This window comes from Pongo abelii, chromosome 11 (assembly GCF_028885655.2).
Source record: "Pongo abelii isolate AG06213 chromosome 11, NHGRI_mPonAbe1-v2.0_pri, whole genome shotgun sequence".
Classification (NCBI taxonomy): Eukaryota; Metazoa; Chordata; class Mammalia; order Primates; family Hominidae; genus Pongo; species Pongo abelii.
In genome coordinates, this window is record NC_071996.2 from 3,509,619 (window position 1) to 3,581,707 (window position 72,089).

Sequence of the window (72,089 nt, forward strand, 5' to 3'; positions counted from 1 at the left end):
TGGAATGGAATGGAATGGAATGGAATTTTGAATGGAATGGAATGGAACGTGGAATTGATCGTGCAATTTAACGTGGAATGGAACGTGAAATGGAACGTGCAATGGAATGCGGTATGGAAAGGAATGGAATGTGGAATGAAATGTGGAATGGAATGGAATGGAATGGAATGTGGAATGGAATGTGGAATGGAATGGAATGGAATAGAATGGAATGGAATGGAATGAAATTTTAAATGGAAGGGAATGGAATTTGGAATGGAATAGAATGGAATGTGCAATGGAAAGCGTATTGGAATCGAAAGTGGAATGGAATGGAATACGAAATGGTATGGAACGTGGAATGGAATGGAATGGAATGGAATGGAATGTGAACTGCAATGGAATGAAATGTGGAAAGGAATGTAATGGAATTTGGAATGGAATGTGCAATGGAATGTAAAGGATTTTGGAATGGAATGGAATGTGGAATGGAATGTGAATGGAATTGAATGGAATGTGGAAAGGAATGGAAAGTAATGTGAAATGGAATGGAATGGAATGTGGAATGGAACGTGGAATGAAATGGAACGGAATGTGGAATGGAATGTGGAATGGATAGAAATGGAACGTGGAATTGAATGTGGAATGGAAAGTAATGGAATGTGGAATGCAATGAAATGGAATGTGGAATGGAATGCAATGGAATGTGTAATGGAATGTTGAACGGAATGGAATGGTATCTGGAATGGTATGTGGAATGCTTGGAATGGAAAGTGGAATGGAATGGAATGGAATCAGAATGGAATGTGGAATGCAATGTAATGGAAAGTGGAATGGAATGTGGAATGAGATGGAATTGAATGTGGAATGGGATGGAATGGAATTTTTAATGGAACGTGAATGGAATGGAATGGAATGCAGAATGGAATGTGGAATGAAATGGAATGGAATGTGCAATGGAATGTGGAATGGAATGGAATGGAATGTGCAATGGTATGTGGAATGGAAAGTGGAATTGTATGGAATGGGATGTGTAACGGAATGTAATGGAAAGTTGAATGGAATGTGGAATGGAATGGAATGGAATGCAATGTGGTATGGAATGGAATGGAATGTGTAATGGAATGGAATGGAATGTGAAATGGAATTTGGAATGGAATGGAATGGAATGTGGAATTCAATAGAATAGAATGTGGAATGGAATGGCATGGAATGTGAAATGAAATGAAGTGGAATGCGGAATGGAATGTGGAATGAAATGGAATGGAATATTGATGCAATGCAATGGAATGTGGAATGGATTGGAATGGAATGTGTAATGGAATGTGGAATTGAATGAAATGGAATGTGGAATGGAATGTGGAATGGAATGGCATGTAATGTGGAATGGAATGGAATGTGGAATGGAATCGAATGGAATGGAATGGTATGCAATGTGGAATGGAATGGAATGTGGAATGCAATCGAATGGAATGGAATGTGAAATGGAATGGAATGGAATGGAATGCAATGTGGAGGGCAATAAAATGGAATAGAATGGAATGTGGAATGGAATGGTATGCAATGTGGAATGGAATGGAAAGAAATGCTGAAAGGGATGTGGAATGGAATGGAATGGAATGTGGAAAGGAATGGAATGGAGTTTGGAAAGGAATGTGGAATGGAATGGAATGGAATGTGGAATGGGATGGAATGGAATGTGGAATGGAATGGAATGTGCAATGGAAGGTAATGGAATGTGGAAAGGAATGGATTGCAACGTGGAATCGAATGGAATGTCGAAGGCAATCTAATGTAATGGAATATCAAAAGAAATGGAATGGAATGCGGAATGGAATGTGTAATGTAATGGAATGGAATTTGGAATGGAATGTGATGGAATGTGGAATGGAATGGAATGGAATATGGAATTGAATGGAATAAAATGGAATGTGGCATGCAATGGAAAGAATTGGAATGGAATGTGGAATGGAATGGAATGGAATAGAATGTTGCCTAGAATAGAATGGAAGAGAATGTGCAATGGAATGTGGAATGGAATGGAATGGAATGTGGGATGGAATTGATCTTGGAATGGAATGGAATGGAATGTGGATTGGAATTGAATTGAATGGAATTTGGAATGGAATGGAATTGAATGGAATGTGGAATGGAATGGAATGGAATGTGGAATGCCATGTAATGGAATGGAACTTGGAAGTGAATGGAATGGAATGGAACATTGAATGCAATGGAATGGAATGGAATGTGGAATTGAAAGGAATTGAATGGGGAAAGGAACTTGGAATGGAAAGTGGACTTGAATGTGGAATGGAATGGAATGGAACGTGGAATGTAATGGAATGGAATGTGGAATAGAATGGAATGGAATGGAATATGTAAGGGAATGTGCAATGGAATGTGGAATGGAATGTGGAATGGTATGGAATGGAATGTGGAATGGAATTGAACTTGGAATGGAATGCAATGGAATGTGGATTGGAATGGAAAGGAATGGAATGTGGTATGGAATAGATTGGAATGTGGAATGGAATGAGGAATGAAATGTGAAATGGAACGGAATGGAATGTGGAATGGAACGTGGAATGGATCAAGGAATGGAACGTGGAATGGGATGTTCAATGGAATATGGAATGGAAAGTTGAATGGAATGGAATGGAACGTGGAATTGAATGTGGAAAGGAATGGAATGGAATGTGCAATGGAACGTAGAATGAAATGTGTAAAGGAATGTGGAATGGAACGTGGAATGGAATGTGGAAGGGAATGTGGAGAGGAATGCAATAGATTGGAAAAGAATGTGGAATGGAACGTGGAATGTATCATGGAATTGAGTGTGGAATGGATCGTGGAATGGAACGTGAAATGGAATGTGGAATGGAATGCGGAATGGAATATGGAATGGAACGTGAAATTGAATGCAATGGAATGTTGAATGGAATGCAGAATGGAATGGAATAGAATGTGGAATGGAATGTGGTATGTAATGGATTGGAATGTGGAATGGATTCTGGAAAGGAAAGTGGAATGGAATGGAATGGAATGTGGAATGGAACGTGGAATGTAATGGAATGGAATGTGCAATGGAACGTGGAATTGAAACTGGAATGGAACGAGGAATAGAATGGAATGGAAAGTGGAATGGAACTTGGAAAGAATGGAATGGAACTTGGATTGGAATGTGAAATGGAATGTGGAATGGAACGTGGAATGGAACGTGGAATGGAATCAATTGAAAAGTAGAATGGAATGGGATGGAACTTGGAATGCAATGTGGAATGGAATGTGAAATGGAACGTGGAATGGAAAGTGGAGTTAGATGGAATGGAATGTGGAATAGAATGGAAGGTGGAATGGAATGGAATGGAATGTGGAATGGCATGGAATGGAATGTGGAATGGAATGGAATGGAATGTGGAATGGAATGGAATGGAATTTTGAATGGAAAGGAATGGAACGTGAAATGGGAGGTGGAATGGAACAAGGAATGCATCGTGGAATGGAACGTGGAATGGAATGTGGAATGCAATGGAATGGAATGTGGAATCGAATGGAATGGAATATGGAATGGAATTGAATGGAGTGGAATTTGGAATCGGAACGAATAGAATGCAGTGGAAGGCAGAATGCTATAGAATGGAATGTGGAATGGAATGGAATGCAATGGAATGTGGAATGGAATGGTAGAGAATGTGAAATTGAATGGAATAGAATGAGGAATGGAATGCATTAGAATGTGGAATGCAATGGAATGGAACTTGGAATGGAATGTGGAATGGAATTTGGAATGGATTGTGCAATGGAATGGAATAGAATGTGGAATAGAATGGAGTGTAATGGAATGTTGAATGGAATTTGGAAAGGAATGCAGAATGGAATGGAATGGAATGTGGAATGAAATGGAATGGAATGTGTAATGGAATGGAATGGAAAGTGAAATGGAATGTGGAACGGAATGAGAAATGTAAAGTGGAATGGAATGTGGAATGGAATGAAAAGGAACGTCGAATGGAATGGTATGGAACGTGGAATGGAATGGAATGGAACGTGGAATGGAAGGTGGAATGGAACATGGAATGGAAAGTGGAATGGAATGGGGAATGGAATGTGGAATGCAATTGAATGGAAGGTGGTATGAAATGTGAAATGGAATGGAATGGAAAGTGGAAAGGAATGTGAAATGTAATGCAATGGAATGAGAAAGGAATGTGGAATGGAATGGAATGGAATGTTTGACGGAATGTGGAATGGAATGGATTGGAATGTGGAATGGAATGTGGAATGGAATGCGGAATGGTAGGGAACGGAATGTGAAATGGAATGTGGAACGGAATGTGGAATGAAATGGAATGGAACGTGGATTTGAATGGAATGGAAATTGGAAAAGAATGTGGAAGGGAATGGAAGGGAATGTGGAATGAAATGTGGAGTGTAATAGAAAGGAACGTGGAATGGAATGGAATGGAACATTGAATGGAATGTGGGATTGAACAGAATGGAATGTGGAATGGAATGTGCAATGGAATGTGGAATGGAAAGTTTAATGGAATCGAATGGAATGTGGAATTGAACATGGAATGAAATCAAATGGAACGTGGAATGAAAAGTGGAATGGAATGTGGAATGGAAAGTGAAATGGAATGGAATGGAATGTGGAATGGAATGTGGAATGGAATGAGGAACGGAGGGTGGAAAGGAATGGAATGGAATGTGGAATGGAATGTGGCAGGAAATTTAATGGAATATGGAATGGAAAGTGGATTGCAACGTAGAATGGGTTGTGGAATGGAACGTGGAATGGAATAGAATGGAAAGTGGAATGGAACATGGAATGGAATTGAATGGAAAGTGGAATGGTATGTGGAATGGAACTTGTAATGGAATGGAATGGAATGGAATGTGGAATGGAAAGTGAAATGCAATGGAATTGATCGTGGAATATAACATCTAATGGAACGTGGAAGGGAATGTGGAATTGAACATAGGATAGAATGTGGAATCAAGTGTGGAATGGAACAGAATGGAAAGGAATGGAATGCAGAATGGAATGTGGAATGGAATGTGCAATGGAATGGAATGAAATGTGGAATGAAATGTTTATTGGAATGGAATGGAATGTGGAATGGAATGGAATGTGGAATGGAATTTAACGGACATTGGAATCGAACGTGGAATGGAATGTGGAAAGGAATGTCAAATGGAATGGAATGGAATTTAAAGGAATGTGGAATGGCAGGTGAATTGGAATGCAACGGATTGTGGAATGGAATGTGAAATGAAACACAATGGAATGAGAATGGAACGTGGAATGGAATGTGGAAAGGAATGTGGAAAGAACTGCGGAATGGAATATGGAATGGAATGTGGAATTCAATGGAATGTGGAATAGAATGTGGAATGGAATGTGGAATTAAAGGGAATGGAATGTGGAATGGAATGAAATGGAATGTGGAAAGGAATCTGCAATAGAATGCAGTGGAATGTGGAATGGAATGGAATGGAATGTGGAATGGAATGTGGAATGGAATATGGAACGGAACGGAATGGTATGTGGAATGGAATGTGGAATGGAGTGCAGAATGGAATGTGGAATGGAACAGAATGGAATTTGCAATGGAATGCGGAATCAAAAGTGGAATGGAATGGAATGGACGGTGGAATGGAATGTTATGGAATAGTATGGAATGTGGAATGGAAGGGAATGGAATGTGGAATGGAACGTGGAATGGAATGTGGAATGCAACGCGGAATAGAATGGAATGGAAAGTGGAATGGAATGTGGGATGGAATGGAATGGACCGTGGAATGGAAAGTGGAATGGAATGTGGAATGGAATGGAACGGAATGTGGAACGAAACGGGGAATGGAATGTGGAATGGAATGTTGAATGGAATCGAATGAAATGGATTGGAATGTCGAATGGAATGATGAGGAATGTTTACTGGAATGGAGTGGAATGGAATATAATGTGGAATGGAATGGATGTGGAATGGAGTGGAATGCAATGTGGAAAGGAATGGAATGGAATGCATGGCGGAAATGAATGGAATGGAATGTGGAATTGAATGAAATGTAATGCGGAAATGAATGTTTAATGGAACGTGTAATGGAATGGAATGTAACGTTAAATGGAACGTGGAATGGAACGTGGAATGTGGAATGGAATGGAATGGAATGTGGAATGGAATGGAATGGAATGGAGAGGAATGCAATGTAGAATGGAATGGAATGTGCAACGGAATGGAATGGAATGTGGGATGGAATGGAATGGAATGGAATGTAGAATGGAAAGGATTGGAATGGAATGTGGAATATGAAATGGATTGGAATGGAATGTGGAATGGAATGGAATGGAATGGAATGCAATGGAAAGTGGCATGGAATGGAATGGAAAGGAATGGAAGTTGGAATGGAATGGAAAGCAATTGCTTGAAATGTAATATAATGTGGAATGTAATGTATTGGAATGTGGAATGGAATGGAATGGAATGTGAAATGGAAAGGAAATGAATGTGGAATGGAATGGAATGTCTAATGGAATGGATTGGAATATGGAACAGAAAAGAATGGAATTTGTAATGGAATGGAATAGAATGTGGAATGGAATGGAATGGAATGGAATGTGGAATGGAATGGAATGGAATGGAATGTGGAATGGAATGGAATGGAATGGAATGCGGAATGGAATGCAAGGGAATGGGATGTGGAATCGAATGTAATTGAATGGAATGGAATGGAATGTGGATTGGAATGGAAAGGAATGTGGAATGGAATGTGGAAGGGAATGGAATGGAATGGAATGGAATGGAATGTCGAATGGAATAGAATGGAATGGAATGGAGTGGGGACTGGATTGGAATGGAATGGAATGTGGAATGGAATGTTTTATGGAATGGAATGAAATGTGGAATGAAATGTGGAATGGAATGTGTAATGGAATGTGGAATGGAATGGAATGGAATGTGGAGTGGAATGGAATGGAATGTGGAATAGAATGGAATGGAATGTGGAATGTGAAATGGATTGGAATGGAACGTGGAGTGGAATGGATTGGAATGGAATGCAACGGAAAATGGAATGGAATGGAATAGAATGGAATGGACTAGAATGGAATGTGGAATGGAATGTAAAGGAATTGTTTGGAAGGTAAAGTAATGTTGAATGTAATGGAATCGTATGTGGAATGGAATGGAATGGAATGTGGAACAGAAAGTGGCATGGGATTTAATGGAATGTGGAATGGAATGTGGAATGGAATGGAATGGAACGTGGAATGGAATGTGGAATGGAATCAAATGGAATGTGGAATGGAATGGAACGTGGAATGGAACGTGGAATGCCAAGTAAAAAGGAAGGTGGAATGGAATGGAATGGAATGTGGAATGTAATGTGGAAAGGAATTGAATGGAATGTGGAATGGAATGTTTTATGGAATGGAATGAAATGTGGAATGAAATGTGGAATGGAATGTGTAATGGAATGTGGAATGGAATGGAATGGAATGTGGAATGGAATGGAATGGAATGTTGAATAGAATGGAATGGAAGGTGGAATGGATTGGAATGGAATGGAATGTGGAATGGAATAGAATGGAATGTGGAATGAAATGTGGAATGGAATGTGGAATGGAATGGAATGGAATGGAATGTGGAATGGTATGCAATGGTAAGGATTGTTATGTGGAATGGAAGGGAATGAAATGTGGAATGTTATGGAAGGGAACGTGGAATGGAATGGAATGGAATGTGGAATGGAATGGAATGGAATGTGTAATGAAATGTGGAATGGAATAGAATGGAATGGAATGTAGTTTGGAATGGAATGGATTGGAATGTGGAATAGAAATGAATGCAATATGGATTGGAATGGAATGGAATATGGAATGGAATGGAATGGAATGGAATGGAATATAGAATGGAATGGAATTGAATGTGTGATGGAATGGAATGGATGGAATGTGGAATGGAGTGATATGGAATGGAATGGAATGTAAAATTGAATGGAAAGGGGAAAGGAATGTGTAATGGAATGGAACGGAATGGAATGTGGAGTAGAAGGAAATGAAGTAGAGGGGAATGGGTTGAAGTGGAGTGGAATGGGGTGGAGTAGAGTGGAATGCATTGGAGTGGAGTGGATTGGATGCAGTGGAGTGTAATGGAAAGTGACGGAATGGAGTGGAGTTGAATGGACTGGAAAGGAGTGGAATGGAACAGAATGGAATGGCACGGAGTGGAATGGAATGGGGTGGAGTAGAATGGAGTGGAGTAGAGTGGAGTGGATTGTAGAGAAGTGGAGTGGAGTGGACTGGAATGAAGTGGAGTGGAAAAGAATGGTGTGGATTGGAAAGAACTGGAATGGAGTGTAGTAGAATGGAGTGGAATGGAATGGATTGGAGTGGAATGGAATTGAATGGAGTGGAGTAGATTGGAGTGGAGTGGAACGGAGTGGAGTTTTATGGAATGTAGTGTAGTGTAGTCGATTGCAAAGGAGTTTAGTGGAGTGGAATGGAGTGGAGTATAGTGAAACGGAGTGCAATGTAATGGAATAGAATGGAGTGGAATGAGGTTTTGTGAAGTGGAGTAGAGAAGTGTAGTGGAGTGGAGAGGAATGGAATGGAAGGGAGTGGAATGGAGTGGAATGGAAGGGAGTGGAATGGAGTGGAGTGGGATGGAATGGAATGGAAAGGAAAGGAATGGAACATAGTGGGATGGAACATATTAGAATGGAATGGAACGGAATGGAGTGGAATGGAGTAGAGTGGAGTGGGGTGGAGGGGAGTGGAATGGAGTGCAATGGAATGGAATGTAATGGTGTGGAATGGAATGGAATGGATTGGAATAGAACGGAATGGAATAATGAAATGTGAGCTGAGATAATGCCACTGCACTCCAGGCTTGGAGACATAGTGAGATACTATCAAAAGAAAGGAATGGAATGTAATGGAGTGGAATGGAATGGAATGCAATGGAATGGAATGGAATGCAATGGAATGGAGTGTACTGGAGTGGAGCGGAGTGAAGTGGAGGGGAGTGGAATGGATAAGAAGGGAATGGAATTGAATGAAATGGAATGAAGGGGAGTGGATTGGGGTGGAGTGGAGTGCAGTGGAATGGAGCAAAATGGAATGTGATGGAGTCGAATGGAGTGGAGTGGAGTCCAGTGGAGTGGAGAGGAGAGGAATGAAATGGAATGGAATCGGATGTAATGGAATGTAGTGGAGTTGAGTGCAGTGGAACAGAGTGGAATGGAATGGAAATGAATGCAATGGACTGAAATGGAATGAAATGGAATGGAATGGAATGGAATTTAATGAAATTGAATGCAATGGAATAGAATGAAATGCAATGGAAAGTTGACATGTAATGAGAGTTGAGATCGTGCCACTGCACTCAAGCCAGGGTGACACAGTGACATACTGTTGAAAGAAATGAATGGAATGCAATGGAGTGAAATGCAATGGAATGTTATATAATGGAGTGGACTGGAGTGGAGTGTTGTGGAGTGGAGTGGAGTCGAACGGAGTGGAATGGAATGGATTTGAATGGAATGGAATGGAATGTAATGCAATAGAATGTAATGGAATAGAATGCAATGTAACGGAAAGTTGTCTTGTAATGTGAGCTGCGATTGTGCCACTGCACTACAGCCTGGCTGACACAGTGATATCCTTTGAAAAGAAATGAATGGAATGCAAAGGAGTGAAGTGGAATTGAACGGAATGGAGTAGAATGGAGTGGACTGGAGTGGAGTAGAGTGGAGTAGAGTGGAGTGGAATGGACTCAAATGGAATGAGATGGAGTGGAATGGAATTGTGATGAGTTCAGTGGATTGGATTGAAATAGAATAGAATGGAATGGGATGGAATGGAATGCAATGGTATGATGAAAAGAAAGGTCAGCTGAGATTGTGCCAATGCACTCCAGCCTTTGTGACAGTGTGAGATCTTGTTGAAAGAAAGGAATGGAATGGAACTGAGTGCAATTGAATGGAATGGAATGGAGTGGAATGTAATGGAATGGAGTGGAGTAGAATGTAATGGAATGGAGTGGAGTGGAATATAATGGAGTGAAGTGGAATGGAATGGAATAGATTTGAATGGAATGGAATGGAATAGAGTTTAATGGAATGGAATGGAATGCAGTGGAATGGAATGCAATCGAATGCAGTGGAATGGAATGGAATGGAATGCAGTGGAATGGAATGGAGTGGAGTGGAATTGAATGTAGTTGAGTGGAATGGAATGGAATGGAGTGGAATCGAGTGGAGTGCAGCGGAGTGGAGTGGAGTGGAGTGGAACAGCGTGGAATGGAATGGAATTGAATGGAATGGAAAGAAATAGAATGTAGTGGAAAGCAATGAAATGTTATTAAAGAGAATGCAGTGCAAATGGAAAGATGTCCTGTAATGTGAGCTGTCATTTTGCCACTGCACTCTAGCCTGGCTGACCTAGTGTTATCCTGTGAAAAGAAATGATTGAAATGCCATGGAATGAAATGGAATGGAATGGAAAGGAGTGGAGTGGAGTGGAGTGGAGTGGAATGGACTCGAATGGAGTGGGATGCAGTGGAATGGAATGGTATGGAGTAGTGTGAAATAGAATGGAATGGAAAGGAATGGGATGGGTTGGAATGCAATGGAATGATGAAAAGAAATCTGAGCTGAGATTGTGCCACTGCACTCCAGCCTTTGTGACAGTGTGAGATCCTGTGGAAAGAAGGGAATGGAATGGAATGGAGTGGAGTGGAGTGGAGTGGAGTGGAGTGAAGTGGAATGGAATGGAGTGGAGAGAAGTATAGTGGAATGTAGTGGAGTGGAAAGAAGTGGAATGGAGTGGAGTGGATTGGAATGGAATAAAGTGGAGTGGAATGGAATGGATAGGAGTGGAATGCTATGGAATAGGATGGAGTGGAGAGCAATGGAATGAAGAGGAGTGGAATGGAATGGAATGGAATTAAATGGAGAGGAATGGAATGCAGTGGAGTAGAGTGGAATGGAATGGAGTGGAGTAGAGTGGAATACAATGGTGCAGAGTGGAGTGGAATGGAATGGAGTGGAGTGGAATGGAATGGAATGGAGTGGAATGGAGTCGAATGCAATGCAGTGGAGTGGAATGGAATGAAATGGAGTGGAATGGAATGGAGTGGAATCGAGTGGAATACAGTGGGGTGGAGTGGAAAGGAGTGGAGTGGAGTGCAGTGGAGTGGAGTGGAGTGAAGTGGAGTGGAGTGCAGTCGAGTGGAGTGGAGTGGAATTGAGTGGAATGGAGCAGAGTGGATTGAAATGGAATGTGGTGGAATGGAGTGGAGTGGAGTTGAATGGAATGGAGTGGAGTGGACTGGAGTGGAATGGAGTGCACTGGAGTGGAGTGGAGTGGAGTGGTATTCAATGGAGTGGAGTGGACTGGAATGGAATGGAATGGAAAGGAATGAAAAAAAGAAATGTGAGCTGAGATTGTGCCACTGCGCTCCAGGCTGGGTGACAGAGAGAGATACTCTAGAAAGAAAGGAATCGAATGGCATGCAGTGGCATGGAATAGAATGGAATCAAATGGAGTGGACTGGAATGGAATGGAGTGAAGTGGAGTAGAGTGGAATGGAGAGGAATGGAATGGGTTGGAATGGAATGGAATGAAGTGGAGTGGAGTGTGGTGGTGTGGTGTCCAGTGGAATGGAGCGGATTGGAATGGGATGGAGTGGAATGGATAATAGTGGAGTGCGTTGGAGAGGAGAGGAGTGGAATTGAGTGGAATGGAATCGGAAGTAATGGAATGTAGTGGACTGGAGTGATGTGGATTTGTACGGAGTGGAATGGAATGGAATTAAGTGGAATGGAATGGAATGGAATGAAAGGCAATGCAATGCAACGGAGTAGCATGAAATATAATGGAAAGTTGACGTGTAATGTGCGCTGAGATTGTGCCACCCCACTTCACCCTGGGTGACACAGTGATATCGTGTAGAAAGGAAGGAATGAAATGGAGTGGAGTAGATTGGAATATAGAGGAGTGGAAGAGAATGGAGTGGAGTAGAATAGAATGGAGTGTATTGGAAAGGAATGGAATGGAGTGGAGTGAAATGGAATGGAATGGAGTAGAGTGTATTGGAATGGAGAGGAGTGGAAAGGAATGGAGTGGCATGGCGTGGAGTGGATTGGAATGGAGTCTAATGGAGTGGAGCATAGTGGAATAGAGAGGAATGGAATTTAATGGAGTGGAATGGAGTGGAATGTAATGGAGTGTAGTGGAATGGAATGGAGTGGAGTGGAGTTTATTGGAGTGGAATAGAGTGGAATGAAATAGAGTGGAGTGGAACGCAGTGGAGTGGAGTGGAGTGGAGTGGATTGGAATGGAATGGAGTGTAATAGAATGGAGTGGAATGAAGTGGAGTGGAGTGGATTGGAGTGGAGAGGAATGAAATGGAATGGAGTGGAATGCAGTGGAATGGAATGGATTGGAGTGGAATGGAATGGAATGAAATGGAGTGGAGTGGAATGGAATGGAGTGGAATGGACAGGAATGGAATGGAGTGGAGTGGAATGGAGTATAGTGGAATGGACAGGGATGGAATGGAGTGGAATGGAATGGAATAGAGTGGAATGCAATGGAATGGAATAGAGTGGAATGCAATGGAATGGAATGGAGTCGAATGGAAAGGGATGGAGTTAAGTGGAGTGTAGTGGAGTGGAATGACGTGGAGTGGAATGGAGTCGAATGGAATGGAGTGGAGTGAAATGGAATGGAGTGGAGTGTAATGGAGTGATATAGAATGGAACGGAAATGGATGGAATGGAATGCAATGGAATGATGAAAAGCAAGGTGAGCCGAGACTGTGTCACTGCATTCCAGCATTTGTGACAGAGTGAGATCCTTTGGAAAGAAAGGAAAGGAATGGAATGGAGTGGAATGCAATGGAATGGAGTAGACTGGAATGGAGTGGAGTTGTGTGCAATGGAATGGAGGGGAGCAGAATGTCGTGGAGTGGAATGGATTGGTGTGGAGTGGAATGGAGTTGACAGAAGTGTAATGAAATGGAGTGGCGTGGAATGGAATGAAGTGGAGTGGACTGGAGTGGAATTGAGTAGAATGGAATGGAATGGAGTGGAATGCAAAGGTTTGGAGTGGAATGGAATGGAGAGGAGTGGAAAGGGATGGTATGGAATGGAGTGGAGTGCAACGGAATGGAGTGGAGTGGAATGGAATGGAGTGAAATGATATGGAATGGAATCGAGTGGAGTGGAATGGCGTGGAGTTGAGTGGAATGGAATTGAGTGGAGCAGAATGGAATGGAGTGGAGTGGAATGGAATGGAGAGGCGTGGAATGGGATGGAATGGATTGGAGTGGAGTGGCATGAAATCTAGAGGAGTGGAATGGAATGGAATGGAATGGACTGGAATGGAATAGAGTGTAGTGGAATGGAGTATAGTGATGTGGAGGGGAGTGGAATGGAGTGGAACGGAATCGGATGAAATAGAAGTAGTGTGTTGGAGTAGAGTGGAGTGGAATGGATTGGAATGGAATGGAATGGAATGGAACAGAACGGAGTGGAACAGAACGGAGAAATGTGTGCTGAGATTGTGCCACTGCGCTACAGCCTTGTGACAGATGGAGATCGTGTTGAAAGAAAGGAGTGAAATGGAATGGAATGGATTGGAGTGTAGTGTAGTGGAATTGAGTGGAATGGAATCGATTGAAATGACATGGAGTGGAATGGAATGGAATGGAACGGAGTGGAATGAAATGCAAGGTTGTGGAGTTGAATGTCATGGAATGGAGTGGAAAGAAATGGAGTGGAATGCAACGTAATTGAGTGGAGTGGAGTGGAAAGGATTGGATTGGAGTGGATTGGAGTGGAGTGGAGGGGAGTGGAATGGAGTGGAGTGTAATGGAATTGAATGGAGTGGATTGCAATACAATGGAGTGGAATAGAGTGCAACGGATTGGAATGGAGTGTAATGGAATGGAGTGGAATGGAACGGAATGGAGTGGATTGGAGTGAAGTGGAATGGAATGGAGTGGAGTGTAATGGAGTGGAGTGGGGTGGAATAGAGTGGAGTGCAGTAGAGTGGAATGGAGTCGAGTGCAATGGATTGGAGTGGAATGGAATGGACTGGAGTGAAGTGGTGTGGAGTGTAGTGGAATGGAGTGGAGTGGAATGGAATTGAATTGAGTGGAATGGAATGGACAGGAGTGGAATGCTATGGAATGAGATGGAGTGGAATGAAATGGAATGTAGAGGAGTGGAATGTAATGGAATGCAGTGGAATGGAATGGAATGAAGTGGAATGGAATGGAACGGAGTGGAGTGAAGAGGAGTGTAGTGGAATGGAGTGGAGTGGAATGGAGTGAAGTGGAGTGGAGTGGAATGGAACGGAATGGGGTGGAATGGAGTGGAATGGAATGGACTGGAGTGGAATCTAATGGAATGGAGTGGAGTGGAATGGAATGGATTGGAGTGGAACGGAATGGAATGGAGTAGAATTGAATGGAATGAAGTGGAATGGAATGGAGTGGAGTGGAATTGAATGGAGTGGAGTGGAATAGAATGGACTGGAGTGGAATCGAGTGGAGTGGTGTGGAATGGAGTGGAGTGGAGTGGAGTAGCGTGGAATAGAATGGAATTCATTGGAATTAAAAGGAAAGGAAAGGAATGGAAAGCTTTGGAATGTAATGGAATAAAATGCAGTGCAATGGAAAGTTGTCTTGCAATGTGAGCTGAGATTGTGCCACTGCACTAAAGCCTGGCTGACACAGTGACATCCTGTCGAAAGAAAGGAATGGAATGGAATGGAATGGAGGGGAATGAAGTGGAGTGCAGTGGAGTGGAATGGACTCGAATGGAAATGGAAGGAGTGGAATGGACTGGTGTGGAGTGGTGTGTAGTGGAGTGAAATTGAATGGAATGGAATGGAATGGGATGGAATGGAATGCAATGGAATGATGAAAAGAAATGTGAGCTGAGATTGTGCTACTGCACTCCAGCCTTTGTGACAGTGTGAGATCCTGTGGAAAGAAAGGAATGGAATGGAATGGAGTTTAATTGAATGAAATAGAGTGGAGTGGAGTGGAGTGGAGTGGAGTGGATTGGAATGGAATGGAGTGGAGTGGAACGGAATGGATAGCAGTGGAATCCTATGGAAAGGGATGGAGTGGAGTGCAATGGTATGAAGAGGAGTGGAATGAAATGGAGAGGAATGGAATGTAGTGGAGTAGAATGGAACGGAATGGAGTAGAGTGGAGTGCAATGGAGTGGAATGGAGTGGAATGGAATGGACTGGAGAGGAGTGGAGTGAAATGGAATACAATGAGGTGGAATGGAGTGGAATGGAATGGAGTGGAGTGGAATGGAATGGAGAGGAGTGGAATGTAATGGAATAGAGTGAAGTGGAATGGAAAGGAGTGGAGTGGAATGGAATGAAATGGAGTGGAATAGAATGGAATGGAATGCAGTGGAATGGAATGTAGTGAAGTGGAAATGAATGGACGGGAGTGGAATGGAATTGAATGGAGTGGAATCGAGTGGAGAGGAGTGGAGTGGAATGGAGTGGAGTTGACTAGAATGGAGTGGAATGGAGTGGAGTTGACTAGAATGGAGTGGAGTGGAGTGCTGTGGAGTGGAGTGGAGTGAAGTGGAGTGGAGTGCTGTCGAGTGGAGTGGAGTGGAATGGAGAGGAGTGGAGTGGGATGGAGTGGGGTGGAATGGAGTAGAGTGGAGTTCAATAGAATAGAGTGGAGTGGTGTGGAGTGGAATGGAGTCCAGTGGAGTGTAGTGGAGTGGAGACTACTGAAGTGGAATGGAGTGGAGTGGACTGGAATGGAATGGAATGGAATGGAATGAATTGGAGTGGATTGGAATGGAATGGAATGGAAGGGAATGGAATAATGAAATATGAGCTGAGATTGTGCTACTGCGCTCCAGGCTGGGTGACAGAGTGAGATAATCTAGAAACAAAGGAATGTAATGGAATGCAGTGGCATGTATTGGAATGGAGTGGACTGGAGTGGAGTGAAGTAGAGAGAAGTGGAATGGAGTGGAATGGAATGGAGTGGAGTGGAATGTAATGGAATGGAGTGGCGTGTAATGGAAAGGAGTGGAGTGAAGTGGAGTGGAATGGAATGGAATGGGGTGGAGTGGAATGGAATGGAATGGAGTGGAGTGGAATGGAAAGGAGTGGTGTGGAATGGAATGAAATGGAGTGGAATGGAATGGAATGGAATGCAGTGGAATGGAATGGAGTGGAGTGGAAATGAATGGACGGGAGTGGAATGGAATCGAATGGAGTGGAATCGAGTGGAGAGGAGTGAAGTGGAGTGGAGTGGAATGGAGTGGAGTTGACTGGAATGGAGTGGAGTGCAGTGGAGTGGAGTGGAGTGAAGTGGAGTGGAGTGCTCTCGAGTGGAATGGAGTGGAATGGAGTGGGATGGAATGGAGTGGAGTGGAATGGAGTGGGGTGGAATGGAGTGGGGTGGAGTGAAGTTGAATTGAATGGATTGGAGTGGTGTGGAGTGGAATGGAGTGCAGTGGAGTGAAGTGTACTGGAGTGGAATGTACTGAAGTGCAGTGGAGTGGACTGTAATGGAATGGAATGGAATGGAATGGAATGAACTGGGGTGGAATGTGATGGAATGGTGTGGAATGGAAGGGAATGGAGTAATGAAATATGAGCTGAGATTGTGAGACTGTGCTCCAGGCTGGATGACAGAGTGAGATAATCCAGAAAGAAAGGAATGCAATGGAATGCAGTGGCATGTATTGGAATGGAGTGGACTTGAGTGGAGTGGAATGAAGTGGAGTGGAGTGTAATGGAGAGGAATGGAATGGGATGGAATGGAATGGAATGAAGTGGAGTGGAGTGTGGTGGTGTGGTGTGAAGTGGAATGGATCGGATTGGAATGGAATGGAGTGGAATGGATAGAAGTGGAGTGTATTGGAGGGGTCAGGAGTGGAAAGGAGTGGAATGGAATCGGATGTAATGGAATGTAATGGAGTGGAGTGGTGTGGAGTGGTACGAGGTGGAATGGAATGGTATTAAATGGAATGAAATGAAATGCAATGGAATTCAACGGAATGCAACGGAATAGCATGCAATGCAATGGAAAGTTGACGTGTCATGTGAGCTGAGATTGTGCCATTCCACTCCAGACTGGGTGACACAGTGATGTCGTGTGGAAACAAAGGAACGAAATGGAGTGGAGTGGGTTGGAATGGAGAGGAGTGGAAGGGAATGGAGTGGAGTTGAATAGAATGGAGTGGATTGGAAAGGAATGGAATGGAATGGAGTGGAACGGAATGGAGTGCATTGGTATGGAAAGGAATGGAATAGAATGGAGTGGCTTGGCATGGAGTGGATTGGAATGGAGTCAAATGGAGTGGAGCATAGTGGAGTGGAGTGGAATGGAATTTAATGGAGTGGAATGTAACGGAGTGGAGTGCAATGGAATGGAGTGGAGTGGAGTGTATTGGAGTGGAATAGAGTGGAATGGAATGGAGTGGAGTAGAATGGAGTGGAGGGGAGTGGATTGGAATGGAACGGAGTGGAATAGAATGGAGTGGAATGGAGTGGAGTGGAGTGGATTGCAGTGGAGAGGAATGAAATGGAATGGAGTGGAATGCAGTGGAATGGAATGGAATGGAGTGGAATGGAATGGATAGGAATGAAATGGAGTGGAATGGAATGGAGGTGAGTGGAATGGAATGGAGTGGAATGTATAGGAATTGAATGGAATGGAGGGGAGTAGAGTGGAGTTGAGTGGATTGAAGTGGAGTGGAATGGAGTCGAATAGAGTGGGATGGAGGGGAATGGAATGGATTGGAGTGTAGTGGAGTGAAATAGAATGGAATGGAATTGGATGGAACGGATTGCAATGGAATGGTGAAAAGAAAGGTGAGCTGAGACTGTGTCACTGAACTCCAGCATTTGTGAGAGAGTGAGATCCTTTGTATAGAAAGGAATGGAATGTAATGGAGTTTAATGCAATGGAATGGAGGGGAATGGAATATAGTGGAGTGGAATGGAGTGGAGTTGAGTGCAATGGAATGGAGTGGAGCAGAATGTCGTGGAGTGGAAGGGATTGGTGTGGAGTGGAATGGAGTTGACTGGAGTGGAATGGAATGCAGTGGCATGGAATGGAATGTAGTGGAGTGGACTGGCGTGGAGTTGAGTAGAATGGAATGGAGTGTAGTGGAATGCAATGGAGTGGAGTGGAATGGAATGGAGAGGTGTGGAAAGGGATGGAATGGAATGGAGTGGAGTGGAATGCAATGGAGTGGAGTTGAATGGAATGGGGTGGAGTGGAGTGGAGTGGAATGGAGAGGAGTGGAGTGGAACGGAATGGAGTGGAAGGAGATGGAGAAGAATGGAATGGAGTGGAGTGGAATGGAGTGGAGTTGAGTGGAATGGAATTGAGTGGAGCAGAATGGAATGGAGTGGAGTAGAATGGAATGGAAAGGCGTGGAATGGGAGGGAATGGAATGGAGTGGAGTGGAATGGAATCTAGAGGAGTGGAATGGAGTGGAATGGAATAGAATGGAATGGAGTGGAATGGAATAGAGTGGAGTGGAATGGAGTGGAGTGGAGTGCAGTGGAGTTGAGGGGATTGGAATGGAGTGGAACAGAGTCGGATATAATGGAATGTAGTGGAGAGGAGCAGACTTGAGGGGAAAGGACAGGAATGGAATGTAACGGAATGGAACAGAACGGAGCGGAATGGAACGGAGAAATGTGTGCTGAGATTGTGCCACTGAGCTACAGCCATGTGTCAGACTCAGATCCTGTCGAAAGAAAGTAGTGAAATGGAATGGAATGGATTGGAGTGGAGTGGAGTGGAATTGAGTGGAATGGAACAGAATGGAAATGCATGGAATGGAATGAAATGGAGTGGAATTGAATGTAAGGGTGTGGAGTGGAATGCAATGGAATGGAGTGGAATGCAATGGAGTGGAATGCAGTGGAATCGAATGGAGTGGAGTGGAGTGGAATGGATTGTATTGGAGTAGATTGGAGGGGAGTGGAGTGGAGTAGAATGGAGTAGATGGGAAAGGAATGGAGTGTAAAAGAGTGCAATGGAGTGGAATGGAGTGGAATGGAATGGATTGGAATGGAAAGGAGTGGAGTGGAATGGAATGGAATGGAATAGATCGGAGTGGAGTGGAATAGAGTGGAATGGATTGGAATGGAGTGGAATGGAATTGAATTGAGTGGATTGGAATGAAATGGAATGGAATAGAGTGCAATGGAGTGGAATGGAGAGTAACTGAATGGAGTGGAATGGAATGGAGTGGAGTGGAGTGAAGTGGAATGGAAAGGAGTGGAGAGTAATGGAGTGGAGTGGAGTGGAATAGAGTGGAGTGGAGTGGAGTGGAATGGAGTGGAGTGGAATGGAATGGAGTGGAGTGGAATGGAATGGAGTGGAGTGGAATGGAATGGAGCAGAGTGGAAAGCAGTGGAGCTGAGTGGAATGGAATGGAATGGAATGGAGTGCAGTGGGATGGAGTAGAATGGAGTGGAATGGAATGTAGAGGAGTGGAATGCTATGGAATGGGATGGAGTGGAATGCAATGGAATGAAGAGGAGTTTAATGGAATGGAATGGAGTAGAGTGGAAAGGAATGGTATGGAGTGGAATGTAATGGAGTGGAGTGGAGTTGATTGGAGTGGAGTGTAGTGGAATGGAATGGAGTGGAATAGAATGGAGTGGAATGGATTGGAATGAAGTGGAGTGGACTGAAATGGAATAGAGTGGACTACAGTGGCATGGTATGGAGTGGATTGGAATGGAATGGAGTGGAACGGAATGGAGTGGAATGGACTGGAATGGAATGGAGTGGAGTGGAGTGCAGTGGAATGAAGTAAAGTGGAACAGAATGGAGTGGATTGTAAAGTAATGGATTGGAGTGGAGTGGAATGGAATGGAATGGTGTGGAATGGATTGGAATGGAGACGATTGGAATGGAAGGGAGTGGAGTGGAATGGAATGGAGTGGTTTGGAAAGGAATGTAACGGAGTGGAGTGGAATGGATTGGAATGGAGTGGAGTGTATTGGACTGGAGAGGAGTGGAATGGAATGGAGTGGCATGGCGTGGAGTGGATTGGAATGTAGTGAAATGGAGTGGAGTGGAGTGAAGTGAAATGGAGTTTAATGTGAGTGGAATGGAGTGGAAGAGAATGAAGTGGAGTGGAATGCAATGGAGTGGAGTGGAATGTATTGGAGTGGGGTAGAATGGAATGGAATGGAGTGGAGTGGAATGGAGTGGAGTGGAGTGGAATGGAATGGAGTGGAATAGAATGGAGTGGAATGGAGTGGAATGGAGTGGAGTGGACTGAAATGGAATAGAGTGGACTACAGTGGCATGGTATGGAGTGGATTGAAATGGAATGGAATGGAATGAAATTGACAAGAATGGAATGGAGTGGAGTGGAGTGGAATGGAGTGGAGGGGAATGGAGTGGAATAGACTGGTGTGGAATGGAATGGATTGGAGTGTAATGGAGTGGAATGGAATGGAAATGATAGGAGTGGCATGGAGTGGAGTGGATGGTAGTGGAGTGCAGTGGAGTGGAGATGAGTGGAGTGGAGTGGAATGGAATGGAATGGAATGGAATACAGTGCAATGCAATGGAATGGAATGGTATGAAGTGCAGTGGAATAATGAAATGTGAGCTTACACTGTGCCACTGCACTGCAGGCTTGGTGACAGAGTGGGATACTCTTGTAGGAAAGGAATGGAATGGAATGCAGTGCAATAGAATGGAATGGAATGCAATGGAATTGACTGGACTGGAGTGCAGTGGAGTGAAGTGGAGTGTAGTAGAATGGAGAGGAATGGAAAGGAACGAGATGGAGTGGAATGAAGTGGAGTATATTGCGGTAGAGTGGAGTACGGTGGAATGGAGAAGAATGGAATGTGATGGAATGTAATGTATAGGAGTGGAGTGCAGTGGAGTGGAGAGGAGTGGAAAGGAGTGGAATGGATTCAGATCTAATGGAATGTACTGTAGTGGACTGCAGTGGAGTGTAACGGAACGGAAAGGAATGGAACAGAATGGAACAGAACGGAACGGAAAGGAGAAATGTGTGCTGAGATTGTGCCACTGCGCTACAACCTGTGTGACACAGGGAGAGCCTGTTGAAAGAAAGGAGTGCAATGGAATGGAGTGAAATGGAATGGAATGCAGTGGAGAGGAGTGGAATGGAGTGGAATGGAAAGGAATGGAACGGAATGGAATGTAATGGAATGCAAGGGAATAGAACGCAATGCAATGGAAAGTTTACATGTATTGTGAGCTGAGATTGTGTCACTGAACTCCAGCTTGGGTGACAGTGATATCCTGTCGAAAGAAAGGAATGGAATGCAATGGAGTGAAATGGAATGGAATGTTATGCAATGGAGTGGAGGGGAGTGACGTAAAATGGAGTGGAAAGGAATGGAGTTCAGGGGAATGGAGTGGAGTGGAATGCAATGGAATGGAGGGGAGTGAAGTGGAGCGGAGTGGAATGGAGTGGAGAGGAGTGGAATGGCATGTAATGTAATGGAATGGAGTTGAGTGCAGTGGAATGCAATGGAGTGGAGTACAACTGAAAGTAAGGAGTGGAGTACAACTGAAAGTAAGGAGTGGAGTGAAGTGGAGTGGAATGGAATGGAGAGCAATGGGATGGAATGGAATCAGTGGAGTGAAGTGGAGTGGAATGAAATGGAGTGGAGTGGAGTGCAGTAGAGTGTAGTGGAGTGGAGTGGATTGGAATGGAGTCTAATGGAACGGAGTGGAATGGAATGGAGTGGAATGGAGTTGAGTGGATTGGGGTGGAGAGGAATGGAATGGAATGGCATGGAGTGGATTGGAGTGGAATGGAAAGGCTAGGAGTTGAATGGAAGAGAATGGAATGGAATGGAGAGGAATGGTATGGAATTGAAAGGAATGGAGTGGAATGGATTGGAGTGGATTGGAATGGAATGGAGTTTAGTGGAGTGGAGTGTAATCGAGGTGAGTGGAAGGGAGTGGAGTGGAGTGGATTGGACTGGAGTGGAAAGGAGGCGAGTGAAATGGAGTGGAGTGGAGTGGATTTTAGTGAAATGGAATGGAATGGAATGCAATAGAGTGGAATGGAGTGGAGTGGAATAGAGTGGAGTCCAGAGGAATGGAATGCAATGAAGTGGAATGGAGTAGAATGGAATAGAGTGGAGTGGAATGGAATGGATTGGAATGGAATGGAATGGAGTAGAGTGGAGCGCAGTGGAATGGAATGGAGTTTAGTGGAATGGATACGAATGGAGTGGAATGGGATGGAATGGAGAATAATGTATTGGGGAGGAGTGGAACGGAATGGAATGGAGTGGAATGTAATGGAGTGGAGTGGAATGGTGTGGAGCGGAGTAGAGTGGAGTGGAATGGAGTGGAATGGAATGGAGTAGAATGGAGTGGAGTGGAATAGCGTGGAGTGAAGTCGAAAGGAATAGAATGGAGAGGAAAGGAGTGGAGTGGAATGAAGTGGAGTGGGATGGAATAGAATGGAATGAAATGGAGAGGACTGGAATGGAATGGAATGAAATGGAGTGGAATGATGTGGAGTGGAAAGGAATGGAATGGAATGGAATGGAGTGGAGTGGATTGGAGTGGAGTGGATTCGAGTGGAGTGGAAGGGAGTGTAGTGGTGTGGAGTGGAATGGAGTGGAGTTGAATGGAATGGAATGGAGTTGAAACGGGTGGAGTGGAATGGATTGGAATGTAAAGGAGTCGACTGGAGTGGAGTGGAATGAAGTAGAGTGGAATGGAATGGAATGATGTGGAGTGGAATGGAATGGATGGGAGTGGAATGGAATGGAAGGGAAGGGAGTGCAGTGGAATGGAATGGAGAAGAGTGGAATGAAATGGAGTGAAATGGAACGTAGTGGAATGGAATGTAGTGGACTGGAATGGAGTGGAGTACAATGGAGTTGAGTGGAATGGAATGAAGTGGAATGGAATGGAGTGGAATGGAGTGGAGTGGAGTGGAATGGACTGGGTTGGAATGGAGTGGAGTGGAATACACTGGAGTGGAGTGGAATGGAAAGGAATGGAATGGGGTAGAATGGAGTGGAATGTAATGGACTGCATGAGAATGGAATGGAATGCAATGGAATGGGGTGGAATAGAGTGGAGTGGAGAGGAGTGGAGTGGAGAGGAGAGGAGTGGAGAGGATTGGAAAGGAATGGGGTTGGATAGAATGGAGTGGAATGCAGTGGAGTGGAGTGGAGTGAAATGAAATGGAATGCAGTGAAATGCACAACAATGCAAGGGAGTTGAGTGGAATGGAATGGAGTGGAATGGAATGGAACAGAGTGGAGTGGAATGGAATGTACTGGAGTGAAATGGAATGGATTGGTGTTTAAAGGAGTGGAGAGGAGTGGAATGGAATGCAGTGCAGTGGAGTGAAGTGGAATGGAGTGGAAGAGAATGGAGTGTAGTGGAATGGATTGGAGTGGGGTGGAAGGAATTGGAGTGCAGTGGAATGGAACGGAGTGAAGTGGAACCTAACGGAGGGGAATGGAATGGTTTGGAATGGAGTGTAGTGGAATGGAATGGAGTGGAATGGAATGGAATGGAGTGGAAAAGAGTGGAGTGGAATGGAATGCAATGGAATGGAGTGGAATGGTATTAAATGGAGTAGAATGGGGTGTAATGCCTATGTCATGAATAGTAATGCCTAGGTTTCTTCTAGGGTTTTTATGGTTTTAGGTCTAACATTTAAGTCTTTAATCCATCTTGAATTGATTTTTGTATAAGGTGTAAGGAAGGGATCCAGTTTCAGCTTTCTACATATGGCTAGCCAGTTTTCCCAGCACCATTTATTAAATAGGGAATCCTTTCCCCATTTCTTGTTTTTCTCAGGTTTGTCAAAGATCAGATAGTTGTAGATATGTGGCATTATTTCTGACGGCTCTGTTCTGTTCCATTGATCTATATCTCTGTTTTGGTACCAGTACCATGCTGTTTTGGTTACTGTAGCCTTGTAGTATAGTTTGAAGTCAGGTAGCATGATGCCTCCAGCTTTGTTCTTTTGGCTTAGGATTGACTTGGCGATGCGGGCTCTTTTTTGGTTCCATATGAACTTTAAAGCAGTTTTTTCCAATTCTGTGAAGAAAGTCATTGGTAACTTGATGGGGATGGCATTGAATCTGTAAATTACCTTGGGAAGGATGGCCATTTTCATGATATTGATTCTTCCCACACATGAGTATGGAATGTTCTTCCATTTGTTTGTATCCTCTTTTATTTCCTTGAGCAGTGGTTTGTAGTTCTCCTTGAAGAGGTCCTTCACATCCCTAGTAAGTTGGATTCCTAGGTATTTTATTCTCTCTGAAGCAATTGTGAATGGGAGTTCACTCATGATTTGGCTCTCTGTTTGTCTGTTATTGATGTATAAGAATGCTTGTGATTTTTCTACATTGATTTTGTATCCTGAGACTTTGCTGAAGTTGCTTATCAGCTTAAGGAGATTTTGGGCTGAGACAATGGGGTTTTCTAGATATACTATCATGTCATCTGCAAACAGGGACAATTTGACTTCCTCTTTTCCTAATTTAATACCCTTGATTTCCTTCTCTTGCCTAATTGCCCTGGCCAGAACTTCCAACACTATGTTGAATAGAAGTGGTGACAGAGGGCATCCCTGTCTTGTGCCAGTTTTCAGAGGGAATTCTTCCAGTTTTTGCCCATTCAGTATGATATTGGCTGTGGGTTTGTCATAAGTAGCTCTTATTATTTTGAGATACGTCCCATCAATACCTAATTTATTGAGAGTTTTTAGCATGATGGGTTGTTGCATTTTGTCAAAGGCCCTTTCTGCATCTATTGAGATAATCATGTGGTTTTTAAGCAATGGCAACAAAAGCCAAAATTGACAAATGTGATCTAATTAAACTAAAGAGCTTCTGCACAGCAAAGGAAACTGTCATCAGAGTGAACAGGCAAGCTACAAAATGGGAGAAAATTTTCGCAACCTACTCTTCTGACAAAGGGCTAATATCCAGAATCTACAATAAACTCCAACAAATTTACAAGAAAAAAAAAATCCCCATCAAAAAGTGGGCGAAGGACCTGAACAGACACTTCTCAAAAGAAGACATTTATGCAGCCAAAAAACACATGAAAAAATGCTCACCATCACTGGCCATCAGAGAAATGCAAATCAAAACCACAATGAGATACCATCTCACACCAGTTAGAATGGCAATCATTAAAAACTCAGGAAACAACAGGTGCTGGAGAGGATGTGGAGAAATAGGAACACTTTTACACTGTTGGTGGGACTGTAAACTAGTTCAACCCTTGTGGAAGTCACTGTGGCGATTCCTCAGGGATCTAGAACTAGAAATTCCATTTGACCCAGCCATCCCATTACTGGGTATATACCCAAAGGACTATAAATCATGCTGCTATAAAGACACATGCACACGTATGTTTAATGCAGCATTATTCACAATAGCAAAGACTTGGAACCAACCCAATTGTCCAACAATGATAGACTGGATTAAGAAAATGTGGCACATATACACCGTGGAATACTATGCAGCCATCAAAAATGATGAGTTCATGTCCGTTGTAGGGACATGGATGAAATTGGAAATCATCATTCTCAGTAAACTATCACAAGAACAAAAAACCAAACACCGCATATTCTCACTCATAGGTGGGAATTAAACAATGAGAACACATGGACACAGGAAGGGGAACATCACACTTCGGGGACTGTTGTGGGGTGGGGGGAGGGGGGAGGGATAGCATTGGGAGATATACCTAATGCTAGATGGCGAGTAGGTGGGTGCAGCGCACCAGCATGGCACATGTATACATATGTAACTTACCTGCACGTTGCACACATGTACCATAGAGCCTAAAGTATAATAATAATAATAATAATAATAATAATAATAATAATAATAATAATAATGATAATAATAATCAAAAAGAAATCAGAAAAAAGAAAATTGTTGGTAAAAAATAAAAATAAAATAAAAAAAAGAATGGGGTGTAATGGAGTGGAGTGGAGTGAAGTGGAATGAAATGGATCAGAATCGAATGGATTGGATTGGATTAGAATGGAGTGGAATGGAGTGAAACGGAGTGAAGTGGAGTGGAGAGGAGTGGAATGGAGTTGAGTGGTGTGGAATGGAGTGGAGTGGAGTGGAACGGAGTGGAGTGGAGAGGAACGGAGGGAGGTGGCTAGGAACGTAATTAAGTGGAGTGGAAAGTAAAGGAGAGGAGTGGAATGGAATGGAAAGGAGTGGAGTGGAATGGAATGGAGAGGAGTGGAATGGAATGGAATGGAATGCAATGGAAGGCAATGGAAAGGAATGGAACACAATGGAATGGAATGCAATGGAATGGAATGGAATGGAATGGAATGCAATGGAATGGAATGGAATGGAATGGAATGGAATGCAATGGAATGGAATGGAATGGAATGGAATGGAATGGAATGGGATAAAGAAATGTGAGTTGAAATTGTGCAACTGCACTCCAGGCTGGGTGACAGAGTGAGATACTCTCGAAAGTAAGGAATGGAATGGAATGCAGTGGAATGAAGTGGAATGGAATGGAATGGAGTGGACTGGAGTGAAGTAGAGTGAAGTGGAATGGAGTGGAATGCAGAGGAAAGAAATGGGATGGAATGGAAAGGAATGAAGTGGAGTGGATTTGGGTGGAGTGGACTGCAGTGAAATGGTTCGGAATGGAATAGGATGGAGTGCAGTGGAGTGGTGTGGAGTGGAGAGTAGTGTTATGGAGAGGAATGGAATTGGATGTAATGGAATGCAGTGGAGTGGAGTGGAATGAAACGGAACGGAACGAGACAGAAAGCCACGGAATGGGACGGAACGGAGAAATGTGTGCTGAGATTGTGCCACTGAGCTACAGGTTGTATGACAGGGGGTGATCCTGTCGAAAGAAAGAAGTGTAATGGAATGGATTGGAAAGTAGCGGAGTGGACTTGAGTGGAATGGAATGGAATGGAATGGAATGGAAGGGAATGGAGTGGATTGGAGGAGAGCGGATCAGAAAGGAATGGAACGTTATGTAACGGGATGGAATGTGAGATGAGATTTCGCCACTGTGCTACATACTTGGTGACAGAGTGAGATACTCTCGAAATAAAGAATGGAATGGAATGCAGTGGAAAGGAATGGAATATAATGGAGTGGAGTGTAGTGGAGGGGAGTGAAATGGAGTGGAATGGAGAGGAATGGAATGGGATGGAATGTAATCGAATGAAGTGGAGTGGAGTGGGTTTGAGTGGAGTGGAATAGGATCGGATGTAATGGAGTGGAGTGGAGTGGAGTGGAACGGAGTGGATTGGAATGGAATGGAATACAATGGAATGGAATGCAATGGAATGCAATGGAATGGATAGAATGCAATGAACCGTTGTCATGTAATGTGAGCTGAAATTGGGCCACTGTACTCCAGCCCTGGTCTCACAGTGATAACCTGTTGAAATAAAGGAATGGAATGCAATGGAATGAAATGGAATGGAATGGAATGCATTGGAGTGGAGTGGAGTGGAATGGAGTAGAATGGATTGTGATGGAGTGGAATGGAATGCAGTGGAGTGGAGTGGAGTGGAGTGAAATAGAATGGAATGGAATGGGATGGAATGGTTGCAATAGAATGGTGAAAAGAAATGTAGGCTGAGTTTATGCCACTGCAGTACGGCCTTTGTGACAGAGTAAGATCCCGTGGAAAGAAAGGAATGGAAAGGAATGGAGCGGAATGGAATAGAATGGAGTGGAGTGGTGTTGAGTGGAGTGATACTGAGTGGAGTGGAGAAGGGTGGAAAGGAGTGGAGAGGAGTGGATTGGGGTGGAGTGGAATGGACTGGAGTGGAGTGGAATGGAATGGAATGGAGTGGAATGGATTGGAAAGGAATGGAATGGAGAGTAGTGCAGTGGAATGGAATGGAGTGGAGTGGAATGGAATGGAGTGAAGTGGAAAGGAATGGAATGGAGAGGAGTGTAATGGAATAGAATGGAATGGAGTGGATTGGAATGGAGTGGAGTGGATTGGAATGCAGTGGAGCAGAATTGAAAAGAGTGAATAGTGGTGGAGTGGATTGGGCAGGAGTGGAATGGAGTGGAGTGGAGTGGATTGGAATGGAATAGAGTAAAATGGAATGCAATCAAATAGAGTGGAGTGGAATGGAATGGAGTGGAATGGAAGGGAATGGAATGGAGTGGAGTGGAGTGGAATGGAATGGAGTGAAGTGGAAAGGAATGGAGTGAAGTAAAGTGGAAAGGAATGCAATGGAATGGAGCTGTATGTAATGGAGTGGAGTGGAGTGGATTGTAAAGGAGTGGAGTGGAGTGGAATGTAATGGAATTGAATGAAACGGAATCAAGAAATATGTGCTGAAATTGTGCCACTGCTCTTCAGCCTGTGTGACAGAGTGAGATCCTATCGAAAGAAAGGAGTGGAATGGAAGGGTTTGGAATGGAATGGCATGGAATGGATTCGATTGGAGTGGAGTGGAATTGAGTGGATTGGAGTGGAGTGCAATGGAATAGAATGGAATGGAATGTTGAAATGAAAAGTGAGCTGAGATTGTGCCAATGCACACCAGGATGGGTGACAGAGTGAGATCCTGTCAAAAGAAAGGAATGCAACGGAAGGGAGTGGAATGGAATGAAATGGACTGGAGTGGAGTGGAGTGGAGTGCAAAGGAGTGGAGTTGAATGGAATGGAGGGGAGTGCAACGGAATGGACTGCAGTGGAGTGGAACAGAGAGGATTGGAATGGAGTTGAGGGTAGTGGAGTGCAATGGAATGGAGTGGAGTAGAATGGAAAGGAGTGCAGTGTAATTGGAATGGGATGGAATGGAAAGGACTGGAGTGGACTGGAATGGAGTGGAGTTGAGGGAGTGGAATTGATTGGAGTGGAGTGGAGTGGAATGGAATAGAATGGAAGGGAGTGTTGTGGAGTGGAGTGGAGTGGAATGGAGTGGAATGGAATTTAGTGGAATGGAATGGAATGGAGTGGAGAGGAATGGAATGGAGTGCAGTGGAATGGAGTGGAGTGCAGTGGAATTGAGTGGAGTGGAGTGGAATGGAGTGGAGTAGAATGTAATGGAGTGGAATGGAATGGAATAGTGTGGAGTGGAATGGAATGGAATGAAGTGGAATGGAATGGAATGAAGTGGAATGGAATGGAGTGGAGTGCGGTGGAGTGGAATTCAGTGTAATGGAGTGGAATTGAATGAACTGGAGTGGAACGGAATGGAGTGGAGTGGAGTGGAGTGGAATGGAGTTTAGTGGAATGGAATGGAATGGAGTGGAAAGGATTGGAGTGGAATGGAATGGAGCAGTATGGAATGGATTGGAGTGGAGTGAAATGGAATTTAGTGGTGTGGTGTGGAGTGGAGTGGAGTGGAACAGAATGGAATGGAATGGAATGAAGAAATGTGTGCTGAGATTGTGACACTTCTCTTGAGCCTGTGTGACAGAGGGAAATTCTGTCGAAAGAAAGGTGTTGAATGGAAGGGATTGGAATGGAATAGCATGCAATGGATTGGAGAGGAGTGTAGTGGAATTGAGTGGAATGGAGTGGAGTGAAGTGGAATGGAATGGAATGCAATGGAATGGAATGGAATGTTGAAATGAAACGTGAGCTGAGATTGTGCCACTGCACACCAGGAAGGGTATCAGAGTGTGATCCTGTCAGAAAAAGGAATGGAATGGAATGGAATGGAGTGGAACGGAGTGAAATGGAGTGGAGTGGAGTAGAGTGGAGTGCAAAGGAGTGGAGTTGAAAAGAATAGACTGGAGTGCAATGGAATGGACTGGAGTGGAGTGGAAAGGAAAGGATGGAATGGAGTCTAGTGGAGTGGATTACAATGGAATTGAATGGAGTATAATGGAATGCAGTGGATTGGAATGGAGTGGAGTGGAGTGGAATGGAATGGGATGGAATGGAAAGGAGTGGCGTGTACAGGAATGGAGTGGAGTAGAGGGAGTGGAATTGATTGGAGTGGAGTGGAGTGGATTGTAGTGGAGTGGAATGGAATGGAATGGAATGAAGTAGAGTGGAGTGGATTGGAATGGAGTGGAATGGTGGGCAATGGAATGGAGTGGAATGGAATGGAATGTTGTGGAGTGGAATGGAAAGGATTGGAGTGGAATGGAGTAGAGTGGAATGGAATGGAGTGGAGTGGAATGGAATGGGTGTTGTGGAATTGAATGGAGTGGAGTGGAATGGAGTGGGTGGGGTCGAGTAGAATTTAGTGGAGTGGAATAGAGTGGAATGAAGTGGAATGCAGTGCAGTGGAATGGAATGGAGTGGAATGGAATGGAGTGTAGTGGAATGGAATGGAGTGGAATGGAATGCAATTGTGTGGAGTGGAATGGAATGGAGTGGAAAGGAATGGAATGGAGTGAAGTGGAATGGAGTGGAGTGGAATGGAGTGGAGTGGAGTAAAATGGAATGGAGTGGAATGGAATGGAATGGAGTGGAGTGGAATGAATTGGAGTGGAGTGGAATGGAGTGGAGTGGAGCAGAATGGAGTGGAGTGGAGCGGAATGGAGTGGAGAGTAGTGGAATGGAGTGGAGTGGAATGGAGTGGAGTGGAGTGGAGTGGAATGAAATTCAATTGCGTGGAATGGAACGGAATGGAGTGGAGTGGAATGGAAAGATGTAGAGTGGAATGGAATGGAGCGGAGTGGAATGGAGTGGAGCGGAGTGGAATTCAGAGGAATGGAATGGAATGGAATTATATAGAGTGGAATGGAGTGAAGTGGAGTGGAGTTAAATGAAGTGGAACTGAGGGGAATGGAGTGGAATAATGAAATGTGAGCTGAGATTGTTCCACTGTACTCCAGGCTGGGTGAAAGACTGAGACACTCTCGAAAGAAAAGATTGGAATGGAATGCAGTAGAATGGAATGGAATGGAATGGAGTGGACTGCAGTGGAATGGAGTGGAGTGAAGTGGAATGGAGTGGAATGGAGAGGAATGGAATGGAATGCAATGGAAGGGAATGAAGTGGAGTGGAGTGGGGTGATGTGGAGTGCAGTGGAATGGAGCGGAATGGAATGGTATGGAGTTGTATTGAGTGCAGTGGAGTTCAGTGGAGTCTAGAGGAGTGGAATGGAGTGGAGTGGAATCAGATGTAATGGAATGCATTTTAGTGGACTGGTATGGAGCACAACGGAATGGAACAGAATCGAACAGAATGGAACAGAACGGAACGGAATGGAATGGAATGGCGAAATGTGTGTGCAGATTGTGCCACTGCACAATAACCTGTGTGACAGAAGGAGATCCTGTTGAAAGAAAAGAGAGGATTGGAATGGAATGCATTGGTGTGGAGCAAAGTTAAATTCAGTGGAATGGAATGGAATGGAATGGAATGGAATGGAATGGAAAGGAGTGGAATGGATTGGAATGGAATGGAGTGGAATGGAATGGAAAGGAATGGAATGGAGAGGATTGGAGGGGAGCGGAGTGAAGCAGAATGGAATGGAACGGAATGGAATGTCAGCTAAGATTGTGCCACTGTGCTCCAGGCTGTGTGAGACAGTGAGATACTCTCCAAGGAAAGGAATGGAATGGAATGTAGTGGAATGGAATGGAATATAGTGGAATGGAATGGAATAGAATGGAGTGGACTGGTGTTGAGTGGACTGGAGTGAAGTAGAGTAGAATGGAGTGGAGAGGAATGGAATGGGATGGAATGGAATTGAATGAAGTGAAGTGGAGTGGGGTGCAGTGGAGTGCCGTGTAATGGAGCATAATGGAATGGGTTGGAGTTGAATGGAGAGGAGTGGAATGTGGTGGAGTCTGGTGGAGTGGAATGGAGTGGAGTGGAATCGGATGTAATGGAATATAGTGCAGTGGAGGGGAGTGGAGTGGAACGGAATGGGTTTCAATGGAATGTAATCGAATGAAATATAATGGAATAGAACGGAGTGGAATGGAATGAAATGAAATGTAATTTATTGGAACGAAATGCAATGGCTGGCAATAGAATACAATGCAATGCAATGGAAGGTTGACATCCAATGTTATCTGAGATTGTGCCACTAAACTCCAGCCTGGGTGACACAGTGATATCCTGTTGAAAGAAAGAAATGGAACGCAATGGAGTGAAATGGAACGGAATGGAATGGATTGCAGTGGAGTGGAGTGGAGTTGAGTAGAGTGGAGTGGAGTGGAGTGGGATGGAGTGGAATGGAGTTGAATGGAATGCAATGGGGTGGAATGGAATGGAGTGGAGTGGAGTGAAGTGGAGTGAAATAGAATGGAATGGAATGGTATGGAATGGAATGCAATGGAATGGTGAAAAGAACTGTGAGCTGAGATTGTGACACTGCACTCCAGCCATTGTTACAGAGTGAGATGCTGTGCAAAAAAGGAATGGAAAGAATGGATTGGAATGGAATGGAATGAAGTGGAGTGGAGTAGAGTGGAATGAAGTGAGTGGAGTGGAATTGAGGGGAGTGGAATGGAGTGGAGTGTAATGGAAAGGAATGGAGTGGATTGGAAGGCAATGGAGTGGAGAGGAATGGAATGGAGTGGAATGGAATGGAGTGGAGTTGAACGGAGTGGATTGGAGTGAAATGGAGTGGAGTGGAGTGGAATGGAATGGGGTGGAGTGGAATGCAATGGAGTGGAATGGAATGGAGTGAAGTGGAACGCAATGTAGTGGAGGGAAATGCAGTGGAGGGAGTGGAATGGAATGGAATGGAGTGGAATGGAATAGAGTGGAGTGGGATGGAGTGTAGTGTAGTGGAGTGCAGGGGAAAGGAGTTGAATGGAATGGAATGCAGTGCAGTGGAAAGGAGTGGAGTGGAATGGAACGGAGTGGAATGGAATGCAGTGCAGTGGAAAGGAGTGGAGTGGAATGGAACGGAGTGGAATGGAATGGAGTAGAGTGTAATCAAACGGATTGGAATGGAATGGAATGGAGTGGAATGGAATGGAGTGGAGTGGAATGGACTGTAGTGGAGTAGAATGGAATGGGTTGCAGTGGAATGGAATGGAGTGGAGAGGTATGGACGGGAGTGGAGTGGATTGGAATGGGTTGGAGTGGAATGGAATGGAGTGGAGTGTAGTGGAGGGGAGTGGAGTTAAATGGAATGGAGTGCAATGGAATGGAGTGGAGATATATGCAGTGGAGTGGAGTGGAATGGAATGGATTGGAGTGGAATGGAATGGAGTGGAATGTAAGGGAGTGGAATGGATTGGAATGGAATGGAGTGGAGTGGGATGGAGTGTAGTGCAATGGACTGGAATAGAATGGAATGGAATGTAGTGGAGTGGAATGGAATGGAGTGAACTTCAATGAAATGGTGTGGAGAGGAAAGGAATGGAATGGAGTGGTGTGGAATGGAATGTAACGGAAGAGAGCAGAATTGAATGGAGTGGAGTGGAGTGGAAGGAAATGGAGTGGAGTGGGGTGGAATGGAATGGAGTGCAGTCGAGTGGAATGGAGAGGAATGGAATGGAATAGAGTGGAGTGGAATGGAATACACTAGAGTGGAGTGGAGTGGAATGTAGTGGAATGGAGTGGAGAGGAGTGGAGTGGAGTGGAGTAGAGAGAAGTGGAGTGGAATAGAGTGGAGTGGAATGGAATGGAGTGGAGTGGAGTGGAGTGGAGAGGAGTGAAATGGAATGGTATAGCGTGGAATGGAGTGGAGTGGAGTGGAGAGGAGTGAAATGGAATGGTATAGCGTGGAATGGATAGGAGTGGACTGGAAGGGAATGGAGTGGAGTGGAAAGGGATGGATTGGGCTGGAATGGAAAGGAATGTGTTGGAGAGGAGTGGAGTGGAGTGCAGTGGAGTGGAAAGGAATGGAATGGAGTGGTGTGGAGTAGAATGGTATGGAATGGAGCGGAATGGAATGGAGTGGATTTTATTGGAATGGAGTGGAGTGGAATGGAACGGAATATAGTTGAGTGGAGTGGAATGGAATTCATTGGATGGAGTGGAGTGGAATGGATTGGAGTGGAGCGGAATGGATTGGAGTGGAGCGGAATGGAATGTAGTCGAATGAAGCAGAATGGAATGGAGTGGAGAGGAAAGGAATGGAGTGAAATGGACTGGAGTAGAATGGAATGGAGTGGAGTGGAAGGGAATGGAGTGGAGTGGAGTGGAAAGGAATGGAATGGAGTGGTGCGGAATGGATTGGAATGGAATGGAGTGGAACGGAATGCAGTGGAGTGGAGTGAACTGAAATGGATTGAAGCAGCAAGAAATGAAGTGGAGTGGAGTGGAAAGGAGTGGAGTGGAATGGAATAGAGTGGAGTGGAGTTGAGTGGAATGGATTGGAGTGGAGTGGAGTGGAGTGAAATGGAATTGAATGGAATGGAATGAAGAAATGTGTGCTTAGATTTTTCCACTGCACTGCAGCTTGTGTGACAGATGGAGATCCTATTGAAAGAAAGGAGTGGAATAGAAGGGATTGGAAAAGCATGGCAAAAAATGGATAGGAGTGGAGTGGAGTGGAGTGCAGTGGAATAAAATGGAATGGATTGGAATGGAATGGAAAGGAATGGAAATAGAATGGAATGGTGAAAAGAAATGTGACCTGAGATTCTGCCACTTCACACAATCCTGGGTGAAAGAGGGAGATCCTGTAAAAAGTACGGAATGGAATGGAATGTAGTGGAATCGATTGAAATGGAGTGGAATGGAGTGGAGTGGGAAAGAGTGGAGTGGAATAGAATGGAGTGGAGTGGAACGGAATGGACAGGAGTGGAGTGCAATGGAATGGAGTGGAATGGAGTGGAGTGGAGTGGAGTGGAATGGAATTGACTGGAGTGGAAAAGAATGAAGTGGAGTGGAATGGAATGTAATGGAGTGGAGGGTAGTGGGGTGGAGTTGAATGGAGTGGAGTGGAGAGGAATGGAGTGGAGTGGAGTGGAATTGATTGGCGTGGAGTGGAAAAGAGTGGAGTGAAATGGAATGGAATGAGATGGAATGGAAAGGAGTGGAGTGGACTGGAATGGAGTGGGGAAGACAAATGGATTGGAATGGAGTTCAATGGAATGGAGTGGAGTGGAAACGAATGGAATGGAGTCTAGTGGAATGGAATGGAGTGCAGTGGAATGGAGTGGAGTTGAATGGGGTGGAGTGGAATGGAATGGAGTGCAATGGAATGGAGTGGAATGAAGTGGAGTGGATGGGATAGGATTGGAGTGAATTGGAATAAAGTACAATGGAGTCGAATGGAATGGGATGGAGTGGAATGGAATGGAGTGGAGTGTAGTGGAGTGAAATAGAATCGAATGGAATGGGATTGAATGGAATGCAATGGAATGGTGAAAAGAAAAGTGAGCTGAGACTGTATCACTGCACTCAAGCATTTGTGACACAGTAAGATCCTGTGGAAAGAAAGTAATGAACTGGAATGGAGTGGAATGCAATGGAATGGAGTAGAATCAAATGGAGTGGAGTGGAATGGAGTGGAGTTGAGTGCAATGGAATGGAGTGGAGTGGAATGGAGTGGAGTGGAATGGATTGGAGTGGAGTCGAATGGAGAGGATTGGAGTGGAATGGAATGGAGTGGAGTGGAACAGAATGGAGTGGAGTGGAATGGAGTGGACTTGAGTGGAATGGGAAGGAGTAGAGTGGATTGGAGTGTAGCGGCGTGGAATGGAGTGGAATGGAGTGGAGGGGAAAGGAATGGAGTGGAGTGGAATGGAATGGAGTGGAGTAGAATGGATTGGAGTGGAGTGGAATGGAATGGAGATGAGTGTAATGGGATGGTATGGAATAGAATGGTATGGAGTGGAATGGAATGGAGAGGAGTGGAATGGCATGGAATGGAATGGAATGGAGTGGAATGGAATAGAGTGGAGTGGAGTGGAATGGAGAGGAGTGGAATGACATGGAAAGGAATGGAATGGAGTGGAATGGAATAGAGTGGAGTGGAATGGAATGGAGTGGAGTGGAGTACAGTGGAGTGGAGGTGAGTGGAATGTAGTGGAAAGGAATCGAATGTAGTGGAATATAGTGCAGTGGAGTAGAGTGGAGTGGAATGGAGTGGAATGGAACAGAACAGAAAGGAACAGAACGGAATGGAATGGAACAGAGAAATGTGTGTTGCTATTGTGCCACTGTGCTACAGCCCTGTGATAGAGGGAGATCCTGGTGAAAGAAACGAGTGGAATGGGATGCAAAGGAAAGTAATGGAATGGATTGGTGTGGAGCGGAGTGGGATTGAGTGGAATGGAATGGAATGGAATAGAATGGAATTGAATAGAGTGGAGTGGAAAGGAATGGTGTGGAGTGGAATGCAATGGAATGGAGTGTAGTGGAATAGAATGGAGTGGAGTGGAAATGAGTGGAGTGGAGTGGAATGGAGTAGAGTGGAGTGGAATGGAGTAGAGTGGATTGGAGTGGAGTGAAGAGGAATGGAGTGGAGTAGATAGGAGTGGAGGGGATTGGAATGGAGTGGAGTGGAGTGGAAACTAGTGGAAAGGAGTGGAATGGAATGCAATGGATTGGAATGGAATGGAATGGTATGGAGTGGAATAGAATGGAATGGAATGCAATGCAATGGAATGGAATGCAATGGAATGCAATGAAAAGGAATGGAATGTAATAGAATTGAATGGAATAACGAAATGTGAGCTGAGATTGTGAAACTGAACTCCAGGCTTGATTACAGAGTGAGATGTTCTCGAATGTAAGGAATGGAATGAAATTCAGTGGAGTGGAATGGAATGGAATGGAATGGAGTGGACTGGAGTGGAGTGGAGTGAAGTGGGGTAGAGTGGAAAGGAGAGGAATGGAATCGGATAGAATGGAGAGGAATGAAGTGGAGTGGAGTGGGGTAGAGTGGAGTGAGGAAGAATGGAGTGGAATGGAAGGGGTTGGAGTGGAACTGAGTGGAGTAGAGTGCAGTGGAGTGGAGAGGAGAATTGAATAAAATGTAATGGAATGTAGTGCAGTGGAGTGCAGTGGAACAGAACGGAATGGAATGGAATAGAATGCAACATAACGAAACGGAATGGAGAAATATATGCTGAGATTTTGTCACTGTGCTACAGCTTGTATGACACGGGGTGACCTGTCGAAAGAAAGGAGTGGATGGGAATGGAATGGAATGGAATGGAATGTATTAGAGGGGATCAGAGTGGAATCGATTGGAATGGAATGGAATGGAATGGAATGGAATGGGATGGGATGGAATGGAATGGAATGGAATGGAATGGATTGGAATGGAATGGAGCAGACTAGAGAGAAGCAGAATGGAACGGAACGAAATGGAACAGAATGGAATGGAATGGAATGTGAGCTGAGATTTTGCAACTGCGCTACAGTCTTGGTGACAGAGTGAGATACTCTGGAAAGAAAGGCATGGAATGGAATGAAGTGGAAAGGAATGGAATAGAATGGAGTGGACTGGAGTGGAGTGGAATGGAGTGAAGTGGAGTGGGGTGGAGTCAAGTGCAGTGGAATGGAGTGGAATGGAATGGGATGGAGTGGATTGGAGTGGAGTTGAGTGCAGTGGAGTGGAAAGGAGTGGAATGGAATGGGATGGAGTGGAATGTAGTGGAGTTGAGTGCAGTGGAGTGGAAAGGAGTGGAATAGAATCGGATTTAACGGAATGTAGTGGAGTGGAGTTGAATGGAGTGGAATGGAATGGAATGGATTGGAATAGAAAGGAATGGCATGGAATGGAATGAAATGGAATGCAAAGGAACAGAATGCAATGCAATGAAAAGTTGACATGTAATGTGACCTGAAATTGGGCCACTACACTCCAGCCTGAGTTTCACAGTGATAACCTATCAAAAGAAAGAAATGGAATGCAATGGAGTGAAATGGAATAGAATGGAATGGAATGGAGTGGAGTGGAGTGGAGTGTAGTGGAGAGGAGTGGAGTGGAATGGAGTCGAATCGATTGGAATGGAGTGGAATAGAATGGATTGGAGTGGAGGGGAGTGAAATAGAATGGAATGGAATGGGATGGAACGGATTGCAATGGAAAGGGGAAAAGAAATGTGGGCTGAGATTGTGCCACTGCACTCCAGAATTTGTGACAGAGTGAGATCCTGTGGAAGGAAAGGAATGGAATGGAATGGAGTGGAATGGAATGGAATGGAGTGGAGTGGAATGGAGTGGAGTGCAGTGGAATGGAGTGGAGTGGAGTGGAGTGAAGTGGAATGGAGTGGAATGTATTGGAATGGAAAGTAGTGGAGTGGAGGGGAATGGAATGGAGTGGAGTGGAAGGGAATGGAGAGGATTGGAATGGAATGGAATGGAGTAGAGTGGAATGAAATGGAGAGAAGTGAAATGGAATGGAATGGAATGGAATGCAGTGGAGGGGAATGGAATTGAGTGGAGTGGAGTGTCGTGTAGTGGAGTGCAGTGGAATTCAGTGGACTGGAAAGCATTGGAGAGGAGTGGAGTGGAGTGGAGATGAGTGGAGTGGAATGGAATGGAGTGGAATGGAATGGAGTGGGGTGGAGTGGAATGGAATGGAATGCAGTGGAAAGAAGTGGAATGAAATGGAGTGGAGTGGAAGGGAATGGAGTGGAATGGATTGGATTGAAATGGAATGGAGTGGAGTGGAATGGAATGGAAAGGAATGGAGTGGAGTGGAATGGAATGGAGTGGAGTAGAATGGAATGGAGTGGAGTGGATATGAATGCGGTGGAGAGGAATGGAATGGAGTGAAGTGGAATGGAGTGGACTGGACTGGAGTAGAATGGAGTGGAATCAAATGGAGTGCAGTGGAATGGAATGGACTGGAATGGAATGGAATGGAGTGGAGAGGAGTGGAATGGAATGGAGTGGAGTGGAATGGAATGGAGTGGAGTGGAAAGGAATGGAATGGAGTGGAGTGAAATGGAATGGAATGAAATGGACTGGAATGGAATGGACTGGAGTGGAGGGGAATGGAATGGAGAAGAATGAAATGGAATGGAATGCAGTGCAATGGAATGGAGTGTAGTGGAGTGGAATTAAATGGAATGGAGTAGAGTGGAATGGAATGGAGTGGAATGGAGTTTAATGGAATGGAGTAGAATGGAATGGAGTGGAGTGGAATGGAATGAAGTGGAGTGGAATAGAATGGAGTGGAGTGGAAAGGAGTGGAGTGGAGTGGAATGGAGTAGAGTGGAGTGGAAAGGAGTGGAGTGGAGTGGAATGGAGTAGAGTGGAGTGGAAAGGAGTGGAATGCATTGGAGTGGAGTGGAGAGGAATGGAGTGGAGTGGAAAGGAGTGGAGTGGATTGGAATGAAGTGGAATGGAGTGGAATGTAATGGAAAGGAGTGGAATGGAATGCAATGGATTGGAATGGAATGGAATGGAATGCAATGCAATGGAACGCAATGGAATGGAATGGAATGGAATGCAATGGAATGGAATGAAAAGGAATGGAATGGAATGGATTTGAATGGAATAACGAAATGTGAGCTGAGACTGTGCCACTGAACTCCAGACTGGGTTAAAGAGTGAGATATTCTCGAATGTAAGGAATGGAATGAAATTCTGTGGAATGTAATGGAATGGAATGGAGTGGACTGGACTGGAGTGGAGTGAAGTGGAGAGGAGTGAAAAGCAGAGGGATGGAATGGAGTGGAATGAAGTGGAGTGGAGTGGGTTGGAGTGGAGTGCGGAAGAATGGAGTGGAATGGAAGGGGATAGAATGGAAGGGAGTGGAGTAGAGTACAGCGGAGTGGAGAGGAGTGAAATAAAGAAGAATGGAATCGGATGTAATGGAATGTAATGGAGTGGAGTGAAGTGGAACAGAACGGAATGGAAAGGAATAGAATGCAACATAACGGAACGGAGTGGAGTGGAGTGGAATGGAGTCGATTTGGACTGGAAAGGAGTGGAATGGAATGGAGTGGAGTGGAATGGAGTGAAATAGAATGTAATGGAATGGGATGGAATGGAATGCAAAGGAAGGGGGAAAAGAAATGTGGGCTGAGATAGTGCCACTGCTCCTCAGAAATTCTGACAGAGTGAGGTCTTGTGGAAAGAGAGGAATGGAATGTAATGCAGTGGAATGGAAAGGAATGGAGTGGAGTGGAGTGGACTGGAGTGGAGTGCAGTGGAATGGAGTGGAGTGGAGTGGATTGGAGTGAAGAGGAGTGGAGTGGAATGTATTGGAATGGAAAGGAGTGTAGTGTAGTGGAATGGAATGGAGAGGAGTGGAAGGCAATGGAGCAGATTGGAATGGAATGGAGTGGAATGGAGTGTAGTGGAATGAAATGGAGAGGAGTGGAACGTAATGGAATGCAATGGAATGCATTGAAGGCGAATGGAATTGTGTGGAGTGGAGTGGATTGCCATGTAGTGGAGTGCAGTGGAATAGAGTGGACTGGAAAGGATTGGAGAGGAGTGGAGTGGAGTGGAGTTGAGTGGAATTTAATGGAGTGGAATCGAATGGAGTGGAAAGGAATGGAGAGGAGTGGAGAGGAATGGAAAGGAATGGGGTGGAAAGGAGTGGAATGGAATGGAGTGGAGTGTTAGGGAATGGAGTGGAATGGATTGGATTGAAATGGAATGGAGTGGAGTGGAGTGGAGTGGAATGGAGTGGAGTGGAGTGGAATGGAATGGAGTGGAGTGGAAAGGATTGGAATGCCATGGAGTGGGACGGAAAGGAGTGAAGTGGAGTGGAGTGGATTGGACTGGAGTGGAATGGAGTGAAATCGAATGGAGTGCAGTGGAATGGAATGGAGTGGAATGGACTGGACTGGAATGGAATGGAATGGAGTGGAGAGGAGTGGAATGGCATGGAATGGAGTGGAGTGGAGTGGAATGGAATGGAGTAGAGTGGAATGGATTGGAATGCCATGGAGTGGAATGGAAAGGAGTGAAGTGGAGTGGAGTGGATTGGACTGGAGTGGAATGGAGTGGAATCGAATGGAGTGCAGTGGAATGGAATGGACTGGAATGGAATGGAATGGAGTGGAGTGGCATGGAATGGAATGGAGTGGAGTGGAGTGAAATGGAATGCAGTGGAGTGGAATTCAATGGAGTGGAATGGAATGGAATGTACTTGAAGGGAATGGAGTGGAGAGAAATAGAATGGAATGGAATGGGATGGAATGGATTGCAATAGAATGGTGAATACAAATGTGGGCTGAGACTGTGCCACTGCACTCCAGCCTTTGTGACATACTGAGGTCCTGTGGAAAGAAAGGAATATAATGGAATGGAGTGGAATGGAATGAAACGGAGTGGAGTGGAATGGATTGGAATGGAGTGGAGTGGAGTGGAATGAAATAGTGAGGAGTGGATTGGAATGGAATGGAATGGAGTGGAATGGAACGGAATGGAGTGGAGTGGAATGGAATTGAGCAGAGTGGAGTGGATTGGAATGGAGTGGAGTGGAGTGGAATGGAGTGGATTGAAAAGGAGTGGAGTGAATTGGAGTGGAGTGGAGTTGAGTGGAGTGGAATAGAATGGAGTGGAATGGAATGGAGAGGAATGAAGTTGAGTGGAACGGAGTCGAGTGGAGTGGAGTGGAATGGAATGGAATGGAGTGGAGTGGAAGGGGTGGAGTAGAATGGAAAGGAGTGGAATGGATTAGTATGGAATGGAATGGAGTGGAGTGGAGTTGAATGGAATGGAGTGGAGTGGAGTGGAATGGAACGGAGTGGAGTGGAAGGGAATGGAGTGGAGTGGAGTGGAGTGGAATGGAATGGAATGCAGTGGACTTGAAAGAAACTGAATGGAGTGGAGTGGAGTGGAATTGAACGGAGTGGAGTGGAATGGAAAGGAGTGGAGTGGAATGGAATGGAGTGGAGTGGAGTGGAATGGAATGGAACGGAATGAAGTGAAGTGGAGTGGAAGTGAGTCGAGTGGAATGGAATGGTGTGGAGTTGGGTGGAGTGTAGTGGATTAGAATGGAATGGAATGGAATGGAATGGAATGGAATGGAATATAATGAAGAAATGTGTGCTGAGATTTTGACACTGCTTTTCAGCCTTTGTGACAGAGGAAGATCCTGTTGAAAGAAAGGAGTCGAATGGAAGGGCTTAAAATGGAATGGCATGGAATGGATGAGTGTGGAGTGGATTGGAATTGAGTGGAGTGGAGTGGTTTGCAGTGGAATGGAATCGAATAGAATGGAATGGAATGGTGAAATGAAATGTAAGCTGAGATTGTGCCACTGCACACCAGGATTGGTTACAGAGTGAGATCCTGTCCAAGGAAAGGAATGGAACGCAATGGAGTGGAATGGAATGAAATGGAGAGGAGTGGTGTGGAGGGCAAAGGAGTGGAGTTGCATGGTTTGGACTGCAGTGGGAATCAAATGTACTGGAGTGGAGTGGAAAGGAAAGGTGTAGAATGGAGTGGAGTGAAGTTGAGTTGAGTGGAATGGAGGGGAGTGGAGTGGAATGGAGTGGAGTGGAACGGAATGGAATGGAATGGAGTGGAGTGGAATGGAATTGAGTGGAGTAGAGTGGAATGGAGTGGAGTGGAGTGGAATGGAAAGGAGTGCAGTAGAATGGAATGGAGTGGAAAGTAATGGAGTGGAGAGGAATGGAATGGAATGCAGTGGAATGGAATTCAATGGATTGGAACGGAATGGAATGGAGTGGAATGGAATGGAGTGGAGTGAAATAGAATGGAATGGAATGGGATGGAATGGATTGCAATGGAATGGTGAAAAGAAATGTGGGATGAGATTGTGCCACTGCACTGCTGCCTTTGTGCCAGAATGAGATCCTGTGCAAAGAAAGGAATGGAATGGAATGGGGTGGAATGGAATGGAAAGGATTGGAGTGGAGTGGAGAGGAGTGGAGTGGAGTGGGAAGGAAGAGAGTAGAATAGAATGGAATGGAGCCGACTGGATTGGAATGGAATGGAATAGAGTGAAATGGAAAAGACTGGAATGGATTGGAATGGAATGGAATTGAGTGGAGTGGAGTGGAATGGAATTGAGTGGAGTGGAATGGAATGGAGTGAAGTGGAGTGGAGTGGATTGGACTGAAGTGGAATGGAGTGGAGTGGGCTGGAGTGGAGTGGAATGGAATGGAATGGAGTGGAATGGAGTGGAATGGAATGGAGTGGACTGGAATGGAATGGAGTGGAATGGACTGGAATGGAATGGAATGGAGTGGAGTAGAGGGAATGAAATGGAGTGCAGTGGAAAGGAATGGAATTAAGTGGAGTGGAATGGAATGGAATGGAGCTTTATGGAAAGGAGAGGAGTGGAGTGGAATGGAATGGAGCATAGTGAAATGGAATGGAGTGCAGTGGAGTGGAGTGGAATGAAATGGAGTGGAATTGAGTGGAGTGAAGTGGAATTGAGTGGAGTGGAGTGGAGTGGAGAGGAGTGAAGTGGAATGGAATGGAATGGAATGCAATGGAATGAAGAAATGTTTGCTGATATTGTGCCACTGCTCTACAGCCTGTGTGACATAGGGAGATGATGTAGAAAGAATGGAGTGGAATGGAAGGGATTTGGAATGGAATGGCATGGAATGGATTTGGATGGAATGGAATTCAGTGGATTGGAGTGGAGTGCAGTGCAATGGAATGGTATGGTGAAATTGAATGTGAACTGAGATTGTGCCAATGCACACCAGCATGGGTGACAGAGTGAGACCATGTCTAAAGAAAGGAATGGGATGGAATGGAGTGGAATGGATTGAAATGGAGTGGACTGGAGTGGAGTAGCGTGCAAAGAAGTGGAGTTGAATGGAATGGAGTGTAGTGGAATGGAATGGACTGCAGTGCAGTGGAATGGAACGGAATGGAATGGAGTGGAGTAGAATGGAGTCGAGTGTAGTGGAATGGAATGGAATGAAGAGGAGTGGATTGGAATGCAGTGGAGTGGAATGGAATGCAGTGGAGCGGAGGGGAGTGGATTGGACAGGAGCGGTATGTAGTGGAGTGGAGAGGAGTGGAGTGCAATGGAATGGAATGGAGTGGAATGAAATGGAGTGGAGTGGAATGGAAAGGAATGCAATGGAGTAGAGTGGAATGGAATTGAGTGGAGTGGAGTGGAGTGGAGTGGAATGGAGTGGAGTGGAGTGCCATGGAGTGGAGTGGAGTGCAGTGGAAATGAACGGAGTGGAATGAAATGGATTAGAACGTAGTAGATTGAAGTGGAGAGGAATGGAATGAAATTAAGTGGAGTGGAAGGGAGTGGAGTGGAGTGCAATGGAATGGAATGGAGTGGAGTGGACTGGAATGTAGTGGAGTGGAATGGAATGGAGTTAAATGGAGTGGAGTACATTGGACTGGAGTGGTATGTAGTGGAGTGGATTGGACTGGAGTGGGTGGAGTGCAATGCAATGGAATGGAGTGTAATGGAGTGTTGAGGAATGGAGTGGAGTTGAGTGGAATGGAATTGAGTGGAGTGAAATGGTATGGAATGGAGTGGAATAGAGTGGAGTGGAGTAGAGTGGAGTGCAAAGGAGTGGCGTGGAATGGAATGGAGTGGAGTGGAATGGAGTGGAGTGGAATGGAGTGGAGTGCAATAGAATGGAGTGGAATGGACTGGAGTGGAGTGGAGTGGAATGGAATGGAGTGCAGAGGAATTGAGTGGAATGGAGAGGAACTGAATGGATTGGTGAGGAACGGAATGGAGTGGAGTGGAATGGACTGGAGTGGAGTGGAATGGAATGGAGTGGATTGGAATGGAGTGGAGAGGAGTGGAATGGAGTGGAATGGAGAAGAGTGCAGTGGATTGCAATGGAATGGAGCGTAGTCGAATGGAATGGAGTGGAGAGGAATGTAATGGATTGGAGTGGAATGGAGTGTAGTGGATTGGAAGTGAGTGGAATTGAATGGAGCGGAGTGGAATGGAATATAATGGAGTGGAATGGAGTGGAGTGGAGTGGAATGGAGTGGAATGGGGTTTAGGGGAGTGGAATGGAATGAAGTGGAGTGGAATGGAATGGAATGGAGTAGAATGCAATGGAGTGGAGTGGGATGGAGTGGAGATGAGTGGAGTGGAATAAAATGGAATGGATTCGAATGGAGTGGAATGGAATGGAGTGGAGTGGAATGGAATGGAGTAGAGTGGAGTAGAGGGGAATGGAGTGAAGTGGAGTGGAGTGGAATGCAGTGGAGTGGAATGGAATGGAATGGAGGGAAGAGGAAGTGAATGGAATGGAATGGAATGGAATTCACTGGATTGAAGTACAGTGGAGTGGATAGGAGTGGAGTGGAGTTTAATGGAGTGGAATGGAGCGGAGTGGAAAGGAATGGAATAGAGTGAAGTGAAGTGTAATGGGATGGAATGGAACGGGAGTGAAGTGAAGTGTAATGGGATGGAATGGAACGGGAGTGAAGTGAAGTGTAATGGGATGGAATGGAACGGTATGGTTTGTAGTGGGGTGGAGTGGAAAGGAATGGAGTGGAGTGGAATGGAATGGAGTGGAATGGAGTGCAATGGAGTTCAGTGGAATGGACTGGAGTGGACTGGAATGGAGTGGATTGGAGTGGAATGGAGTGGAGTGAAGTGGAAGGAAATGGAATGGAGTCGAATTGAAAGAAGAAATGTGTGCTGAGATTGTGCTACCGTGCTTACACCTGTGTGACAGAATGAGTTCCTGTAGAAAGAAAGGAGTGGAATGGAAGAGATTGGAATGGAATGGAATGGAACAGATTGGAGAGGAGTGCAGTGGAATTGAATGGAGTTGATAGGAGTGCAGTGGAATGAAATGGAATGGAATGGAATGGTGAAATGAAATGTGAGCTGACATTGTGCCACTGCACACCAGGACGGGTGACAGAGAGAGATCCTGTCAAAAGAAAGGAATGGAATGGAATGGAGTGGCATGGAAGGGAATGGAGTGACATGGAATGAAATGGAGTGGAGTAAGGTGGAGTGGAAAGGAGTGGAGTGGAATTGAATTTAGAGGAGTGAGAAGGAATGGACTGGAATGTAGTGGAATGGAATGGAGAGGAATGGAGTGGAGTGGAGTGGAGTGGAATGAAATGGAGTGCAGTGGAATGCAATGGAGTGGAGTGGAATTTAATGGAATGCGATGCAATGGAAAAGAGTGGAGTGGACTGGAATGGAGTAGAGTAGAGGGAGTGAAATTGAATGAAGTGGAGTGGAGTGGAATGGAATGGAATGGAAAGGGACGGAGTGGAATTTAGTGGACTGGAATGGAATGGAAAAGAGTGGAATGGAATGGAGTGGAATGGAATGAAATGGAGTGGAGTGGAATGGAATGTAGTGGAGTGGCATGGAGTGGAGTTGAGTGTAATGGAATTGAGTAGTGAGGAATGGAGTGGAGTGGAAAGGAATGTAGTGGAGTGGAGTGGAATGGAGTGGAGTGGAGTGGAATGGAGTGGAGTGGCGTGGAATGAAGTGGAAAGGATCTGAATGGAGTGGAATAATGAAATGTGATCTTTAACTGTGACACTGCACTCCAGGCTGGGTGACAGAGTGAGATTCTCTAGAAAGAAAGGTTTGGAATGGAATGCAGTGGAATGCAATGAAACGGAGTGGACTGGAGTGGAGTGGAGTGAAGTCCAGTGGAGTGGAATGGAGAGGAATGGAATGCTATGGAATTGGATGGCCTGAAATGGAATGAAGTGGAGTGGAGTGGGGCGGAGTGGCATGCAGTGGAATGGAGCAGAATGGAATGGGATAGAGTGGAATGGAGTGGAGTGGAGTGCAGTGGAGTGGAGAGGAGTTGAATGTACATAAACGGAATCGGATGTTATGGAATGAAGTGAGTGGAGTGGAGTGGAACGCAGAGGAATGGAATGGAATGGAACAGAATTGAACGGAATGGATCGGAATGAAATGGAGAAATCTGCGTTGGGATTTTGTCACTGAGCTACAGCCTGTGTGACAGAAGGAGATCCTGTCAAAAGAAACGAGTGGAATGGAATGGAATGGATTATAGTGGAACGAAGTGGAATTCAGTGGAATGAAATGGAATGGAAATGAATGTAATGGAGCGAATGGAGCAGAGTGGAGTGGAGTGGAATGGAACTGAATGGAATGTGAGATGAGATTGTGCCACTGCACTCCAGGCTGGGTGACAGAGTGAGATACCCTCGAAAGAAAGGAATGGAATGGAATGCAGTGAAATGGAATGTATTGGAGTGGAGTGGAGTAGAGTGGATTGGAATGGAATGGAGTGGAGTGGAATGGAATGGAGTGATATCGAATGGAAAGGAGTGGAATGAAATGGAGAGGACTGGAATGGAATGCATTGGAATGGAACGGAATGAAGTGGAATGGAGTGGAATGGAATAGCATGGAGTGGAGTGGAGTGGAATGGAATTTAGTGGAATGGAGTGGAGTGGAGTGGAATGGATTAGATTGGATTTGAATGGATTAGGTTGGATTGGAATGGAAAGGAGTGGACTGGAATGGAGTGGAGTGAAATGGAATGGAGTGGAGTGGAATGGAGTGGAGAGTAGTGGAATGGAATGGAGTGGAGTGGATTGGAGTGGAGTGAAATGGAATGGAGTGAAGTGGAATGGAATGGAATGGAGATTAATGGAATGGAGTGGAGTGGAGTTGAGTGCAATGGAATGGATTGGAATGGAGAGGACTGGAGTGTAATGGAGTGGAGTGGAGTGGACTTGAGTGGAGTTGAGTGGAGTGGAACGAAATGGAATGGAATGGAAGGAAGAAATTTGTGCTGATATTGTGCCACTGCACTTCAGCCTGTGTGACAGAGGGAGAACTTGTCAAAGAAAGGAGTGTAAAGGGAGAGACTGGAAAGGTATGGGATGGAAGGGATTGGAGTGGAGTAGAGTGGAATTGAGTGGAGTGGAGAGGAGTTCAGTGGAATGGAATGAAATGGAAAGGTGAAATGAAATGTGAGCTGACATTGTATAACTCCACACCAGTATGGGTGACAGAGTGAGATCCTGTCAAAAGAAAGTAATGGAACGGAATGGAGGGAATGGAATGAAATGGAGTGGAGTGTAGCGGAGAGGAATGGAGGGGAGTGGAATGGAGTGGATTGGAATGGAAAGGAATGGAGTGGCATGGAATGGAAAGGAGTGGAGTGCAATGGAATGGAGTGGAGTGGTATGCAGTGGAGTGGAAACGACTGGAGTGGAGTGGAATGAAATGGAGTGGAGTGGAATTGAATGGAGTGGAGTGGAATGGTATGGAAAGGAGTGGAATGGAGTGGGGTGGATTGGAGTGGAGTGGTATGGAGTGGAAAACAGTGGAGCGGAATAGAACGCAGTGGAGTGGCATGGAGTGGAGTGGAATGGAATGGAGTGGAGTGGAATGGAGTGGAGAAGAATAAAGGGAAGTTGAGTGGAATGGGACGGGGTCAAGAGGAATGGTGTGGAATGGAGTGGAATTGAGTGGAGTGGAGTAGAGTGGACTGGAAAGGAGTGGAGTGAAATGGAATGGAATGGAGTGGAATGGAGTGGAGTGGAACGGATTGGAGTGGAATGGAATGGAGTGGAGTGGAACGGAATGTAGTAGAATGGAATGGAGTGGATTGGAATGGAATGGAGTGGAGTGTAATGAAGTGGAGTGGACTGGAATGGAAGTGGAGTGGAGTGGAATGGAATATGATGGAATGGAATGGAATGGAATGGAATGGAATGGAGTGGAGTGGAATGGAGTGGAATCAAGTGGAATGGAATAGAATGGAGTGGAATGGAATAGAATGGAGTGGAATGGAGTTGAGTGGAGTGCAGTGGAATGGAGCTGTATGGAATGGAGTGGAGTAGAATGGAATGGAATGTAGTGGAATGTAGTGGAGTGGAACAGAGTGGATTGGAATGGAAAGGAGTGGAGTGGAATGGAATGGAGTGGAGTGGAATGGAATGGAGTGGAGGGGCATGGAATGGAGTTGAGTGTAATGTAACGGAGTGGAGTGGAACGCTATGGAATGGAGGGGAATGGAGTGGAGTGGAGTGGAATGGAATGGAGTTGAATAAAATGTAGTGAAATTTATTGGAATGGAATGGAGTGGAGTGGAATGGAATGGAGTGGAGTGGAATGGAGTGAGGTGCAGTGGAATTGAGTGGAATCGAAAGGACTGGATTGGAATGTAGTGGAGAGGAATGGAATGGAATAGAATGGAGTGGAATGGAGTATAGTGGAATGGAAAGGAATGGAACAGAACGGAAGAGAGTGGAGTGCAGTGGAGAGGAGTGGATTGGAACGGAGTGGAGTAGATTGGAGTGGAATGGATTGGAGTGGAATGGATTGAAGTTAAGTGGAATGGAGTGGAGTGGAGTGCAGTCTAATGGAGTGGAGTTGAGTGGAATGGAATGGAGTGGAGTGGAAAGGAGTGGACAGCAGTGAAATGGAATGGAGTGGAGTGGAGTGTAATGGAAAGGAGTGGAATGGAATGGACAGGAGTGGAATGGAGTGTAGTGGAATGGAATGGATTGGAATGGAATGGAATTAGAGTGAAGAGAAATGGAATGGAGTGGAGGGGAATGGAAAGGAGAGGAGGGCAATGGAGTGGAGAGTAGTGCAATGGAGTGGAGCCTAGTGGAATAGAGTGGAGCGTAGTGAAATTAAGTGTAATGGAATGGAGTGCAGTGAAATGGATTGGAGTGGAGTGTAACGGAATAGAATATAGTGGAAAGGAGTGGAGTTAAGTGGAGTGGAATGGAATGGAGTGGAGTGGAATGGTAGGGAATGGAGTGGAATGGAGAGGAGTGGAGTGGAGTGCAGTGTAATGGAGGGGAAGGGAATGGAGTGAAGTGTTTTGGAATGGAGTGGAGTGGAGTGGAATGGAATGCAGTGGAGTGGTATGGAGTGGAGTGCAGTGGAATTCAGTGGAATTGAATGGAGTGGATTGGAATGGAATGAAGTGGAGTGGAATGGAATAGAACGGAGTGGAATGGAGTGAAGTGAAGTGGATTTGAATGGAGTGGAGTGCAATGAAATAGAATGGAGTGGAATGGAGTGGAGTGGAATTGAATGGAGTGGAGTTGAGTGGAGTGGAGTGGAGTGGAGGGGAATGGAGTGGAATGAAGTGGAGTGGAATGGAGTGGAGTGGAATGGAAGAGAATGGAGTGGAATGTAATGGAGTGGAATGGAATTGAATGGAGTGGAGTGGAGGGCAGAGGAGTGAAATGGAGTGGAGTGTGGTGGAGTGGAGTGGGCTGGAATGGAATGGAGTGGAGTGTAATGAAGAGGAGTGGAGTGGAATTGACTGGAATTGAATGGAGTGGAGTGGAGTTGAATGGAATAGAATAGAGTGGAATGGAGTGGAGTGGAGTGGAATGGAGTGGAGAAGAATAAAGAGAAGTTGAGTGGAATGGGACAGGGTCAAGAGGAATGGTGTGCAATGGAGTGGAATTGAGTGGAGTGGAGTAGAGTGGACTGGAAAGGAGTTGAGTGAAATGGAATGGAATGGAGTGGAATGGAGTGGAGTGGAACGGATTGGAGTGGAATGGAATGGAGTGGAGTGGAATGGAATGCAGTAGAATGGAATGGAGTGGATTGGAATGGAATGGAGTGGAGTGTAATGAAGTGGAGTGGAGTGGAATGGAAGTGGAGCGGAGTGGAGTGGAATGGAATGGAGTGGAATGGAATGGAGTGTAGTGGAATGGAGTGGAGTGGAGTGGAATGGAAGGGAGTGTAGTGGAATGGAGTGGAGTGGAAAGGAGTGGAGTGGAGTGGAGTGCAGAGGAATGGAATGGAGTGGAGCAGAATGGAAAATGATAGAATGGAATGGAATTTAATGGAGTGGAGTGGAATGGAGTGGAGCAGAGTGGAATGGGTTGGAATTGTATGGAGTGGAGTGGAATGGAGTGGATTCGAGTGGAATGGAATAGAATGGAGTGGAATGGAATAGAATGGAGTGGAATGGAGTTGAGTGGAGTGCAGTGGAATGGAACTGTATGGAATGGAGTGGAGTAGAATGGAATGGATTGTAGTGGAATGGAGTGGAGTGGAACAGAGTGGATTGGAGTGCAATGGAGTGGAGTGGAATGGAATGGAGTGGAAGGGCATGGAATGGAGTTGAGTGTATTGTAATGGAGTGGAGTGGAATGCTATGGAATGGAGGGGAATGGAGTGGAGTGGAGTGGAATGGAATGGAGTTGAATAAAATGTAGTGAAATTTATTGGAATGAAATGGAGTGGAGTGGAATGGAGTGGAGTGCAGTGGAATTGAGTGGCATCGAATGGACTGGATTGGAATGGAGTGGAGAGGAATGGAATGGAACAGAATGGAGTGGAATGGAGTGTAGTGGAATGGAAAGGAATGGAATAGAATGGAACAGAGTGGAGTGCGGTGGAGAGGAGTAGATTGGAGTGGAATGGATTGGAGTGGAATGGAATGGAGTTAAGTGGAATGGAGTGGACTGGAGTGGAGAGGATTGTTATGAATTAGAGTGTGGTGGCGTGGGATGGAGTGGAATGGAATGAAGAGGAGTGGAATGGAATTGAGTAGATTGGAGTGGAATGGAGGGGAGTTGAATGGAGTGGAGTGGAGTGGAATGGAATAGAATGGAGTGGAATGGAGTGGAGTGGAATGGAATGGACAGGAGTGGAATGGAGTGGAGTGGAGTTGAATTGACTGGAATGGAATGGAGTGGAGTCGGATGGAGTGGAGTGGAGTGGAATGGAAGAGAATGGAGTGGAATGTAGTGGAGTGGAGTGGAATGGAATGGATTGGTGTGGAATGGAATGGAATGGAGTGGAATACAGTGGAGTGCAGAAAAGTTGAGTGGAGTGGAACGGAATAAAATGAAATGGAGTGGAATGGAGTGGAATGTTATGGAGTAAAGTGGAATGAATTGTAGTGGAGCAGAGTAGAGTGGAGTGGAGGAGAATGGAGTAGAGTGAAGTGCAGTGGAATGGAGTGTAGAGGAATGGAATTGAATGGAGTGGAAAGGAGTGGAGTGGAATGAAATGGAATGGAATGGAGCAGAGTGGAGTGGAGTGGAGTGGAGTCGCATGGAATGGAGTGGAGTGGAGTGTAATGGAATGGAGAGGAGTGTAATGGAATGGATTGGATTGGAACGGAGTGAAGTGGAATGGAGTGGAAGGGAGTGGAGTGGAGGGGAATGGAGCAGAGTTGAGTGGAATGGTATTGGGTGGAGTGAAAAGGAATGTACAGGAGGAGAATGCAGTGGAGTGGAATGTAATGAAGTGGAATGGAACGGAGTAGAGTGGAGTGGAATGGAATGGAGTGGAGTGCAATGGAATGCATTGGAGAGGAATGGAGTGGAGTGGAGTGGAATTGAGTGTAATGGAATGGAGTTGAGTGGAATGGAGTGGAGTGGAGTGCAATGAAATGAAATGGAGTGGAATGGAATGGAGTGGATTGGAGTGGAATGGAGTGGATTGGAAAGGGTTGGAGTTTAATGGAATGGAGTGGAGTGGAGTAGAGTGGAGTGGGAAGGAATGGACTGGAATGTAGTGGAATAGTAGAGTGAAGTAGAGTGGAGTGGAGAATATTGGTGCAAAAATTTGCAAAACGCCTAGCAAACTGAATTAAACAATACATAAATAGGTAATTCATAATGACCAAGTGGGATTTATCCCAGGGATGCAAGGATAGTTCAACATGCAAATCAATGAATGTGATAGATCACTTAAAGAGAATGAAGGGGCCAGGAATAGTGGTTCACACCTGTAATCCCAGCAATTTGTGAAGCCGAGGTGGGTGGATCACCTGAGGTCAGGAGTTTGAAACCAGGCTAGCCAACATGGCGAAGCTACGTCTCTACTAAAAATACAAAAATTAGCCAGGCATGGTGGTGAGCACCTGTAATCCCAGCTACTCAGGAGGCTGAAGAAGGAGAATCACTTGAACCCGTGAAGCAGAGTTTGCATTGAGCTGAGATCATGCCATTACACTCCAGCCTGGGTGACAGAGGGAGACTACATCTCAAAAAAAAAAAAAAAAAAAAAAAAAAACAAGGACAAAATCCATATAATCATTTCAATTATGCTAAAAAAGTTTGATAAAATTTAATATTCTTTAATAATAAAAAGCCCTTTGAAAACTGGGTATGGAATGAACATACCTCAACATAATAAAGTCATATATGACAGACCCACAGCTAGTATCACACTAAGTGGGGAAAAACTAAAAGCCTTTTCTCTAAAATCTGGAAGATGACAAGAATGTCCACTTTTACCACTGTTATTCAACATAATGCTGAAAGTCCTATCTGGAGCAATCAGAAAGGAGAAAGCAATAAAACGCATCCCAATTGGAAAAGAAGTCAAATTACCTTTTTTTTTTTTTTGCCAATGTTATAATGTTATATTGGAAAAGGCATAAATACTCCTCTGATAGGGTTTGAATGAGTGTTCCCTCCCAAATCTCATATTTAAATGTAATTCTCAATGTTGGAGATGGGCCTGTTGAAAGCTGATTTAACCATTGGTGTGGATTACTATAAATGGCTTAGCACCATCCCATTTGGTGCTATCCTCATGATAGTGAGTGAGTTCCCATAAAATCTGGTTATTTAAAACTGTGTAACAACTCGCCCCTCTGTTTTTTGCTTCTGCTTTTTGCCCTGTGATGTGCAAGATTCTGCTTCAACTTCTGCCATGACTGTAAACTTCCAGAGACCTCCCAAGAAGCATATTCCAGTACTATGTTTTCTCAACAGCCTGTAGAATCATAAGCCACTTAAACCTACTTTGTAAAAAATTAATTATCCAGTCCCACTCTCATAGTGTTGCAAAAATAGCTTAATACAAAAATTGGCACCAAGGAATGGAAAATAGTTATAAGAATACCCCACAATGTGGAATCAGCTTTGTAATAGGGTAAACAGGCAGAAGTTGGAAGAATTTGTGGGATTCAGAAGACAGAAAAATGAGGGAAAGTTGAGATTTTCTTAGAGAGTGGTTGAATGTCTGTGATCAAAATGCTGATAGTGATCTGGACAGTGAAGGCCAGGCTGAGAAGGTCTCAGATGAAAACTAGAAACATATTGGGACTGAAACAAAGGTCATGCATGTTGTCTTAGCAAAGTGGTTGGCTGAATTTCCGTCATGAACTAGGGATATAAAAAGGTTTGAATTTGAAATTGATGATTTAGGGTTTCTGTTGGAAAAATGTCTAAGCAGCAAAGCATTTGTGATGCGACCTGGCTGCCTCTACCAACCTATGCTCACATGTTCTAGCAAAAAGATAAAAATAAAATAAGTAGTAACTTATACTTACAAAAGAAGCATAATGTAAAAGCTTGAAAACTTTGCAGCCTAGTCATATGGCTGAAATATAAAAAGCTTTTATAAGAGAGGAAGTCAAGCAGGATATGGGTCAACCACTTGTTAGAGATAATTGTATAACCTAAAAAAAAGCAAGTGTTGATAGCCAAGACAATGGGAAAGAGGAACTGAAGGCATTCTAGAAATCTGAAAGGCAGCAACCCATCACAGGCCCTGAGGCCTAAAAGAAGAGAATAGTTTGTGTGATCAGGCCTAGGACCTGCTGCCTTGGGTAGCTTTGGAACAAGGCTCACTGCATCCTTGCCACTGCTTCAGCTCCAGGTGTAGCTCATATTGACCCAGTTACAACTCCAGTCACTGCTTCAGAGGGTGCAAGCCATAACCTTGGTAGCTTCCATATGTTGTTAGGCCTGTGTGTTTACCAAATGCGAGTAGTTGAGACTTGGGAGCCTCCACCTTTATTTCAAAGGATGTATGAAAAAGACAGCATGTGCAGGCAGAAGCATGTTGCAGGTGTGGAGCCCTCATGGAGATCCTCTACTAAAACAATGGAGAAAAGAAATGTGGGGTGACAGTCCCCAGGCCGGTTCCCCACTGGGTCATGGCCTAGTAGATCTGTGAGGAGAGGATCACTGTCCTCCAGACCTCAGACCCCAGAATGGTAGATGTAGCTACAGCCTGCACCTTGCACCTTGAAAAGCCAGAGGCACAGTATGCCAGCCCATGCGAGCAGCTGTGGGGGCTGACCCATGCAAAGTCACAAGGTAGAACCTTCCCAAGGCATTAGCATGCCCTGGAAATGGGACACAGAGTCGAAAATAATTATTTTGGAGCCTTACAATTCAATAACTGCCCTTCTGGGTTTCAGACTTTCATAGATCCTGTGACCGCTTTCTTTTGGCTGATTTCTTCCTTTTAGAAGAGGAGTATTTACCCAATGCCTCTGCCTCATTTGTATCTTGGAAGAACCTAATTTGTTTCTTTATGTTACAGGCTTATAGGAGGAAGAAATTAGCTTTGTCTTAGATGAGAGTTTTGACTTTTGAGTTAAGGCTGAAATTAGTTAAGACTTTGGGGATTATTGGGAAGTCATGATTTTATTTTGAAATATGAGAAGTATTTGAGATTTGGAACGGCCAGGGGAAATTGATACAGTTTGGATGTGTATTCCCACCAAAATCTTATATTGAAATATAATCCTCAATGTTGGAAGTGGGCCTAGAGGGGAGGTGATTGAATCATAAGGGCAAGATTTCCACGAACAGTTTGGCATCATTTCCTTTGGTGCCATTCCCACAATAGTAAGTTTTTTATCAGAGCTGGTTATCTATAAGTGTGTGTAACACTTCCCCCCTGCCCTCGCACTTACCATGTGATGTGCAAGCACTGGATTTATTTTTGACCTTGTCAGTTGTCAGAGGCTTCCCCAGAAGCGGAAGCCAGTGCTATGCTTTCTGTACAGCCTGTAGAAACATGAACCAATTAAACCTATTTTCTTTATAAATTAACCAGTCACTGATTACTTTTTATAGCAATATGAGAATGGCCTAATACATCCATCAAAATCTATTAGAGGTAATAACTTGAGTAAATTTGCAGAATACGAAATCTACACATACAAATCAGTAGGGTTTCTATATGCCAACAGTCAACAAAGTGAAAAAGAATTTAAAAATGTAATACTATTTGCAGTAGCCACAAATAAAACAAAATATGTGGGAATTTACCAAAGAAATAAAAGTTCTCAACAATTAAAACTGTAAAACACTGATAAAAGAAATGAAAAAGGACCCCAAAATTGGAAAGATATTTTTATGTTCACAGATTGGAAGAATCAGTATTTTTTAAAAAATGTCCATACGATCCATGGCAATCTATACATTTCACACCATCTCTATCAAAATAACAGGCCAGGGGCAGTGTCTCATGCCTGTAATCCCAGCACTTTGGGAGGCCGAAGTTGGTGGATCATGAGGTCAGGAGTTCAAGACCAGCCTGGTCAACTTGGTGAAACCCCACCTGTACTAATAATACAAAAAATTAGCCAGGTATGGTGGTGGGTGCCTGTAATCCCAGCTATTCAGGAGGCTGAGGCAAAGAATTGCTTGGACCCAGGAGGTGGAGGTTGCACTGTGCCCAGATCACATCACTGCACTCCAGTCTAGGTGACAGAGCAAGACGCCACCAAAAAAAAAAAAAAAAAGAAAAAGAAAAAGAAGAAGACATTCCTCACAGATATAGAAAAATAATTCTGAAATTTATATGGAAACATCACAAAACACCATAATAGTCAAAGCTATGCTGAGTATATAAAACAAAACCGGAGGAATTCCATTACCTGGTTTTAAATTATACTACTAAGTTGTAGTAATTAAAATAACACGACACTAGCATAAAAACAGACATAAACACAGATGGAACGAAATAGAGACCTGAGAAACAAACTTATACAGCTAATTTAATTTTCAACAAAAGTGCCAAGAACATACAATAAAAAATAAGACAGTTTTTGTAATAAATATGGTTGGTAAAACTGGCATTCTGTGTGAGGGACAAACATTCAGATGCTCATAGCAGTGTTCTGGAATCCCCTGTGAGGAACAAACATTCAGACCCTTGTAGCAGTGTTCTGGAATCTTATGTGACAAACATTTGGAATCCAGCAGCAGTGTTCTGGAATCCTATGCGAGGAACAAACATTCAGACCCTCATAGCGGTGTTCTGGAATCCTATGGGAGGGGCAGCTAAATTAATTTTCAACAAAAGTGCCAAGAACATACAATAAAAAATGAGACAACTTTTGTAATAAATAGGGCTGGGAAAACTGGCAAGCCATAGGCAGAAGAATAAAACTAGAACCCTATTTCTTGCCACTTACAAAAATCAAATTAAAATGAATTAAAGACTTAAACCAAACGCCTCAAACCATCAAACTTTTACAAGAAAACATTGGAGAAACTCTTTAGGGCATTGGTTTGGGCAAAAATTCCTTAAATAATGCCCCAGAAGCACAGACAACTAAAACAAACATGGACAAATCGGATTACAGAAAGTCAGAAAGCCTTTTTAAAGTGAAAGAAAGAAGAAACAAAGTGAAGAGAAAATCCACAGAATGGGAGAAAATATTTGTAAATTATCCATCTGAAAAGCAATTAATAGCTACATGATATGGTTAGGATTTGTGTCCCCACCCAAATCTCATATTGAATTGTAATCCCCAGATGATGAGGGAGAGGTTGGTAGAAGGTGATTGGATCATGGTGGTGGTTTCCCCCATGCTGTTCTTCTGATAATGAGTGATTTCTCATGAAATCTGATGGTTTTATAAGGGTATCTTCCCCCTTTGCTTCACATACATGCTCTCTCTCCTGCTGTCATGTAAGAGGTGCCTGCTTCCCCATCTGCCATTATTGGAAGTTTCCTGAGTCCTCCCCGGCCATGTGGAACTGTGAGTCAATTAATCCAATTTCCTTTATAAATTACCCAGTCTTGCCAGGTGCCATGGCTCATGCCTGTAATCTCACCACTTTGGGAGCCTGAGGAGGGTGGATCATGAGGTCAGGAGTTCAAGACCAGCCTGGCCAAGATGGTGAAACCCTGTCTCCACTAAAAATACAAAAATTAGCCAGGCATGTTGGCAGGTGCCAGTAATCCTAGCTATTCAAGAGCTGAGGCAGAGAATTGCTTGAATCAGAAGGTGGAGGTTGCAGTGAGCCGAGATTGCACCACTTCACTTCAGTCTGGGCAAAAGATCAAGACTACATCTCAGTAAATAAATAGATAACACAGTCTCAGTTATTTTTTATAGCAGTGCAGGAACAGACTAATACACTACAATATATTGAGTTCCAAAAATTCCATAGAAAAAAGTAATAACCAAATAAAGAGTGGACAAAAAATTTAAATAGACATTTATGAAAAGAAGACATACAAATGTGAAACAGGCAAATGAAAAGGTGCTCCAGATTACTGATCATCATCGAAAGGCAAATCAAACCCAAAATGAGATATCATTTCACCCTAGTTAAGGTGGCTTTTATTCAGAAGTCAGAAAAAAACAAATGCTGGTGAGTATGTCGAGTGAAGGGAACCCTTGTACACTGCTGTTGGGAGTACATTTAAGGACATTTTGGATGTTCCTGATATAACTAAAAATAGAGCTACTATATGGTCCAGCAATCCCACTGCTCATTATATGCCTACAAGAAAAAAAATTAGTAAATCAAATTCTTATTGGCACTCTCATGTTTGCTACAGCAAGGTTTATAATAACCAAGATTTGGAAGGAACCTAAAAGTCCATCAACAGATGACTGGATAGAGAAAATGTGGTACATATACACAATGGAGTACTATTCAGCTGTAAGAAAGAATGAGAGCCTTCCATTTGCAATAACATGAATGGAACTGAAAGCCTTTATGTTAAGTGAAATGTCAGGCACAGAAAGAGAAATGTCACATGTTCTCACTATTTGTGGGTGCTAAAATTCAAAACAATTGGTGTAATAGAGGTAGAGAGTATAAGGATGGTTACCAGAGGCTGGGAAGGGCAGGGAGGGAACAAGGGGATAGTGGGGATGCTAAATGGGTAAAAAAACAATTGTTAGAAAGAATGAATAAGACAGCATTTGATAGCTCAACAGGGTGATTATAGTAAAAAATAATTTAATTACACACTTAAAAAAACTAAAAGAGTATAATTGGATTGTTTATAACACAAGCTATAAATGCTTGAGGGGACAGATACCCCGTTTTTTATTATGTATTACTCATTGCATGACTGCATCAAAGTGTGTCATGTACCCCCATGAATATATACACCAACTATGTACCCACAAAAATAAATTGAAAATTGAAATTGAAATTAAAATTAAAACAAAACGGATGAGAGTATAATGAGGCATGTGTGACCCATGGCTTGAACTAGCTTTTCAGGTTAACTTTGGAAAGTCCTTATCCAAGAAGAGAGGTCCATTTAATCAACAGGGGATTAGACATTTATTTTTAGTTTATAAATGGAAAAAAGAAGGATTTTAAATCTTGAGCCATAGTTCTCAGTCAATCAATCATTGCAGGGAACTCTGTTCTTTACTCTGGAGATAAACACTAGTTTTCTTTTCCATGGAATAACATAGCATTTCAAAATGTGGGAAAACATCTTGCAACTAAGAGGTGTGGCCTTATTAAATTTGATTTGGTTTCCATTGTAATTAATTTAATCATATGTGTTCTAGAGTTTGTCCTCAGTCTTCCCCTAGTATAGGCCCATGATCTGTTGAATGTGCTCAGCTCCCTGCTCAACAGCAGGAAATCAGAATTATTTAAAAACCTCATTGTGGCTGGGAGTGGTGGCTCTCGCCTGTAATCCCAGATATTTGGGAGGCCAAGGTGGGCAGATCGCTTGTTGTCAGGGGTTTCAGACCAGCCTGGCCAACAGAGGGAAACCCTATCTCTACTAAAGATACAAATATTAGCTGGGTGTGGTGATTCATGCCTGTAATCCCAGCTACTTGGGAGGCTGAGGCAGAAGAATTGCTTGAACCAGGGAGGCACAGGTTTCAGTGAGCCAAGATAGTGCACTGCATTGCAGCCTGGGCAACAGAGCAAGACTCTTTCTCAAAATAATAATAATAATAATAATAATAATAATAATAATAATAATAATAATAAATAAGTAACAATAAAAATCTCATTTTGTTTCAAACAAAATTTCTTTTGAATATCAACTGTATCAAATTGCATATTAACTGTAATCATTTTGTTTATTTGATATCCAATCTTGAGAAATCTTTGAGGAGTAATTTCACTCTTTTCTGCCATTTTGAAAAATATACCAAATGCCATTAAACAAAATGCACAAAATTCCTGAGAAATACATTTTCTCCTTGAGGAGTAGACTTGCTGTGTTAGAGGAACTCATGGTTACCTAGCTTCTAGTTTAATAAACATGACTAGAATATTCTATCTTAATATGAGTAGCTAGGTACTCACAGGGCATCTAGAAGACTAATGTTCATGGTCTGAAAATAGTCACTTTTTTAACTGGCCACAAATTACAATTGCAGAATATTTGTGGTCATACAAGACATCTTCCAACAAGCCTGAAAAATGTATAAATGTCCTAGGAGTGCAGCATTTTTTGTAAGGATATTATTAATGAGCTAGCTTAGGTCAATGGGTTAATGGTTATTGTTAAAACGAATAGCCACGACTTTAGTGACTACATCTGCACCTTCCAAGTTTAATTATAACTCTTTATCTTTATAGTTACTTATAAGTAGAGACACTAACAAAAGACAATGCATTCCTGCTCTTGTTTTCTGAGGATGTCCAACTCTGTAATGGAGTAATTTCTAATAAACTTGCTTCTTTCACTGTGCTCTCTAACTCACCTCAAATTTTTTCCTGCAGAAGATCTAAGAATCCTACTTTGTGGTCTGTATCATGACCCTCTTTTCCAGCAACATCTTTCAGCAACACCATGAACGGACAACAAGACAAGACCCCCACTCCAAGGGAAACAATCCACACAGAATCAATCAGCTGACACCTGGCAAGTGGGCTGTCTTTTAGAGTCGTGAAGCCATTCTGGTGGGCAAGAATATTATTCACTATTATAATACTCAGATTAGAGGCCAAGCCCACAGGGTTAGAGGCCCTGGGGAATATTGAGAAGAATGGATTTGGCTAAACAAGATGTTTGCCACTTTCCCTTTTTGGACTGTCCACCTTGTGCTTTTGGTCCCTCAACTGAGTGCTCTACATCTTGTCACCTTTCTGCTTATCGCCTCTGTTTTGCAGTAGCCTGGAGGCTGCCCCAGGACAGAGGCCCCAAACAATTTAGCTTTTACTTTCCTCAGCGAACATCTGACTCTTAACTGACTGCTTGTTTAATTTGCCACTTATCCAAGAAACATTGAAAAAAAGAATTGTCTTGGAACCTAGTATTTTTGTACCTTAATTATCAGAAAAGATCAGCAGTAACCTCTACATCATGACTGAAGTTGAAATGTGGTATTTAAGAGCTCTACATGATAAGATCAGATATGCCTGTTTAGTGACAGCCTCTTTTATGACAACACTTTGCAAACAATTACCCTCAAGATGGAGAACATGAGACTTTTTCTTAACAGTTTTCTCTCATTTCTTAACCATAACGCCATCTTTGATGAGCTGGTATAGGGCAGCTGGACCCTGCTTTCTTAACCCAGCAGGTCACTTTTTCCTGAGAGAGTTTTGTCAGATTTGTCGTAGCAGTGTGAAAATGGACTAATACCATCAGAGTGAACAGGCAACCTAAAAAATGGGAGAAAATTTTCGCAACCTAGTCATCTGACAAATGGCTAATATCCAGAATCTACAATGAACTCAAACAAATTTACAAGAAAAAAACAAACAACCCCATCAAAAACTGGGCAAAGGATATGAACAGACACTTCTCAAAAGAAGACATTTATGCAGCCAAAAGACACATGAAAAAATTCTCATCATCACAGGCCATCAGAGAAATGCAAATCAAAACCACAATGAGGTACCATCTCACACCAGTTAGAATGGAGATCATTAAAAAGTCAGGAGACAACAGGTGCTGGAGAGGATGTGGAGAAATAGAAACACTTTTACACTGTTGGTGGGACTGTAAACTAGTTCAACCCTTGTGGAAGTCACTGTGGCGATTCCTCAGGGATCTAGAACTAGAAATACCATTTGACCCAGCCATCCCATTACTGGTTATATACCCAAGGGATTATAAATCAAGCTGCTTTAAAGACACATGCACACGTGTGTTTATTTTGGCACTATTCACAATAGCAAAGACTTGGAACCAACCCAAATGTCCAACAATGATAGACTGGATTAAGAAAATGTGGCACATATACACCATGGAATACTATGCAGCCATAAAACATGATGAGTTCATGTCCTTTGTAGGGACATGGATGAAATTGGAAATCATCATTCTCAGTAAACTATCGCAAGGACAAAAAACCAAACACTGCATGTTCTCACTCATAGCTGGGAATTGAACAATGAGAACACATGGACACAGGAATGGGAACATCACACTCTGGGGACTGTTGTGGGGTGGGGCTGGGGGGAGGGATAGCATTAGGAGATATACCTAATGTTAAATGACGAGTTAATGGGTGCAGCACACCAGCATGGCACATGTATACGGATGTAACTAATCTGTACATTGTGCACATGTACCCTAAAACTTAAAGTATATATATATATATAAAAGAAAATGCACTAATACATTACAATATACAAGTTACAGCCTTCCTATTTTCCCTGTTTGTTCTGACTCTTATTTTGCAGCTTCATTTGTTTTATAGAAGAGAAACTAAGAGGGAGGAAATACATTATATATAGGCTTCTCTGATGCTTGGTCAGGATAAAAATTTAAAATGGGCTTCTATATGTTTGATGGAGGAAAAGACAAAACAGGGATGGCACATAATTGATTACCCTTTTAATGCTAGTTACTCTTAATATTAGGCTTTTCTTAGCTGGGTCTGAACTTCCCCTGCCAGTCCGAGCACCCCATAAGAACACAATCAGATTCCTTCCAGTTCTAGTGAGGTGTGCAACATATTATTAATTTCTTCTAGTTTTCCAGGGTTATGTAGTGTCCGCTCATCATCTTCTCCCTGCCCTTCGAGTCCTGTCTTACGTACATACCCCACTCTCGAAACACCCGAGCTTCACCAGAACAACATGTAGTGTGGCCTCTTATCAGCTGGCAAAGTTGAATATTTGCCCTCTCTGGGAAGTGACAGATGATAATAGGGACACTATATTGAAGGAGTGGCCCGTCTCTCCACACCTGTGAGCGTTTCTCGTCAGGTAGAACTAGAGGCTTGTGAAAAGAGACGCAGAGACAAAGTATAGAGAAAAAGTGGGCCCAGGAGACAAGAGCTCAGCATACGGAGGACCAGCGCCGGCACCAGTCTCTGAGTTTCCTTAGTATTTATTGATCATTATCGGGCATTTCTCGGAGAGGGGGACGTGGCAGGACAATAGGGTAACAGTGGAGAGAGGGCCAGCAGGAAAACATGTGAACAAATGTCTCTGCAACATAAACAAGGTAAAGAAAAAAGTGCTGTGCTTTTGATGTGTATATACATAAATATCTCAATTACTTAAAGAGCAGTATTTCCTCCAGCATGTCTCACCTCCAGCCCTAAGGCAGTTTTCTCCTGTCTCAGTAGATGGAATATACAATCGGGTTTTACACTGAGACATTCCATTGCCCAGGGACGAGCAGGAGACAGATGGTTTTGTCTTACCTCAACTGCAAAGAGGCTTTCCTCTTTTACTAATCCTCGTCATCACAGACCGTTTACAGGTGTCTGGCTGGCGGATGGTCAGGTCCTTCCCTTCCCATGAGGCCATATTTCAGACTATCACATGGGGAGAAACCTTGGACAATACCTGGCTTTCCTAGGCAGTTGTCCCTGTGGCCTTCCGCAGTGTTTCGCGTCCCTGGGTACTTGAGAATAGGGAGTGCTGATGACTTTTAACAAGCATGCTGCCTTCAAGCATTTGTTTAACAAAGCACGTCCTTCATATCCCTAAATCCATTAAACCTAGAGTCGACACAGCACATGTTTCTGTGAGCACAGGGTTGGGGCTAGGGTTACCGATTAACAGCATCTCAAGGCAGAAGAATTTTTCTTAGTACAGAACAAAATGGAGTGTCTTATGTCTACTTCTTTCTACATAGACACAGTAAAAGTCTGATCTCTCTTTCTTTTCCCCATACTATATAGGTAAATGTACACTTTTCTATATCTGAATTAGCCATATGCAAGGAAAAACTAAAACAGTTTTCAGAGGTTCCGGGAAAATTCATAGACAAATTTAAAAGGCTAACCTTGACATATGATCTGACCAGACAGGATTTGCATATATTTATGTTCGCCTGCTGCATGGTAGAAAAGCAGTGCATTATGGGAGTGGCTAGAGCACATGCTAATAGGGTGGCAACCTGCAACCAGGGGCATGACACCTATAAAGTAGGAGGCACAGCAGTGCCTGACTAGGACCCAAAAGAACTAGAATCTAGAAAAAACAAATGAATTAGGAAGAAAGTAGGATATAGAGAGAAAAAATTATGATTCACTCCGTGAAGGAATAAAAAAAAAGTGTGATACAGCTTTTTAATTTTAATAAAGTCTGGAAAATTATTCAGGGAAAAGATGAAAACCTAGCCTTATTACAACGGTGGATAATTTAGACCTTGAGGAAATACACTAACACTGACCCTGACTCCAAAAAGGGACAGGCATTTCTAGGAGTTTAATTTATAGCACGGTCTCCTTCTTATATCTGCAGGAAGCTGCCAAAAGCAGCCTTAGGCTTCCAGACTCCCATGGATCAGATTTTAGACTTGGATTCTGCAGTTTTCCATCAAAGGAATTGAGCAGAGAAAACATAAAATAAAGCAAATCTTCCAAGAGGCCCAGTTCTAGCTGCAGCCTTGTGCTCTCCACCACTTCAGAGGCAGCCCCTTAACCCCTGGCCTTCACAGAGGAAGTGAGAAGGTGAAAATCGCAGTATGTGCCTCTGGGTCACTGCGCCTTGTGTATAAATCTGTGTGACTTCTGTAGGAAGGTAAGCCTCTGCCGAAGGAAATGCACTGTGCTTCCAAGGGAGCCATCATCAGAGCCCAGCAGACTCAAAAGTGGCAGGGCCTGATACTTCCTACCTCCACTCCCATTGGACTACTAGCTATCGAGAGATGGAGGATCCTCAGGTGGCTCTTGAAGTAGCAGGTAGGAGTATTAACTTCGTATTAGTACTCTGTACTGATTTAATACAATGGTCTCCTGTCTTCTCATGATGGACAAGCCCCAAAACACTCCTTTTTGTATCTTCTAAGTTGTCCTCCAGAGCCTCTAGGTTTCTTGCCTGCCTTTTTAGTACTGTCTGATTGCCTGACCTCTTACTGGGAAGAGGTTTATTGACTGAGGACACCAAGTCATGGTCACCTTCACAGATCATAAAGCATAGAAACTGTTACTTTTGTTCCTGACCCATCAGGGGAAAAATAAGTTAAGAATGAGCTGTCACATTTACCACCTGAGGTGTTGTCTTAAGTAAATCTTGAGGTTTGGGCCACACAGGCTCTGGGAAACGCACTAAACACCTCCCCCATTGAAATCCAACTTCACCCTAGTACTCCTCGACCTCAGAAGAGACAATATATTTTAAGGCAAGAAGCATGAGGGGAAATTCAACCCCTTATTGCCAAATTCTTGCCATATGAGTTATTAAGCCCATGAGAGTCTCCTTACAATACTTGCATGTTACCAGATAAAAAGCCTAATGGCAAGTACAGATTTGTCAGAACCCTTAGAGGATTAAGAAATGCAGTTGTCTCCATACACCTCATTGTCCCCAATACTTATGATGTCCCAGGGGATGCAAACTGGTTTACATTCTTAAATCTGAAAGATGCACTTTTCTGGATCTCAATGCATCCAGATTCATAATATGTTTGCCTTTGAATGGACTGATCCAGATATGCATTCAGCCACAAAACTAACCTGGACAGTCATCTCTGAAGGGTTCTGGGATAGCCCCCACTTATTTGAAATTACTCTAGCTAAGGACTTAACAAATCTATAATTGGAAAGGAACACAATTATTCAGTATGTAGGTGACTTGCTCATTGCTAACCCAACTAAAGAAGACTCATAATAATAATGTTAAGTTGGTAAATTTCCTGGGAACTTGCAGATATAGGGCATCACCACACAGAGCTCAGATTTTGACTGAAAGACTTAAATATTTGGAATCTGTTTTAACCTCTGGAACTGATCAACCTCCCTAGAAGATAAAAAAGTTATTTTAGTCACCCAACAGTCCCTGTCCAAAAAATGACTGTGGGCTTTTTTAAGAGATGGCTGGGTACTGCTGCTTAGGGGTGCCCAGATTTGGGCATGTAGCCAAGCCTTTATATGATACACTAAAGGGAAAGATTTAGAGCTCCTAGAATGTAATGAGAACTGCAAGCAAACCTTCAATACTCTCAAGGAGAAATTGGGCTCTGCTGCAGCCATGGGAGTCCCCAAGTTGGATGAACCATTTTTTCTTTATGTGACCGAAAAGCAAGGCATAAGCCTTGGGTAATCTTGTCCTAAAACTGGGGGACCTTCCAAGGCCAGCAGCCTAATTTTCTAAGCAGATTGACAAGGTGGCCTCAGGGTGGCCTTGATGTCTTAGAGCTATTTCCACTACCACTTTTCTAGCAGGCAAAGCTAATAAACTAACATTAGAACAGCACCTACAGGTTTTTGACCCCACACCAAGGGAAGGTGGTCCTAGAAGCTAAAGGGCAGCAGTGAATAATAAGAGAACATTTATGAAAGTATCAGGGCTTATTGCTAGACACTCCAGACATAACCCTTAAAGCCTGCCAAACCATAAACTCAGCTACTTATCTGCCAGAGTCCACAGGTTCTTCTAGCCTTTCTGGTATACAGGTTGTATTAGTCTGTTCTCATGCTGCTAATAAAGACATATCTGAGGCTGGGTAATTTATAAAGAAAAGAGGTTTAATTGACTTACAGTTCCACATGGTCAGGGAAGCCTCACACTCATGACAGAAGGCAAATGAGGAGCAAAGTCACATCTCTTACATGGCAGCAGGCAAAAGAGCTTGTGTAGGGAAACTCCCCTTTATAAACCCATCAGCTGTAATCCCAGCACTTTGGGAGGCCAAGGCAGTGGATGACCAGAGGTGAGGAGTTCGAGGCCAGCCTGGCCAACATGGTGAAACCCTGTCTATACTAAAAGTACAAAAATTAGACAGGCATGGTGGTAGGCGCCTATAATCCCAGCTACTCGGGAGGCTGAGACAGGAGAATCGCTTGAATCCAGGACTCAGAGGTTGCAGTGAGCCAAGATCATGATAATGCACTCCAGCCTGAGCAACAGAGCAAGACTATGTCTCAAAAATAAATTAATAAATAAACCATCAGATCTCATGAGGCTTATTCACTGTCACAAGAACAGCATGGGAAAGATTCATCCCCCGATTCGATTGCCTCCCACTGGGTCCCTCCCACGAAATATAGGAATTATGGGAGCTACAATTCAAGATAAGATTTGACTGGGGACACAGCCAAAGCATGTCACAAGTTATGAAACAAATTTTTTCTAGCAGGCCAGACTTAAGAAAGATGAGCCCCTTGACCATCCCAAGGAAGATTGGTTAACAGATGTAAGTTGTTTTATGCATCAGGAAAACAAGAAGGGTAGGTATGCTATTAGTAGTAGGCACAAGTCTTGCTGGCCTCGACCTCAGCTCAAAAAGCTGAGTTAATTGAACTTACTCAGCCCCTGCAATTGGGAAAGGATTTAAAAGTTAACATTTACACTGATTCCAAGTATGACTTTTTAGTGCTTCATGCTTATGCTGTAATTTGGAATGTGTAGGGACTCCTGACCCGCAAGGGATTTTCCATACAACATCATTCAAATTTTGTGCTTGTTAGAATGCTGCTTTGCTGCCAAAAAGTGACTATAATTAATTGCAGAGGACATCAAAAGAGAGACTGACCATGTAAAAAGAAATGCCCTTGTAGATGCCACAGCCAAGGCCCCTGCACTGAAAGGGCCAATGAAGCTTATGGGCGTGCTTTACAGCACACATAGAAGTGGGCCAGAACACTCTGAAGAAGAACAAAAATGGGCCAGGGTTTGCATTTCAGTCCAGGGCCCCTCTGGCTGGCTGAATGATGTTAATAAATTACTAATGCCAAGTACCAATCATAGGAATATAATTCAGCACTTTCATTATTCTTTTCACCCTAGAAGGGATTCTTGGTTTCTGTTAATGTCTCATTTGTTTATAGGGGTAAATCTTTTCAAGACACCAAAACAGGTGACTCAGCCCTGTGAGCTCTTTGCCTGACATGACCCAAATGGCCAGCAATTTTCTCCTTCTCCAGGTAAACCTGTCCAAAATTGAGGACCTCTCCAGGTGAGAACTGGCAACTCTAGTTTACTCAGATACCTTTCTGCAGGAGATTCAAATATTTGCTAATGCTTACTGATACCTTCACCGGTTAGATCGAGGTATTTCCCACCCCATCTGAAAAATCTTTACCAGAAGAAATATCTCCTCAGTTTGGGTATTCTAAAAGCCTGCAAAGTGGCCATGGCCCGTCTTTCACAGCAGGTGTATCCCGACACCTATCCTCAGCTTTAAGAATCCAATATTACCTTCACTCTGTGTGCAGACCGCAGTCCTCCGGAAAGGTGAAAGGGCTAATCCTACTCGAAAGAAGAATGTCGCTAAATCAGACGCCTGACTATCTCTAACACCCATAGCTTACTGTGGGTTTGAACTGTTCCAAAGTAAAACTTATAATTAAATCCTGTTGAGTTAACATTCGGAAGACCTTTCCTAAGCACAGATCTCCTAATAGATGAAAAGACTCATCAATTACAACAATATGTTATCAATCTAGGACAGGTGCAAAGGCACTCTGTGAATATGGAAACAAGAGTCTTCCCCTCCCACATGGGAGGAAAATTCAGTTTCAGCTCAACTAGGGATTTAGTCTTACTAAAGATGGGGGAGGAAGTTCTCCAACTGACCAGCTTTCCCCAACGTGGAAAGGACCACAGCAAGGACACCTGAGCTCTCCAATAGACGTTCAACGCCAAGGGATTCACAGGTGGGTACACGTGTGTGGAAGTAAAGCTGTTACTTATCTGGGAGCCGAATCCAAGGCTGAGAGAGGTGGGCGCGGGGCGATTTCAGCGTTGGTGGAGCGCGGGCTGGGTAGCTATGCGTCTGCTCCTCCTTCTCGCTTTCTCCTGCCGCTGTAATCCCGCCTTGGCCATGAAGGAAATCGTGCTCAGGCAGGCCAGGCGGTACGGAACCAGATCGGCGACAAGGTTGTATTTGACTCCATAAAAATTAAAATTTTGTATGAGAGAAAAATGCCTCTAAGTCAAAAGTCAAAAGACTGGGGAAATAGATCTGCAACATACAAGACAGAAAAAAAGCTAATTTGGGATATATAGATATATATAGATATATATAGATATATATAGATATATATATATAGATATATATAGATATATATAGATATATATATATAGATATATATAGATATATATAGATATATATATATAGATAGATAGATAAATAGATATATTTAAATATCCGTTTTTAACACCATTTAAAAAAAATCGTCGTTTCCCCATTGAAAATTGTTGACGCCCTTGTTAAAAATCATGACTACATTTTTTGGTTCTTTATTTCTATTGCATTGGTCTTTGTGTCTGTCTCTATGCTGGTACAGCATTGTTTTGCTTACTGAAGTTTGAAACCAGTTGTTAGTCCTATAACTTTGTTAGTTTTTAACATTGATTTGGCTGCTTGGGGTTTTTTGAGATTTCATCTGAATTTTAGAAGAGGTTTTTCTATTTTTGCAAATATTGGAATTTTTGTAGTGATTTTATTGAATCTGTAAAAGACTATAGATAACAATGGCACCTTGACAAGATTTTGTCTTCCCGTCCATAAAAACATGATGTCTTTTCATTTATTTGTGTCATCTTTAATACTTTCATGCCATGTTTATAGTTTTTGCTGTACAGGTTTTTCATTTCCTTGGTTAGGTGGGGTTCTAAGTATTTTATTCTTTTGATGCTGTCATACATGAGACTGTTGTCTTGATTTCTTCTTCAGATAGTTTATTGTTATTGTAGAAATACAACGGATTTTTGTGTATTATTTTGTATTCTGCAGCTTTGCTGAATTTTATTTATTGCATCTGAGAGTTTATTTCACAGAAACTAAAAGATTTTTAATATATAAGGCTATGTCATCTGCAAACAGATAATTTTACTTTTTAAAAAATTGGAATATCTTTAATTCTTTTACTCACCTTATTGTTTAACTAGAACCTTCAGTACTATATTAAATAGAAGTAGTAAAAGCAGGCATCCTTGTTTTTGCTCTTAGGGTAAAAGCTTTCAGTCTTTCACCATGTTAGCTGTGTTTTTTTGTTTTGTTTTGTTTTTTGTATGGCATTATGTTAAGGGTTTTCTTTCTTTTTATAGTTTATTAAGTATATTTTATCATGAATGTGGGGTAAATTTTGACAAATGCTTTTTCTTCTTTGATTAAGATGATCACATGAGGGTTTTTTCCTTCTTTATGTTAATGTGATATTATGCTGATTTTCATGTGTTGGATCATACTTTTATTTCAGGAGACAATTATACTCATTCATAGTTTATAAACCATTTAATGTACTGCTAATTTTTAGTTGGTGGTATTTTGTTGAAGATTTTTGCATCAGCATTTATAAGGGATGTTTGTTTGTAGTTTTCTTATGGTGCCTTTGTCTGGCATGGTATCAGGGTAAAACTAGCCTCATAGAATAAGTTAGAAAAAATTACCTCCTTTTCAACGTTTTGAAAAAGTTTAAGAAAAAGTGGTGTTAATTCTGCTTTAAACATTGGGAAGAATTCAACAGTGAAGCCATCTGGTCCAGGCTTTTCTTTGTTGCTGGGTTTTTGATTACTGATGCAATGTTCCTGCTGAATCTCCTTGCTGAATAGGTTTATTCAACTTTTCAGATTCAGTCTTAGTAGATTTTTTGTTTCTAGGAATTTGTTCATTTTATTTAGGCTATTCAATTTTTTAGTGTATAGTTCCTTATGGTACCCTCCTACATCCCTTTTTTACTCCAAAAATTTGTTAGTAATGTACCCATTTTATTTTTGAGTTTAGTAATTTGAATATTCCCTTTTTTCTTAGTCAATCTAGATAAAATTTTGTCAGTTTTGATCTTTTTCAGAGAACAAACTTGGTTTTGTTGATTTTTGATATTGTTTTTCTAGTCTCTATTTCACTTATTTCCACTGCTATCTTTATCACTTTTTTAATTTTGCTAGCTTTTAGTTGTCCCTCTTTAACAGTCTCTCTTTTTCCCTCTGTTTTTAGTTCCTTAGGAGTAAAGTTGTTGATTTGGTATCTTATTTTTTATAGTCACTTATAGCTATAAATTTTTCCCTTATGGTACTGTTTTTGATGTATCTCTTAACTTTTGGTATTTCATGTTTTTAATTTGTCTCTAGATATTTTCTATTTTCTCTTGTGATTTCTTCTTTTATCCATCCTTGAGTGTTTCATGCCTATATTTTTAGACATAAAATGTGTAACCTACAAAATTTTCTTGATTTGTTAGTTCTATTTGTTGTAAGTTTTTATTTCAGAATTAAATGTGTGTATCAACATTTGTTATGTTCTCATAAACTTTGTAATACATGGAGATTCCGGGTCCACTTATGTAAGTCTCTACATGAATATTATTTTGAAACATTTAACCTTCTGTTTTAATATTTCAAAGGTCTAAATGAAATTGAGATTTTGGTTTCTGAGATGAAATCATTGTAGATGACTGAGAAACGCTTAAAAATTAGCCAAAACTTAAAATTAAGTAAAGTTTACCTTCAATATTCAACCTGAATAAGTCACCCTGTATTGCTGGTAATAAAGGATAAGTCTTTAATGGTATAAAAGGAAACTTCAGAGAATTTTTTTCCCCAGTTGACATATAAATTAAAAGATATAAAAACTTTTTATGGCCTTATGCATTTTTTACTTTAGAATTCCAACATTTTATGGTTAAAATTTTTCCAAACAGATTCCTTTGTATTTGAAAGACAGTTTTTTAGTTGAAATGTTTAAGCAGTTAAATAAAGCCATGAAAGTTTCTTGAACTTGTGGGAATCCGTGAGAAAATCTGACATTGTGTTCTATTCTCTTGGAAGGTATAAATATCGTTTGAATTCTGTTTTGCTGGCAAGAAATATCCTGAGCAAGGCTACCTGGGACAATGACCTCACACATGGAAAATGTTGGAGCCCATGTGTTTCCAATCCGCTTTTTTTCCAAAAATTAGGGAAGTTCAGTTTTACCTTTGATACCCTCTGTTACTACCAATCCCAATGCCAGGGCTGTCCTACTTCTACAAGTGACAATGACAAATATAGGCCAGAAAAAAGATGAGCTGATGGCATTCCCAGCTT